The 72,089-nt window shown below is 35.8% G+C and overlaps 1 protein-coding gene across 1 annotated transcript; it reads right to left on the bottom strand.

Annotated features, from left to right (window-relative positions):
• Window positions 1–23,514: 23,514 nt before the first annotated feature.
• Window positions 23,515–37,693, bottom strand: LOC133326628 (mucin-4). The gene is made up of 2 exons (XM_061535258.1): window positions 36,662–37,693; window positions 23,515–30,678 (listed from the first exon to the last, which is right to left on the bottom strand). Exons 1-2 carry the CDS (start codon window positions 37,237–37,239, stop codon window positions 23,634–23,636), a joined length of 7,623 nt encoding a protein of 2,540 aa, XP_061391242.1. The 5' UTR covers window positions 37,240–37,693; the 3' UTR covers window positions 23,515–23,633.
• Between the last annotated feature and the right edge of the window lie 34,396 nt (window positions 37,694–72,089).

The raw sequence follows: 72,089 nt of genomic DNA, 5'->3' as shown, positions 1-72,089 counted from the left end.
AAAGACCACGTTCCAAGATGTTTTTTTCTACTTGGTCTTTCCATCTGATTCGTGGCCTTCCCCTTCTATGGGAACCATCAGTAGGCTGGCTTTTATATGCCTTTTGAGCTGGGTCATTCTCATTCATTCGCACAACATGGCCTAGCCTCGTAGTCGCTGTAGCTCAATACGACTGACTATGTCGATGTCCGCGTATAAATGGTAAAGCTCGTGGTTCATTGGACGCCGATACTCACCGTCGATGCAGATCGGCCCGTAGATCTTTCAGAGAATTTTTCTTTCAAACACCCCAAGAGCTACCTCATCTGCTTGCGCATGTATCCATGCTTCAGATCAGCGTCTTGTAAAGGGTGGGTTTGGTCTGGCGGGAGGTGACCTTGTTTCTAAACTGCTTACTTAGACCATGGTAGCATCTGTTGGCCATCAAAATCCTTCTCCGAATTTCTAAACTGATGTCATTCGTTTTATTTATGGCGCTACCAAGGTATATAAAATCTTTAACTACCTCGAAACTGTAGTTCTCAAGTTCCACAGTTAGTCCGAGTCTACTGGACGTCTTGAGCCTTGATACCATCAGCTTGGTATTCTCGCCGTTTACTGCCAGACCCATTTTGGCAGACTCCTTATCAATTTGTTCAATCTTCGACGCATTATATCGATGTCATCGGGATAGTCGAGTAACATGTGTTTTTTGGTGTACAGAGTGCCATTTCTGTAACCTGTCGTCTCCTGCTGCTTTATTGTTTTTAAGCCGTTCAATTGCTTTTATGACCTCACCTTGGCTCTCTTGGTTCTGGGGTTCTTCTTCACCGCCACTATTTGATACCAGAAGCTTTTCAAAATGCTCGCTGTCAGCACGCTGTCTGTATCTGCCACCAGGCTTCCTTCTTCATCTCTATAGAAGGATGTGCCAGCACCAAAGCCTTCGGTTTGGGTTTTACTCGTTGGTAAGATTACCTTAATCCTACACTCAAACAGTAAACTAAATTCAAAATTTCAGGATTCCAAACTCAATCCAACAACAATTTTAATTCCCAATCTCAAGACTCCAGCTTTATCTGTTCATCAAAATCCAACTTGTACCATAATTAGTACATTTCGTACACATAAGTACGATTTTTAAAGCTACCTCAATCCTGTACTCCAATAGTTCCTATTTTCAAGATTTCATCTCTATAAGCTCAACTAAATGCAAATAGTACCACTTAAGTACGAATTTACATACACATAAGTACGAATTTCTAAAACCATTTCCATACATCAACACCACTTCCCAATATGTATTCCATACAAAATTTCAAGATTCTAGCTATATACAATTAGAACTAAATTTATAGATCGATTTTCCAAAAATCCTTTTGTACAATTTTCTAACGTTGATCTCATGTCATTTTTAAACCGTCACCCGCAGTGACCCACTGGTGTAAAGCTCAAAGTCTCCATATTTGAAATATATAACGATTCTTCCTCTCTACCTGAAAAAGTCTTCCTGCAAAAATAAATTTTACCCTTACCCCTTATACATTTTATGAAATATTTTTTATTTATAGAATTTACATTTTTCTATAATATTTTCTATTGTTTGTTTGTTTATGTGTCACCAAATAATAAAATAAACTCAAATCAATATACATACTTGTTATATATAAACAAATCGGAACTTTACTTCACAGATTTATTTACACCACCAAAGTAGAGAGATATGCGAAATGTAGTGTCAATCAGACAGACACAGGGTATTATTTAAATAAAATCAGATCTACAAAACGCATGTCGCTGTAGTCATGGGCTTCCGACTACAAATTTCGAGTCAATTAAACATACGGTCGTCAGTGGGTCATTTGCATGAAAACGGGCGGAAATATAAATGGGAGCTATTTCCAGTTTAACAAAACTCTTCACTCTTTTAAATAAATACTTGATGGCATAAATCCTTATGATGCTTAAGAATAATTTAATGTGATATTATAGTTTTTATCATCGTTAGGAAAGTTACATTATTTTGTGCACATAAAATAGTTTTATTAGCAAAGAAAAATTTGGGGCCTAAAAGGGTTTAACAAGTTATTTTTGTGTGCAACGGAACTGTGTTGTGTGCAGTGTATCTATCCACCTGTGGTACGTCTCGAAAAGTGTGGTACCAAAATGTTAATTTTCGGACATTACACCGAACCAGTAAAATCACTTTGGTATTGGTCACACGGACACACACGCCTACGTACATCGATTGATATTGCTGTAATATTATCACATAGTTGTTTAGTATGCAAGGGAAAACCTATTTAAATGAATATACTTTCATTGAGACCCCATTCAATTTTCACATCTAAAACTAGTTCTCTGCAATTTTGGTAACTTCCACAAAAAATGTTTCCCCATTATTTCTATCCGTTTGTGGGGTGTCGAGTTCCACAGCGTATAACAAAAAAGGATGTCATAATGTTAATAACAGCTTGTCCGCTGCACGAAGAACTCAAACAGTTTGGAAAAATGCTGAGATTGTTTGACGTGTAAAAATTGCAAAACTTTTCCATTCATCATCGTTCCACGGCCACATGAGACCGAGCAAGCGGTTCACATGATGAGAAAAGTACATTCAAAGTCCCCTAGAACATGCACGCTAAATATCGTCCTAGCACTCATCGTATTTTGGCTTTGTTACGTCTTGTTAACTGCGGCTCTGGAATCATGAATGAAACGATTTCAGCGTATTAGTTTTGTCAGCTCTTGCGCGTGTGGATGATGTTGTGTTCTAGTTATCATGTTCAAAATTTTAGTTATTTCCAAAGTCCCTGAAAGTTTTTCTTGCACCCCCCAAAAAAATCTATAACAACCAAGAGGGGGTATTTTAAATTACATGTAAAAGTTTTGTTGTCGTTTCCATCACCACGGTTAGGAAACGGGGAATGGATATGTCGAAGAAATATATTCCACTTTTTGATTGAGGAAACAACAAATACTAGAGGCAAACGAGTTCTATAAATTGAAATGTAGTGCGTTGAATTAAAAAAATCAATAAGCGTATGGCGTATCATTTCTATTTCTAGTTGTAAAGCATTTATGAAATATCAACTTCCTTGGGTCAATAAAAAACTATACCACGATACATTCTACTGCCAGGGGTGTGGAGTTAGTACTCGAGTTGGGCCATTTTACTGGAGTTTGAGTTAAAAAGTTTTCCGATTTTTCTAATGCTTATTTAATCTTTAATTAAACAATGTTTGCAAGCAGGATTTCCTAGCATGTTCCAAAAATCTGCAGTAGGTTAGGTTGAAAAGAAGGGTGGTTTACAACACTACTTAAGTGACCAGTGGAGATTGAAGAAGACATCTTTGGATTTGATTGTCCCTATGTGACTCGGTACCCATATGATTCGTATGAGACCATGCCGCGAGAAATTATTTATGGTTTCTTTACATTCTAAATAAAGTTTTGGATTTAATTGCTTTAGAGGTTATTGTTTTTATGACGTGTTTACTGTCTTATATTAATTATATTCTGACCAGAGTTTGAACCAAACCAGTTCAGGCACTTCCGCATTTAAGATCGTGTAGTGATCTGATAGGCGAAGTAAAATTTCGGTTCTCAGATTTTCTTTGACAAATCCTGAGAAACAATAGTTATCAGTGGGTATGATTGCTAATGTTCCGCTATTCATGAGTCCCTGTTTGGTGTCATAGTTTCACATGTTGTAACTACTCTTATTTCAGGTATTCGGTCCGATTCAAAATTACTAATTGAAAATCCGATTGTGGTCCGTAATACATTTAGGTGCGGTCTTTTGTGTCCGGTGTTGGTTTACTCCTTCATAGCTGTATTTGGATGTACATACACTATAGTATCCAAAGCTTTTTTTGTGTTGTCCTCATTGTCCCACATGTACCTAGGCAGCATATTCTCTTGACTTTCTGTAACGATTTTACATTACATTTTTTGCCAATTGCTGTCCACCAGAATATCGACTTTAGACTTGTTCTAATGACGCTCTTAAAGATCAAGTGTATCATCTACAGCCTACAGCTCTTTTGCAGAAGGACCAGCATCTTTGGGCTTTATCTACCCGGTGCTGTAGGATGACCCCCACATTTAATATGGTTATCATATTGTTTTGAAAGATGGGATCTTCGTACTGTCGTATTTTTGTCTTCCGTTGTGGCCGGATTTACGTTAAGGCCTCTCGGCGTTGTTTAACACCGTTTATATATTATAACATCGTCTGACGGGTTCAAATCCATCCTCGCTTATGGCCCTTAAGATACTATTAATAGTGGTAACCCACAGCAGCGGTAATAAAAATACCTCCCTGCGGAGTCACTTGTCTTACTTTTTCCCTGATATTTATGTTAGCTACAGTTAATCCGTCTATTCCTTAGTATGTGGCTGGCCCAGTCTATAATTGTCTGGTCAACTCGAAAGGTCTCAAAGGATTAGATAACTGTTTCAGTGCCGACATTATGGAAAGCTCCCTCGATATCAATGCAGCTAAAGTAATCATTGCCTTAGCGATGGAGAATTCAATGTGGTGTACCACCTCATGCAGAGCGGTTTCCACTGATCTTCTCTTTACGTACGCGTGTTGTTAGTACTTCAGCGTATCGTTGGTTATGTTGCTCTTTATCGTGGTATCGACTATCAGTTCTATAGTTTTAAGTAAGAATGAAGTTAGACTCAACGACCGATAGGGTTTTGGTGTTGCGTAGCTTGCCTTGCCGAACTTAGTTCGTCTACTTTTGTAGTTCGTCTATTAAGGCGTTGTCTGGTCCAGCTGCTTTGAATGGTGCGAAGCTCTTCAATGCATCACGCACCATTTATCTATCAATCATATGTTCCTCGCATCTTTCCTCCTTTAGCATCGTTAGTTCATCAGATGTTGATGTGTTCGGTAGGAAGTGAGCTTTAATGCGGAGTGTTATTCATTCTTCTGTTGTCTCTATTCTGTTTCCCCCCTCATCTACCATCTTTAACCTTTAACTTTGCAGGAGGGTATAAATTTTACACTTTCGTTCATATTTTTCACCTTATTTCACAAAGTCTGTAAAATAAAGTTTCGTATTGTTTACATAAATAATTTTATTATTTGGTACATTAACAAACAAACAATGAAAAATATTATAGAAACAATTAAGTTCTAAAAAATATATATATTTCAGAAAATTTATAGGGGTAAAATTTAGCACCCGTACATTATTTAACGATATATTTTCCACCTTTCTCGTTTGGAAAAAACACAAATTGCTTGGACTACTATAAATAAATAAATATTTCCTAAAATTAATAAATATTTGAAATAAAAACTCAAAAGTTTGGAATTCGAATGCAAAATTCAAATTCTACAATATGTTTCCTTTTATTTCTAGATCTCCTTGTAGCTAATACATTTTATATCAAACCCAATAAATCTGTAGTATTAATGCTAATGTCGAGGAAACAAAAAGTTTAAACTTCCAATTAAATAAATTATGAATTTATTGTATTTATAGTGTAAAGTGTATATACATCGTTATATACGTCTATATATAATGCTTGTGTTTATTCAACATTAAAGAGTTGAACTGAATCTGCTAACCCTGATTTTTTATGTATGTATGTATGTATCATATTCAACAGTAGCGGATGTATATAAATATTAAATGCTTAAGGGGACCCCCCCATTCTCGGGGTCAAAATTTTTGTCGACTTAATTCCAATCTACACTAATTCAAGAATGTCCCTGCAAAATTTCAAGTGAAAATCTCAAGAACTCTTGAAGATATAGCCAATTTATTGCGTCAGCATCAAGTGACGGCTGAAGGGCTTCTCAAACTTTAAACACGTTTTTCTCTAAACATTTTCTTGCGAATGGCGGGCACGATAACTCAAAAACTAATAACCCAATCGATTTCAAATTTTTACACGTTTCTCTGTGAGTGTATAGCTATCGTATGAAGTAGGATAAAGCCAATCGGTGAAAATCTTCCTTATTTTTTACCTAGGTTTTTGGTAAAAAATGGGTGATTTTCCAAAAATATTTTTTCAAAGGTCTGCCATTTTGTTAATTTTAGAGCGAAGTCAATAATCCTAGTTCATACGAGAGCCAGACATGTACTCTTTCTAACACGGTTGGAATTTTCGGATTCCGATGTTCCAGTGAGGAGTTATCATGCCCGCCATCAAAAATAAGGACTTTTCTTTGATCACAAAAAACAACAACAAAACAACAACAAACATTTTTTGTAAATTATTTTTCTTTCTTTTTAAATCTTCAAATATATATGTGCAAAGTTACAAACCTTAACATGCATTGGTATTCATTTACCAGCCCATTTAAAATCTTAAAAATAAAAAATCGAGAATGGGGGGTTCCCTTAAGGAACTTCCGGCTAAACAACTCCCTCATTTTCTCTCATTCTTTCTGACGTCTTCGGATTTGGCCTCTGTCACACAGCCTCCGGTTTATTTTATTTTAAATACCTGCATGAGAAATAGAATGCATGGCATATTTGGAATTATAAAGCTCAGCAATGTGAATGTGTGTGCGTGCGTGTGAATGAGTACATATGTGTATGTGTGTGTTTGTCAAAGTCAAAGAAAATAATTTGAGTTTAAATCTGTTGAGATATATATGAACAGCGTCATATCGTGAACAAGGAGAGAGGGAGGGGTTAAATTGCTGCATTTACAAAAGAAAAAAAGACATCACGCAGATGTCGTTTATGCGGTACTCGTTTCACTTCCTTTCTTTTCTCCTTGGCTTTGTTTTGTTACTAACAACCGCATTTTGCTGCTTTTTGTTTTATGCACACTTAACAATGTTGAAGCCAAGGCATCAGACTGTAAATCGTTACCAGAAATGTAATAAAAAATTTGGTTCCTTCCATTCAGCCACACCAATGACAACTACAGATATTTACAGTAGAGTGGGTTGTAAGTAATCCAACGGAGAATCTTTAGTCTACAATAATTTCTGTCAATAATGCATTTTAATGATAAAAAGAAATTGTAAATTTATGTAATAATAATTTCGCGTCCTTGAATTCTATGGGCTTTTAAGGGATTTTGTATGTAACCCTTTTAATGTGTATATCTGCATAAGTGTTTATGTACATGTTCGCAAATTTCTTTACACGCACACAATTCAAATTTCTTGTATCCTCACAGTTATTTGTGTACGAACATTTATGTTAGCCGTGTTCAAACGAACAAGTAACCGGTAATTTGTAGTAATGCCATACGTTGATGTTGCGTAGCGGGGAAAGGCATGGAAATTTAACTATGAAATTTTATACAATTCAAATTGGATCGTAACTATGATATTAAGATATTATATTATGGAAATAATTGAGAACTGGCTCAGAGCGGATCTATACGCAGTGTTAGGACCAAGGACCAAACATGCAGTGCTGAAGGCAATTTACGTAATTCAAAACAATATTCTCCAAGTGGTATTTTCTTAATATTAATGAAGTCTTGTTAAAATAACATTTTAATTTTGGCATTTTAAAATGTTCGCTATGTCAAATAAGAAATAAATCGATATCAATTACAGTATCAAATTTGATCATAATTCCAATAATTGTTTTACACCTTAAATATTTTTGGTCCAATCTATTTGGACTCAATTTAGCCATATGCGTTTGTCTGTCCGCCTTATTCCAAGATTATTCAATATGTTAGTTCACTGCTTTGATTAAATAAAAAAACAATATCAAATCGTTGAAATAAATTAAAAATTTCGAAAGGATTTATGGTCAATTTAGCTAAACAAAAATCACTGAACCTTATAATAAAAAAAAATAAAAAGCTTCACTATCACCAAAAACTATAAGTTCGTCCTTGGTCAAAACCGGGACTTCATTTAATATTTTTGCCCATAATTTCGGCTATGGCTACTCAGATGATTAGAACGGGTTTGAGAAAATTATGTAGTTACTCGAATTTTCTATACGCACTACGTCTAAATCCAATAATTGTATAAAATTAAAAAAGATGTCAAAAAAATGTGCTAATTTCTATTGGAAAAACATCTGGTAGGATTGGTAAATATTGCAATTATTAGTATTGTACGTTATGAGTATTCAGTGTATTTCAAAATGAAACCATTTTGCACATACCCAAATTTGTGTGGGGCATATTTGAATTCTCTCTAAAACAAATTATATCAAAAGTTCAGTCTGTCTGGACATTTAATACTCATGTAATAATTTCATTTGGCGTAAAATACAAAAAAAAAAATAATATCCACGATTGAATCCCTATCTGCATACACTGAATACTCATAACGTACAATTTCAAAAGAAATCTGCATGGAATGCTGGGAGACTTCTCTATTTTGTAAACTAAGCAAAAACAAAACAATTAGATTGAACAGAAAAAAGAACAAAATCAAATCTTTTGTAATTGGATTTTTAATTTAGATCCCACAAGGAGCAGCTGTAAACATTTACCGCATCAGCATACGAAATTTTTATATTTCAGTACGTTTACAATATTATGGAACAATAAAGTTTCATGGGAGCATAAATACATCAAATACATTAGAAAATGTACTATATTTTATATCAAAATTCAACAACTGAAATAATAATAATTTATCACAATTGTGACAGTTTGTGGGGGAGGAACCAGAGATAACGGACCTATATAGCCGATAGTTGAAATCTATCATTATTATTTAGACCATGCAGGATTTACTATTACCTCTCCTCATGAATGTCCACTTCCAAAGCTACGAATGGAAAGTAGTGCCGGCCGACGTCTTGCCAGTTTTTTTTAATAGGCGGACAATATATGAATAAGGTGGTACATCACATTGAAAGCCACTTCGAGAAGAAATTGTGTACTTTAGCTGTATGCATAGAAATCGAGGGAGCTTTCAATAATGTAGGCACAGAAAAACTTATCCATTCCTTAGAGTCCTTTCGAGTTGGATAAACTGTAGTCTACAATACATTAATATCAGTAGGACAAGGGACATCGCAGAAAGGAATTCTATCACCACTCCTCAAAACTGAGGAGGGGTTTGAACCAGTCTGATATGCCGACGACTTTACAATACTTCTGAGGGAAATCATCCTAAGTTGTAATGCAGGAAGGCTAAAACGGTGTTAAATATCGCCTATAATTGAGCGAAGTCCCTCCTTGTTAACCACGAATTCAGGCACCAACGAACGAAACTAAGGGAACTTATGAGGATCAGTGTCGAGATCCGAAACTATAGTGTTCCCTGCCTTACCCCTCGGCGGACAATGCCATACATTCTCCACTAATAAATAGTTGTTTTTTTTTTTAATAAAAAAACAACAATCTGGGATTCAGCCTGTCTATTTTACAAAAACATAACACAAATGGTATCCCAAATAACCCGTCAACACTACCCAAGTTTTTAAACATTGATACTTTCTGGGAGAGGTACTATAAGGATTGGGCTGATAAGTTCCATCTTCCAAAATTATACAGGGTTGGTTAAAATATTAGGTTTTGGAAAGTTTGGTTTAAAGCGGATAGTCCGTTCGCATGATATTACAAAATTAATTTGTAGCAGCATTTTGTAAGGGAGGTACAAGAAAATACTACGATATACAATGTTTGAATGAAATCGGCTACTCCCTTCGAGAGTTATCATGCGTACCAGCCAGTCAGTCAGCCAGACACACACAAACGAATAGACATTTGTAAATCGACTCCAAATTGCCTGAAACGAATTTCTTCCAAAGAAACATAGGGTCTAAAACTAATATTTCGATGAGGCACATTTTTGCGTAGCATCGTGTATATACCCTCATGATCCAAAAAGCGAAACCTAAACTCTCTTATGAAAATGTTAACCAAATCTCCAACGAATATTTTTCATTGTAGTTCATTTTGAATTAATTAAATTAATTATTATAACTTGCCACGGTGCTTTGTGAAAAGGAAACGCAAATTTTTTTTGGAAAAAAAAAAAATTAAAAAAAATTGCTGCGAATGAAAAACGCCTTCGAAGCGTAAACATAAATCATTGGGTGGCAGAGAATTGTCTGTGCACTAGTAAGTAGGTCTTCATTGTTGAATGCAATAATTCACTCGCTTTCGCTAGCTCGCTGTTTTTCCAGCTCCAGTCACTGGCCCTCCATGATATGCATGCAATAAAAGCGTAATTTAGCAAATTAAATGCATAAAAAATAGAAGATGTCCACCTCTGTGTCACACTCTGGCGACCGAGGCAAGAAGCCAGCAGCCGCTGGAGCAGCAACAACAACAATGACAGCCATCCCAAAATGACAAAAGGAACAAAGGAGAAAAGTCTGCTGTTGCTTTGGCTAGCTAGCTGGCTGGATGGCGACCACTGACACTATCACCAGCAATCACCAGCGAAAACAAACTCACTAGCCAAGATGAAATGAAATGATGGCGAAGAACATTTTAGAAGGCCAGCAGCAATATTGTGGACAAAACATTGCCAGAAGTGACTTTGGTTGCGATGGTGTCATTACTTCTGCCACAAATATAAAAATAATCACAAATCTACGGTGGTCGTTGCGAAAGTAACATTTCTTTTAGTTTTTTGACAATCCACCGAGGAAAAATCTGAAATTGAAAAATTTTTAATTTCATGCTACACATAAATATGCTGATAAGTTGATTTTTAGCTCGCAATGAGTTTGACTTATATATTAATATTTGGAAACGAACAAAAGTTGTATTTCAGTATTCATATAAAATTATCAAATACATTATAAATTACAATTTAAACTTTATATACTGCACAACTCGTTCATAGGTGTTCGTAGGTGTGAACAACAAAATCAACTCTGTATGTAGGAGCTTTTTCCGTTAGATATAAATAAATACACTCAACAAGTTGTTTTGTTTATTAGATATGTTAACAGGTTATTAAAAAGCTAATTTTATAATATCATGCGAAACGCAAATTAGAGTTATAATTCTACAGGGATATCCATTTCGTGGGTTAAAAAGTAAACGCATATACAAAATATTTCAAATATTTTTTCTTGATATATATTTTTATAACCTCAGCCTTATGGATAATGAGATGATTATCGGCCCATTTCAACAAGGGTCAATATTCAATTTTTATCGAATGGGCTGACCGATTTGACCCAAACATTACACATCGTAATATTTTTAGCAATCCTAGATCAAGTCCGAAATTGGGACCCATCGGTCCACTCTTCGGGTACCTCTCCAACAATGTGTCAAAATTTTCAATTTTTATAAATACAATATTAAGGACATCGTCGTATTATTATCAATTCTAAATCAAGTTCGAAGTTGGGTCCCATTGGTTAATTTTACAAAGGGTCAACATTTTTAAAATTTGTTAATCCAATAATAATTGTGTGGAATATCCGATTTGATACACAATAGCAATATCGTAATATATTTCTGACATCGTAATAGCTTCAACCAATTTCAATGTTAACCTTACATATATCATGTAGGAAGGGTGGACCGGTCGGTCCTCTCCTTCTTGCACCTCCCCCACAAAGGGTCAGCATTGTAAAAACCTGTTAGTTTAATTTAAAGCGAATTGAGTCACCGTTTTAATTATTTGTTTGCACATCGTAATATTTTACCAAAAATATTTTAAATCTGATAATGTGGTACCTCTCCAAAGATCGTCAACTCTTTAATAAAAACATATACTTTTTATACAACGAATAATAAAACCTGTATATAATTCCGTAGACCTCCGCAAACCGTAGGCCGAGAGTATATATCCGTCGGCAACACCGATTGACATTTTTTTAATGGTTCATTATAAAGTTTGAACGTTGACACTATGTGTGAAACATTACATCATGTTGCAAGCATTGATTGTTGAGGTAATTTGACGCCATAACTTGACGAATGTTGATTTTTAAGTGCTCAAGAGTTGAAGATTCATTTTCATAAACACGATTCTTCGTGTAGCCCCATAAAAAGTACAGTATTTTTCGGTTAATTGCACATCAAAATTTGCACAAATTTTTGTTCAATTATCCGAGAAACCAATTATCCGAACCCGCTTACTTTGAAATGAAATATTTTTGACCCATCATGTGGTTCAATTAAGCGTGGAAACCAATTAACCGTAGGTTCAATTAACCGAAAAATACTGTATAATGTTTCTTAAAAAAAAAACAGTATTCGTTCGTGTTGTGTGGTGCCGCCACTGTAGATACCACATATTTTCCAAATTGTATTCTTTAAGAGTAGGCAATGACAGTCCCTTCAACGTCTTTTTCGAAGAAGTAGAGTCTAATCACATATTCGGACCAAAGAACGGATCAAATATTGGTTTTTTTGTGTGTAATTGCATCTCTTACTTGACGCTTCTCAGAATTTATTAACATGTTCCCACGAGTGGAAATGGGCTTCATCGCTGAAAAAATGTTGTTCGTGGCAAAATCACCATTTTTGTAGTCGGTTTCGTCCATTTTTGTGCATTGTGAGACAGTTATGCGATCAATTTTCGTCAATATCAACCTTGCAACTGAAAAGAAAAAAATGGTTAACAACGTATTTGGACGGATGTCGGATTTCAGTCCCAGGAATGCAATGATATGGGGTCATAGATGCGATCTATCGATGTCAACCAATTGTTTCATGTTCTTCATTATAATATATATCTCTATATATTTACTTTCCATTACTGCCATAGCAACCTTAGTATGAATTGCTAACAACAAATAAAATACTGGCAGTCAATTTACAATGCAAAAACTTTTTGCCAACTAGCCGGTAGGACGGTCACCAAGAGTCGGTAGATAGACAAAAAAAAAAAAACACTCAAAACAAAAAACCTAAAGCAGATGGGTAAAAATGGAATGAATAAAAATAAAATTAATTACCAAAACGAGAAATAATTGTTGTCGTCGTCTGCTTGCTTCCTTGTTCTAGTGACTTGCCAACAAACTGCAACCAAAATACAACGCCAGCAAATGACAATTAAATTTATGTTACCCATCCAGAGATGGGCCATTACCCACAACCAATGACGACAAACTAATTTTTTGAAATTGCCAGTCCCATATATACGTGTATGTGTATACATACGTGTGAATACATATGGATGTATATGTGTGTGTGTGTGCGAGAGTTTGTTTGTCGATCTCAATTCGGAAGGTGTAGCGAAAAAGAGATGTAACAGGGAACGGCATTGTTGTTGGACTACGATGATGTTGTCTTAACCATTGTATGTTTGTTTGGACTGCTTGCTCCCTTGTCCCAAATCCACTTACAAAGGACTAGCATGCTCAAGTAATGCAATCTTCATGGAAATTATAACGATAATTACCCAACTCTGCTACTACACTTGTGGAGTACACTATTTGCTTTAAAATACCCAGCGAAATGTATTATTCAAATGCAAAACCGTATGAATGCAAGAGTGCACGTGTATACGAACGTACGTACGTAAATAAAAAAAGACAAGCCACACACACACATCCACCTAAATATACACTCATGTATATATCTGGAACATGTTTTCCTCACTCAACAAAAGTAGGAACAATTCTGGAGATATGAAAAAAGTGGCTTACAAATTGCAAATAGCATAAGAATGCCGGTACTTGGAGGCGAACACGAACAAATAAACAACCCAAACGGTGTACCAGGACCAACGAGCTTTTCTCACAACCAAAATGTGTTACCCACAATTTTACGTGAATTGCAGTTATGTGTTACCCATACAATAACGTTTAATGGGGTACAACAATTACAGAGAAAATTCTTAAATTTAAAGTTCTTTTTTTCTTAAATTGTTTATCGTTGTTGTTGTTATTTTACAATGACAATAAAATAAGCATGCTTGTCCGTCTTTTTATGAATTTTTGTAAATGAAGGGAATTTGGTCCGGCTTCATGACCTATTGCTAAGAATCGGTTCAGATGTATACATAGTTTACATATACATTTTCATTTCATCTCAGCACTGCCGTCAGGCCTAGTTCGAATATGAGATATATTTTGTCTATGTTGTTGTATTTTGAGCAGGTTCTTAATTTTTTTATTTACTCATTTGATCTATAGCGAATATATTATTTTATTTGGCTTTGAAAGTATTTTCAATACATATTTGGTATAAGTATACACATGTTTACTTCACCATATACTCTAAACTAATTGAGAAAGATCGAGAACATTTTGGATATAGTTACCTTTTGTATGCAGTTAAGTCAAGATTTAGGATGGGATATATCGGTCCAAGTTAAGGCACTCTAAAAATTACATATTGGCTCAGTTTTTGTCTGATAGCCGCCATATAACAGCACCTCCGATATTTTGGGGATTTATAGTATATATATATATAAAAAATATTGATGAAGGATATTCATTTTAACATCACTTTCCAAAATCATTCGTTGTAGTATAGTTCCACATGGAGTTGGGAACTTCATTTATAGTTACTGTCAGTCTACCTAACGTGAAGAGTATAAGAGGTTCGACCTTAACGCCTTCGTTACTTGTATATTTTTGCACTCACATTTTATTGGAGAAACAGTTTTTTTCGGATTTATCTAAATTGAGAACAATTAGATTTTTTCGGAATGACGCTAATATGCCGAAATTTGTATACCCTCAGCCTGCGTTATAAGTGACGGACTGATGATCAACGCCTAGACGAAACGGCTAAAGCTAGAAACTTGAAATTTGACATGTAAGTCGGGTTCGGTGCGTAGGCATGTGATAAGGCGAGTTTTTGGAAATTCGTTCTAAAATGTACTAAACACTATTACGCTAGAAGTATTCGATGTAGAACTCTGAAATTTCGCTTGCAGCTTTGCCTTCGAGCTTTAGTACTAAGAGTTTCTAAATGGTACTAAACATTATATTTGGATGGATATTACAAATAGAATGAGATGCAAATTTTTCTTTTTTGGAAATTAGTTCTAGAAGGTACTGTTACGTTCTTGGGTTTTACTAAATCCCGTGTAGACGTTGTTTTATTTCCCGATACAATTCGTACCAAATAAAACGCGGGTTCTTTCTGATTACGATTATTACAATGATTTTATTCACACAACTTTACTTTGCACTTTACTTTACACGACGGTTTCAATTCGCGATCTGATTCACAACTGACTCACTGCCTTTCCATTCCCTCTATTTATATGAGCCCTGCCTGTCGCTACAGAAGTTTCTAGACGATCTGGTAACACCTAGATCACGAACAATCTACCAATGCAACAAACACATTGAGTAACAATAACAACAACAAACTTGAGTAAACAAACTTACAATAACAACAACACATATACAGGCGAGGGAATAACAAAGAAAGAGGAATAACAACAACACATATACAGGCGAGGGAATAACAAAGAAAGAGGAATAACAACAACACATATACAGGCGAGGGAATAACAAAGAAAGAGGAATGACGTTTAACAAGAGTTGTACGACAATAACAAAATAGAAAATGAAAGAGGAAATGGAAGGATGTAGAAAAATCTATACAGTGGTTGTTGTTGTGAAGTTATTCAAATAAACTGCGTAGTAGAAATTTACGTTACAATTCAAATTCTTAAATTAACGGAATTAATCTAAATTAACTTAAACCTAAAGTTATATTCGTAACATTGCCCCCCGCTTAAGCCTGTTCGTCCCGAATAGGCACAGTTCCCGTTCCGTAGGAGGTCAGCCGCTCCAAATGTACAACTTTCATCTTCGACCTGGGACTGTCGCTCCTCTGGATGCGATAAACGACGTCATTTATTTTCGTGACAATCTTGTAGGGTCCTTCCCAGTGCGTTTGCAATTTGGGGCATAGTCCTTTCTTTCGTTGTGGGTTGAACAATAGTACCAGTTGCCCTTCTTGAAACCCATCGGTATTTGCTGCTCGATCGTACCTTGCCTTCATGCGGTTGCTAACCATTTTTATTCGATGTCGGACTGCATCGTGGACTTTACTAAAAGAGTTTTGGCTGTCTTCATCTTGGTTCACATCGTCGTTTGGGGTAGCGCCGAATATCAAATCGCCAGGTAGCTTTAATTCATTTCCGAACAGAACTTTGGCTGGGGTCCGGGATGTGGAATCATGAATGGCCGATCTATAAGCCAATAAAAACTTTGGAATATGCTCATCCCAGTCTCGTTGGCCACTGTCCACCACTTTCCGTAGATGTTCTTCAAGGGTGCGATTGAATCTTTCCACCATGCCATCTGATTGTGGATGTAGGGGCGTCGTTCTGGTTTTCTTAATTCCGTAGGAGTCACACATTTCCTTGAAGATCGCTGATTCAAAATTCCTACCTTGATCGGAATGAACCTCAGATGGAACACCATAGCGACAAATCCAATTTTTGCTGAACACATCCACAATTGTCCTGGCTTCTTGATTTGGGATAGCATAAACCTCCGGCCATTTACTGAAGTAATCCATGACCACTAAGACATACCGGTTCCCAGAGTCGCTTGTGGGGAACGGTCCAGCTACATCCATTGCGATTCTTTCAAAAGGGGCTCCTGAATTATACTGCTGCATGTAGCCTCGACTCTTCCGTGTTGGACCTTTAGCTTTTATGCACCTTTCACAATTGGCGATCCAGTCGGCAATGGATTTTTGACAGCCGACCCAGTAGAATCTCTGCTTTACCTTTTCAGCGGTCTTTGCTATGCCAAGATGTCCTCCACTTGGCCCATCGTGAAACTCCGACAAGACATCTCTTATTTTGGAGTCTGGGACGACGATCAAGTTCCGGTGAGATTTACCGTCCTCACTTTCCCATTTGCGATATAGGCAGCCATCTTTTATAAGTAGACTGTCCCACTGGGCCCAATAGGATTTTAAAAGAGGGCTTTCGGAGGTAATTTCTTTGCGACTAGGTCGCTTGCCCGTTTCTATGGCCGAAATTATTTTGCCCAGAATGGGATCCCTTCGTTGTTCCGTCGACCAATCTTCTCCCGACTCAAACTGCAATCGTCGGACATCCACGATATTCTCTTTGCGCTCAGCCTTTGAGCATTGGCCGTATTCCACCTTGCATGGCCGACGAGACAGGGCATCAGCATTACCGTGTTTTCCGCCTTCTCTGTGCTCGATTCTGTTTAACGGTGACTCATTGGTGGACTGTTGAGACATTCTTCTACCATCTTTCGTTGGGGGTGGTGACGATGACCTGGATCGTTTGCGCTTAGCTCTGCATTCGCGCGCAATATGACCTGCTTTATCGCAGTTGTAGCATCTAACCCTGTGCTTAGTCATCCCTACAAACTTTGTTTCTTCTATTACCCGCCTCATGGCGTCCTTGATCAAGTTAACGAGAGATTTGTGTTCGCAACATTCGGTCTCCAGTTGGCTAATCTTGTGGGTCTGGGGCTTAACAATCATTCTTGCCGTCTCTTGGGCAAGGGCAAACGACACTGTTTCGGCAAAGGACGCTTTTGGTGACGCATATGTTGCACATTTAATCTCAGGGTCACGTATGCCATTCACAAATGTTTCGATTTTCATACGGTCCAGCAATGGGTGATTCTCTCCTGGATACGCCATTAGCACCAAACGTTCCACCTCAGCTGCAAAGTCTTGTAGCGTCTCGTTTGCCCTCTGTACTTTTCCCCTTAGTTCCATAAGGTAGATGTTTTGTTTATGTTCGCCACCGTACTTACGTTCCAGTGCAGCAATAACATCTTCATAGTTGTTTCTAGAAGCGACAGGAATACTCTGAATAACATCAGCAGCACTGCCCTTCAATGCCAGAAGTAGTGCAACCGCTTTGTCGCTGTCGTTCCACGAATTTCTAGAAGCCACTGTCTCGAACTGTAGCTTGAAAACATTGAATGACGTAGAGCCGTCGAATACAGGAGGTTTGATTTTTAGTGTGTTATCAGGAACTCGCACCGGACCACCTTTAATTTCCAGTTCCGACATTTTCTTCTCCAGATTCGTAAACCTGAGGTCGTGGGCCAGAAATTTCTCATCCACAGACAGAATCTTCTCGTCGACCGACTGCACTTTCTTATCCAACTCTTTAATTTGGACCTCCACGGTTTCCACTCTCCTTCCAATAATTTCTGTAATGTTCTCGAGTTTCTCGTTCATTACTCTCGAATTTTCGTCAAACATTCTACAATTCTCCGCCTTGAGTTCCTCTAATTTTCTGGAATTCTGTTCGAACATTCGTCTTGTGTTTTCTACTAACATTCTGGAATTTTCCTCAAACATTCTAGCCAGCATTTCTCTGAAATCGTCACCCCTGGCAGCTACTGACGAGACTTCTCCACCGTTGGATTCGCCCATTTGCGATAAATCCACTTCATCCTTACTGTCAAACTCATATGTATCGATGTTCATACCACGGCGCTCGAACTCATCCAACAGACGTTTTTGTAGTTCAGCCTTGTTGCCAGTAGACGACAATTCCAATTTATTGAGCTCCTTCTTCAAATCTTCCACTCGTAGATCCTTAAACTTCATCGTAGTATTATCGTAATCTCACTTCCGACACCAATTGTTACGTTCTTGGGTTTTACTAAATCCCGTGTAGACGTTGTTTTATTTCCCGATACAATTCGTACCAAATAAAACGCGGGTTCTTTCTGATTACGATTATTACAATGATTTTATTCACACAACTTTACTTTGCACTTTACTTTACACGACGGTTTCAATTCGCGATCTGATTCACAACTGACTCACTGCCTTTCCATTCCCTCTATTTATATGAGCCCTGCCTGTCGCTACAGAAGTTTCTAGACGATCTGGTAACACCTAGATCACGAACAATCTACCAATGCAACAAACACATTGAGTAACAATAACAACAACAAACTTGAGTAAACAAACTTACAATAACAACAACACATATACAGGCGAGGGAATAACAAAGAAAGAGGAATAACAACAACACATATACAGGCGAGGGAATAACAAAGAAAGAGGAATGACGTTTAACAAGAATTGTACGACAATAACAAAATAGAAAATGAAAGAGGAAATGGAAGGATGTAGAAAAATCTATACAGTGGTTGTTGTTGTGAAGTTATTCAAATAAACTGCGTAGTAGAAATTTACGTTACAATTCAAATTCTTAAATTAACGGAATTCATCTAAATTAACTTAAATCTAAAGTTATATTCGTAACAGTACTAAAACTGTATTACACCGGAACGGTTAGCTGTAGAACTCTGAAATTTGGTATGCAGCTTTGTCAATAATACAGGAAGGGGAAACATTTTTGGAATTTAGTACTAAAAGGTACAACAAATACTAAATAATATATTTAAATGGAACCTCTGAAAATTGGTATGAAAAAAGGTCCAAAAACGGTATTAGTCCGGAACTGTTGGAAGCAGAATTATGAAATTTGGTATGCAGCTTTTTCAATGATAAGCCAAGGGGAATGTGTGAACAAATTTTGGAAATAAGTACTAAAGGTACTAAAAAGTACTAAATATTATATTACAATGAAACATCTGAAACATCTGAAACTTGATATGTAACTTAAGCTGTTACAATATATATATATAACCGATAGATATAGGAATATGAAACATTTTATATAGCTCTAACTATTATTAATAGAATGTTATGCATAATTTGTTATACACAAATGAATGGTAAAAAATATACTAAATATTTGTACTAAGAATGGGGAACTTTCGTTTAAGTTTTATAAAATGGGGTTTAAAAAATATGGAAAGTACTAAATATTGTACATGGGTATTGAGCGATTAGAAGTAGTAGAATATGGAATTTATGTATGTAGCTTCTAAAATATAAGTATAAGTAGCTTCTAAAATATAAGTATAATTAAATTTGGAATTTATGTATGTAGCTTCTAAAATATAAGTATAATTACTCCCAATGTCATCAACAAGTTAATTGGAAGGAAATTGGCATTGCATAATCTATATTTAAAGAGTCTATATACATATAATTGCTTTAATTGCTTTATTGATTGAATGTTCATCAACGCTCATTATAAACAAAATGGAATACTCCACAAACGTTTTAAAATTGTACTAAAAGGTACGAAAAAGTACTAAATATTCTGTACGATAGAAGGGATAAGAATATAAACTGTTATTATATACATATCTGAAACTAAGACAGTAGACATTTCCACATAAATATTTTCAGAAATATGTTCTAAAAGGTACTAAAAAGTACAACACATTGTATACTGCGGCAAGAGTGCAGATAAAATTCAGGAAATTGTTATAAAGTTTTTTCTATGAAAAACAATGCTTTCCGCATTTTGTATGTATATTTAGTTATGAAAAATTAAATATAGTACGTAATTTCATTTTGGAAATTTGTTCTAAAAAGTACTAAATATAGTATAAAGCGGAAAGTGTAACATGTTTCATGCAAATATTTTTGAAAATTTACACTACATATTACTGACCGGTTTCCAACACCTCATTCGCATGGTATACTGCAGTAAATGATTTTTTGAATTGTGGTTTAAACTTTCATATACAAATAACTGAAACTATGCAAACAAGTACTAATTTATTTCTACTTTTAAATACAAATGTTTCTAAAACGTCTACCATAACAGTACTGATATTTATCTGCAATAATGTTTCCAACACCTCTGAAAATATATTATACTGCCTCGACTTTCGATATAATAAATAGTGGGTAGGATATCTATGAAGAGGATATACCGGCAATTCTTTCCAGTGAGGATTTTGAAACACCCAACGTACAAGAAATACTAAATTTCTGCAACTTTTAATGGAAATCTGCTCTGTAAAAGCAGAGCCTTATTAAAGTCATTATGTCGATGCAATTATAAAAAATTATGTACTATGCAAAAGATTATTTAACAAGTTAATACAGGGCACACAAGTACTAAAACGTAGTACGTATATTACCATTAGTTATAAGTTTATTTCGGAAAATATAAAAATTAGTAGGTTGTACCGAATTAAGTAGGATTCGAGTGTCATAGCTTCTTAACCATATGCTTGACCTGAATTTTCTTGGTTTGCTGAGGAGGAAGTTTTTTTATTCGTTTTATATAAGGTATATGTTTAATTAAAGATGTTTTGGATATTATGTTGATCAAATATATGATATTGACGCTTTTTGTAGGATGTACCAGAAGAGAAGGCAGACGGGTCCCACCTTCGGACTTGATTAGGCTTGGTAAAGATAATAGGTTGTGCAAAATTTGATTCAAATCCGGCATACCATTCGCTTAATATTAGATTTATTAATATTGACCATCCGTTTGAGACCAAATCCGGACCAAATCCGTTTGAGAAAATTTGGAGTCGATCTACACATGTCCGTTCGTCGGTCTGTCCGGCTGGTGCGCACGATAATTCTCGAAGGAAATAATCGATTCCAACCAAACTTTGCACATCTTAATATTTCTTCCAAACTTAGTTAAAGTTCCAAAATGAGGAATATCGGTTAACTCCTTCTGGTACCTCCCTTACAAAATGGTCACAACTTTTATAATTTTATCCGACATGAACCAAACTTTGTACAACCTATTATCTTTACCAAGCGTAGATGAAGTCCGAAGATCGGACCCATTCTGGTACCTCCCCCACAAACGGCCAACATTTTCAATATTAATAAATCTCATATTAGACCAAAGTAATGTCCGATTTGAACCCACCTTTACAAAATATATTATCTTTACAACGCCTAGACCAAGTTCTCCCACAGAAAGAGTCAGTATTTTATAAACTTGTAAATTTTATTAAATTTGATGAACATTAAATCTGAAACCTCTTTGATAAAGACATACTTCTTATGAACTGGTGCGTTGTCCTGCTAAAAAACGAGTCCTTGATTGTTGCTGCTTTCCCAAAATGGCAATAACTTGTCTTCCAAGACTTGAACGTACTCCATTGAATTCATGCGACAACATGGAAATGTCAAAAAAAAAAACAGTCCGTGGCTATAAAATGCTCCCAAGGCCATTAAGGAACCGCCACTGAAATGTCGTATTAAGAAATAACGATATTTAGGTAACCGTCACCTTGGGAGCATTTTATAGCCACGGAATGCTTTATTTCAATGGAGTACGTTCAAGTCTTGGAAGACAAATTATTGCCATTTTGGGAAAGCGGCAACAATCAAGGACTCGTTTTTTAGCAGGACAACGCACCAGTTCATAAAAATCGCCGTACTCAAGTATGGTTAAAATTAAAAAATATTAAAATTTCCGACCAGAATCCGATCGAGAACATGTGTGGAATCTTGACTCGTCGTGTCTATGCAGAAAACCTCCAATACCAAACATTATTTTATTTCCAAGAAGTGATTGTCGATTTTGATCAACAGTGTGATGGATAAAATTTTTGAACTTATTCAAAATAATGGGTAGGGCCATTATTTATAAAAGTTATTTTATTTTATTTAAGTTTTTAAAAAAAAAATTTTTCTAATTTTGTAAAAGTGCGTCTATAGTTATGCAACACCAGCAATTTTGAAAGTGCAGAATTTGGCGAAACCATAAAGAATAAATTAATTATTTTTGTTGAATAATATGTGTTTTTGATCGTTTTATTGTGAACAATAACTTAATGGGTCCATTTCATTTGCCAACTAACATACCAATTGAATTAAGGGTGCGTCTATAGTTATGATACGCAGTGTATTTTATATGCAAATTATATTCTCCTCTTTTTTTGCCATACGCAAATGAAAATATCATCGCCAAACATTATTTGTGTAAGAAATGTGTGTGCTTTAAAGATGAGATAATAAAAGAAAACAAAATTCGTTTATATGTGTGTTTTATTATTATTATTAATATGTATATCAATTTATTTAACAAATATATGTATAAATATCAATTTATTTATTTATATGTATAGATATGATTGTATGGACGTGTGTGAATGTGTGTTTATTTAATTGTATAAAAAAATATAATTAATTTGAAACAAAAATGCATCGAAAAGGTACACAATATCGACACACACACCCACGCACGTCACGTTTTTTATGCTAAATATTAATGAGGGGAGATACTAAAGGGTATGAAGGAGGGAAATCGATTTATAAATTAATGTGAAAATGTTACATATTTGAATGCCATATAATAAACATTTTCATTAATAATCACGCACTGACATACACGCACACACCAACAATAGTAGTCTGTTGTGTACGGAGTGCGCATAAGTATATATTTATGTGCGTATGTATGTTTATCAATATAAGTACATATAATCGTGCTTTCTGTATGCTGTATGTCAATCTTGAATCAGTACCGTGTTGAGCAATGCCATCAAATTTCATCCATTTATTCGCGAGCGTTTGAAAAGCCTGCATGCCGGCCAGACGATGTAGGGTATACAGCTAGTCACATGCACGGACTCAGATACCGCATCATTAATGGTCGTTAGCGAAGGTGATTCGTGATTAAGGTACAGCAATTTATATTAACAAAAAAAAAAAAAAAAAAAAAATGAAACAAAATAAAATAATATTGAATTTATAAATAATAGTTATTATGATATGTAAGTATGTATGTCGATATATAAAATAAATATGAATTGTTTTGTGCGGAGTTCGATGGCGACTTTAAGCGACGGCCTTATTCGTACTAATTGTCAGCATTCTGAACACCGGAGATTAACTAATATGCTATAAATCTGAAATAAAGAACCTGGTAAGGAAACGAGTTAGTTGAGCTTAAATGTACACGAATTAATCTATTTTGAGAATTAATAATCAGTTCGAGAGATTCACGCTCACGGCAAGAGTCGGGGATTGAAGCGACCCATGAAGAGAATCATGCCTGTGGGATTGTGGCGGACAAAGTACAGGAAAGGCTTGTCGAACCGAATCCTGGGGGCATCGGGTACTCGGGCTTGTCGCGGCCTCAGCGGCAAGGGCAATTCCAAATATTTAGGATCCAATAGGTCGTCGTAGAAGCCACGTCCCAAGGCAGAATCTTGTACGAGGGAACCGAAATCAATGACGGCTTCCGACGAGTCAAAGTCGTCATCGTCGTGGGCCTCGACGTCCTTATTGCGCTTGCGTAATGGTGGCGCTGGATACATTTCAACATGATGATGATCTGCGATTTTCTCTTCGCCGCATGTGCTGAACGTATTGATTTGAATCATGTCCGATAGGTATATGTCGCGATTGGGGGAACCAGTTAGGCCGCCGAGATCGGCGTAGTCCGACTTGAAGAGTCCTTTGAGACCCATCTTTTGCAAACCAAGTGTGGCATTAACAAAGGATCTGTGAGAAAATCGCGGCAGTTTGACTTCCATGCCAGGACGATCCATAAGTGATGTCAACAAATTGCTCCAGGCATTCTTGGAGATGGCTGTTTCCATCAGTTCTTTCTCGAGGCGGTCTAAATTATCCGATGGCGATATTGTGCTTTGTTGGCCAGGCATTACGTAAATCATACTCACAGTATCCTGTATACGACCAAAAGCAACAACGGTGGCATCCAAATTCGGTTCGAAACCGGCTGTAAAACCACTCTTGAACAGGACAGCGGGAATTGGCACAAGTCGTCGTTGTCGCACCGTTGGATGAACTTGGAAGAATATTTCACCATCCCGATCCTGTGTAGATCCCCGAGAACAGTCAGTTTGGAAGAGATTGGCTGATATGGTTGCCAAGGGGCCATTGACCCAAACACTATTTGTGCGCAGGTATTCTAAAACCTTGCCCATGGTGTGACGCTTCACAAGGAGATTGGTTCGCCGGCGGATAATGTCATTGACCACATGGAAATTTACTTCTTCGACGTGACCGGCGTACAGCTGTTGAGTTTTCTCCTTGAAGAACTGCAATATTTTGCCATTGGCGCGATCACTGAAGACTTCGCGGACAAAGGCCGTTGTGGCAATGTCACTATCCATGGCCCTCTCGACGGAGTCTGTAATATTTTTGAAGACTAAATGTGGATTAAATGTGACCATGTCATCCAACTTCAGTACGTCATTCATCTCGCCTGAAGTGCTACCTCGAGCGCCCAAGAACACCATTGACAGCATGGAGGTCAATGCAAATGGAGATATCACAAGACTTCTGGCCGAACTTATTTTTTCCGAAGTAATTGATTTCCAATAACTGAACGCCAACTCGTTGCAGAGTTTTGCAAATGCTTGAATATCCTCATCTAAGTTGGCCACAGAGGCTTCGAGGCCCTTGGAACCGCTAGGCGAGGGTTCCATTTTGACCGGTGGCCGTGTGGCTTGGGAAGATGCTATCATTAGATTGCTGAGCTGAGGCGGTCTTTGCATGGGACGTTGCTGCGGGGTAACAGCACTGTAGCTGATGACTTTGTTTGGAATATTTTCTTGTGTTTGAGGCTGCAGCTGTGCTTGTACCGGCATAGGTTGTTTGTTGTACAAAGGCTCGACAGAATCCTGATACAAGGCATAGGCGGGTTGCTTATTGAAATAGGAAACTGGTTTTAGGGTATTTAGACGTCGGGTGGTGGTCACAGTAGGTTTTGGTGTTGTAGTAGTACTGGTTGTGGTGGAAATTCTTGTTGTTATTGATGGCAACTTAGGTGGCTGGTATCCCGTTTGATCGTCCTCATCTTCTTCATCGGATCCTTCAAAGCTTTCTCCTTCGTTGTCATTTTGTGTCCCTGGATGCGAGCCGACAGTTGGAATATCATATGAGACGATGGTGTTGATGGGCTTGGGTGGCGCCAACATGGGAACATCTTCAGCACTTGGGTCGGGTTGTTTAACAACACCCTCCTCCACATTAGTTGCAGTGGCAGGTTTGGTTATTTCTTCAGGTGATAAATCGGCAGAAACGTTTGATTCGTCGTTGATCGTGATTTGCGATTCGTTTGAGGGCGATTCATCGTTCTTCACTTCCACATGATTATAGTCCTCGACCTTAAGAGTTGCCGATTCAATTGGTTTCGGTGTTGTTGTTTCTCCCAATTTAACATAGGGATCTCCGTCGATTAGTTCGCCGGTTTCATCCTCTTCGGAAATCATTGCATTTAGTTCTTCTGATGTTTCTTCGCTCATAGGGTAGTTGATAGTGGTGGTATCTTCGTCCTCCTCCTTCTGTCCAATTTTTGTTGTTGTAGGTTCATCCTGGATTTCAGTTGTTGTATCAACTGGAATATCGGTTGTGGTTGTGTCTTCATCCTTTTCCACAGTTGATGAATCCGTCGAGGCCTCTTCAGAGCGGAGGTCGTCCTGGACAGTAGCGTTATCTAAAGATATTTCAGCCATTTCCTTATTGGTATCCTGATTATCTTCCACGGTCGTTGAGGAATCTTGCTCAGACTCGGTAAACATTTCGGTGGCATCTGTAATACTTTCGGGAACTTTAGCTTCCTCTTGTCCTTCGGAGGACTCCACTTTAATAGTGGCCGATTCGGTTCCCACGATTTCTTCATCACTACTTTCTGTAACACTGGTTGTTTCTTCGAATTGGTCATTTGCGGAACTATCTGTGTCGCTTGGCGCAACTGTCACTGTTTCCGGGTCATTGCTCTCCTCTACGTTTCGTTCACTCATGTTTTCATCATTTTCGATGGCGTGCATAGATGACTCTTCAGCTTCGGTAGTTTTGTTTTCGTCGCCGCCCATTTCCCACGATGACTCGGTAGTTTCTTGAGATATGTTATTGACTTGTGTCGTTGTGTCAGTGGCGCTATCAGCTTCAAAGAGAGCCTCCCTATCATCAGAATCCTCCAGCTTTTGTTCTTCCCCATAAGTTGGAGAAAGGGCTGGCAATTGAACTTCTTCGGTGGATTCAGTTTCAGCCAGCGCTAAGGGGGTAGTTGTTGCTTCTTCTGCAGACGTCATGACTGATATGTTATCCTCAGTAGTATCAGCAACTGTTATGGTCTCGGAATTTAGCGGCATTTCTGTGGATTCATTTTTCATCTGATTTGTGGTACCTTCTTCGCTGTGAATTTCGTCTTGACTTGGTGTGATTGTGGTAGATTCTTCCTGGCTAGAAGAAGATTCTTCGTTTGATTCGGTCGTATCCGATATGGGGGTAGTATATTCGAATTGAGCCTCAGTTGTCTTCTCATTATCTCCCTCTACCGTTAACGGTGTTGATGTTTCTTCCTCTTTTTCTGTGATTTTGATTGTGGTGTAACTATTTTCTTCGTTCAAAGAGGAGTCGGTAACTAATGTTGTTGTAGCATAGGGGTTCTCCATTTTTTCGTAGCTGTCCTCATCCAAGTCATCTACACTGGCTTCGTTGTTGCCATATGTGTTCAACAAGCTGGGCAGTTCACCTTTGTCGGACAAGAGGAATGATGTGTTCAGTTTGGCAATATTTGTGTAGCGATCGACCTGATCGGGTATGGACAATCCATGGCCGCCGTTCGATTGGAAATTGTCATTTGCATAATTCTGCTCTATGGGCATGGGTACGCTCTGGTGAGTTGTTGTGGAATGGTGACCGTTGCTGCCCAAGGTGTAATCATCGCTGCTTGCAGCCCATCCATGACCACCATTGGATTCGAAATTATCGTTGTTATAATTCTGCTGAATGGGCATGGGTACACTCTGGTGAGTAGAGGAATAGTGATGGTCACCGGTATGGTAGACCGGTTTGACATCGTTGCTGGTCGCCATATTCGGATTATTTGCCATCTGTTTTATAACATCGGACATTAGGAAGGCGATCTCATCTTTGGTTTCATTCGAACTCATCATGTTGTAGTCCACGGCCATTGTATTAGTGCCGTCTACAAGGGTTGAAGCGACAGTAGCCGCTTGCGTTTGGAAATCTGACATACTGATTTGTGACGAGGGCTTGACAACCTCCAGGTTCAGGTGTGGCTTTAGATCTGCCACAAGAATTGGTTGATTTCCATCGGCTTTGTCGTCGTCCATCAAGTCATCGTTGTGCTTCGAAGGTTTGGCAACTGGAAGCCTGGTTTGTCCCATTGACGAAGATTCTTCCAAGGTTTCGTCCGAACTGGTCGTGGTCTCGCCATAGTTGAACTGCGGTTGCATTATGGCGATGTCTGTGGTAATTGTGTGGGCTTCCTGAATATCGACGCCATCATGTTGCGAATGAAGGAGAGTAGTCGTTTCCTCATCCATAGTGACTTCGGTAGTTTCAGTAGTTTCTTTTGTGTCATCATCGAAAAGCTTTTCAGAAATCTCTTGTGTCGTCACCTCAGTTGGAGCTTCAATATCTGTGCTAGTTTCCGTCATGCGTTGGTTGGATTCCGATTCAGTTGTATCCGAAATCACACCTGGATCCTCAGTCGGGTTTTTATTTTCAGCATTTGTCCGATCCTCTTCAGTGGTATAATGTATTGTGATGTCCTCATAACGGTTAGTCATTGTGACATCTGATTTATTGTCGGCTACATCCGCAATTGTAGTTTCCTCCGGCTCAATCATAGTTGATGCTGTCGATACATCAGTGTCCATTTCTTCTACCGATCCATCGGTTGCGGGTTCAGTGAATGTGTTGTCCAACTCTTCATTATTATTATTACTTCCATAATTGGATAGATTGGGTAGGCTGGCCATTGGTACCATATGTTTATTGGCCATTTCCTCTAATTGGTCCATATTTTCAGCACTGTCATACTTCACTGGTTTAATTGGGGCTTTTGTGGGTTCTGGTGTGGAATCTACCTTATGTGTCAATTGCGGCTGTTTGAGCGACTCTAGTATTTGATCGAATGACTGCATTGCGTGAATATCTTGGTCGTAAGGTTTCAATGTAACATGTTGCATTGTAGCCATGGATGGTTGAGGTTCCTTCTGTAACTGGTGATTGTTTGATTCCTCGACAGCATCGATGGTCAAAACATAAGATGGTATAGGATATCCCGATGTGCCGGAGCTTGTCGGTGTGGTGGGTGTTGTTGTGGACTGTTTAGTTACCTCGGCGAGCTTTGATGTAGATGTGACCATACCTGGTGGTTGATAGCCGGGGAATTCCTCAACAATCAGAGTTGGTTTTTGTGTCGTTGAAGTGGTTTCCTCGGGCACGGGTGCATATACGACTGTGGTGGTTGGAGGAAGCGTGGATGTGGAAGTGGTTGGTTTCGTCGTGGTAGTAGTTGTATGTTTTTGTGGCTTGGGTCGTGGCCTGTGATGAGACACTTGTTGGTATTTGTTGTGTGCGATCTCTTGGTGTGCGGTTCCTTCGGCGGCTAAGTCTCCTGTCGGGGGTGTACCATGTGGAGGCTTATGTCTGTGAGGATGAGGCTTGCGTAAATCATGCGATTCTGTGGATGCTGCTGTTGAAATAGGCTGACGAGTGGGCTTCTTCTTCTTCTTCTTCTTTGGAGCTGTAGTACTTGTCTGAGTAGGAGGTTCAACTTCAGGGACAGATGTTGTTGTAGTCGTGGGTTCCGCTTCGACAGGCGTTGTTGATGTCTCAGTTGTATATGGCAAGGGAGTTGTTGTTGTAGAAGTACTATCCGCGATGGTAGAATGGTGGATGGGTGTGTGAGTGGGTTTCTTTTTCTTCTTTTTAGGGACAACAGTAGTACTAGGCGAGGGAGCAGACGTTGTTGTTGATGTCGTTGTTATGGGCTCTTCTTCAACACCTGCTGTTGTTGTCTCCGTTGTAGATGGTAATTGTGCGGTGGTAGAAGTACCATCAGTACTGGTGGGGTGGGAATGGATGGGTTGGCGTGTGGGCTTGCGTTTCTTCTTTTTAGTAGCAGAAGTAGTACTGGGCGGAGAAGATGTAATGGGCACCGTTGTAGCTTGGACAGACTCAGTGGTAGTAGTTATGGTGGTGGTTGTTGTAGTTATAGGAGTTGGTTGTGTTGGAGACACTGTCTCAGCCATTGTTGTGGTTTCCGGAGAAATAGTTGTTGTTGTGGTAGGCTTCTTCTTAGTCTTTTGTTTAGTAGTCTGCGGACGTTTGGTTGTGGATTGACCGCCATTAGGCTTCTTAACCCTATGTGGTGGTGACGGTTTGCGTTGAATTTGTGGCGGTTTCTTGGCCAAATTTTCATCCAAAATCACCTCATCATCGGCTGGTCTCTGGACTACTTCCTGGTTGTTAATGAAAACACGCTTCGTTGTCGATTCAATCTGTAATTGTTCGGGCAATTTGTGATAAATGGGCTGCATGTGAATTTGTGAGAAATCTCCATAGTTTTGCATGGAAGCAGCCAAGTGTTGGTACTGCTGCATGCCTGTGTACACAGACTCGTGGGAATCCAGTTCCTCTTGGATGACCTGGGGAGTCATTTCCGTTGTCGTAGTTGTGCTTGTTTTACGTTTCTGACCCGGTCTACGTTTGCTGGGCTTAGGATGTGTAGTGGTTGTAGATACAGGCGCATCTGATGTAGTTTCCATAATTTCGCTATCTGGAGTCATAACTATTTGTTGAGGTTTTTGTTGTGGGAATATGTCTACACTGCCGGTATTGCCGAATATTGCCGGAAGAATCATGGACCATGAAGAGGAAACGTCTGGAGTATCCAAAGCTGGTAAAATATTGGAAGTGCTATTTTTGTTTGACTCCACTTCTTTGTTGAGGACATCTTGTACGCTGTTGACAATGTCTTGAACATTTTTCTCGGGATCTTTATCTTCTACCGGTCCGTGGTGGATAATAGCTGGCCCCTCACCGTCGCCATTTGCAACAATACTTTGAATTTCTTCCATAGTCATCAGACGTTTGACAAGTTCGCCGTTTTCATCGAACGTATAGAATTCATAGCGATCCGGGTTCAACAGATCAATTGGGCTGGCAACTTGCAGAGATGGTTGAGGCTTGGGTACCTTTTGGCCTAAGGCATCTGTGAATTCTGGTTGATCGCCGTTTAAAATAACCGCAACTGCTGCAGGACTACAAATGAAAAATGAGAAGTAAATAGGTGAAAATGTGACATAGAAAGGGTGATTTGTAACAACTTATAGGAAAATACGGGAAAGTAAATAAAAAGTACCTAGAAAATACTTCTAACGCATAATAAACTATATTTGGGTGCTGTTTATATGTATATGAGCAGCTATATTTCTATTGTATAGATATCGCGTCTTTCGTGCGCGATTAAAAAATTAACTAATTTAAAACATTTAAACAGAAATTTAAGAAATTAGCATCAATTTGTTAGTCAGTACCGTACATGGTTACCTAGTACTATTTAGTGTGATTGTTTTTGCCTGAACATAACTTGCAACTACTTCTTGTCAGGTCTTAGTACGTTGATTGATTTATGCTACATACGACATGAAAGCTACTCGCTTGAGCAGGATTGTATTTCAAATAATGAAGTGAAGCAATGCTGTGCTATCATATATGATGAACGCTTTAGATTTTTTTGCCGATTTTTTTTCATGAATTTCCATTTGAGATTTATAAAATGAAATGCAGGGAAAACAAAAATAAAAAAGCTCAAATGTCGTACAGGCTACAACGGCCGTGCACTTTCTCGACACCACAGTATGATGTGGTCTCGTCAAGTGGTCAGCGCGCAATGCAATTTTCCGTATATCTGCCATTGACATGACTTATGCCATTCCATCGGACTTCAAAAATGGAAATTTACATTTTAATGCTGACTCAATGCCGTGCACTTTTCTTTCTGTTCACATTTGCCGCTCTAAATATGTCAATGTATACATTCGCTATTTTTTGTTATGTAGGCCACGGATTGTCTTATTTCATACATATATGTATGTATATGGGAAATTACAAAAATCTTTTAAATTCCTTGAAGCTGAGGTTTGCAAGGTTATAACTCGCGAAATATGAACATATTGCATATAATTTAAATTCATTTCTATAAAATGAAGTGTTCTTGTCAAAATCTTAAAATATTGTTAATAAATAATAAGTTTGGTGGAAGCTGTGATGGTGGTAATGTAAAAAAATGGGTGAAAATGTGTTGAAGCCAACGAGTTTTTTGTGTTCGTTCCTGATTTGTGGCTAAACTACACAACGCAGGCACATGTGATCAGTGACTAAGTTGCAGAATACCCCATGGGCAATATGGTTCTAATATATGATTTTTCGATATAATCACTGCATACACCCAAAAAGGATGCTGACATTTTGAAGCCGGATTTTCGGTGATTTTTGAATTTTTCTTATAATTAGGATGCGCATCCAGATAATAGACTAAACTGTTTATAATATTGTAGAACTCGTGATTTTGCGTCGTTTGGTGTATATATCATTAATGTGCTCACCGTAGCTTCTTTGCAATTGGATTCCAAAGACGAAAATTTGGTGCGTAAATTTTTATAAAAAACCTATTTTTTGAGTCCTAATTTAAGATGGTCCATTCAAATTCCGTGGAACCCCGCGTGATTTTAGTTTTTTTACGTGCCGGATCTAATGATCGCGAATCTGTGTGAAAATAGGTAAAAAATATATCGATACGCGAATAATATGCATATTTTATCAAAACGATCCTTTTAAAATAGGTGTCCTTTTGTGTATTTTCATAGGAGATTACTGAAATCGGATGCGCATAAAAATCGTATGCACGTTTCGCCATTTTTAGTCATTATTAGGGTTTTTGCATAGTAAAGTGCATCGAGCGGCACACTTTGGCCGCTTAATGAAACCTCGAAAAATGCATAATTATTGGAAGAGATTGATTAGGTTTATAAGAAAACCGCATGCGCATCAACTGATTTCAACAAAAACGCGAATTGCATGCTTTTTTTATGAACTGTAAGTGCAATATATTTAGTCGCTTTTAACGACGAAACTCTTATTAGATGAATTTATCGATATTTAACAATCATCTAAAAGATTTTGCAGAAGAAAGCGTCGTATATTTTAGAAGATTAAGGCAAAACCGTATCCTCTTAACCATACTAAAAATCGAAAATTCAAAAAAAAAAAAAAAAAAATTGTTTTAATTCAAAAATTAATTTTTTTTATTTTCCGATATCTTCATGCTTCTATTTGTTTTTCGCGACTATTATTTGTGAAGAAATTCGCGAATTACAACGAATAGGAATTCATTTAATTTATATTTAAAATACCAGATTTAAAACCGCTATAACTTTTGTGCGCAGCATCCGAATTTGTGAACGCGAACAGATTTCGAATCAGCATATTTTTCTTAACCTATGTACCAAAAATCATAAATGTGCTCGCAAAAGAATTTTTCAATTTTTTTTTTAATGGAATTTTAAAAGAATTTTGTAATAGTGTTTTTGTTTTTTGTCATTTATGCAGCGTTTAACAATAGGGAAATAGGGGAATTTCCCTATTATTGAACTCACACTTTTAAATGACAAAAAATATCATTGTATTAAACTTGCCAAGGACATATAAAAGGAATATCATATAAATACTAAAATCATAAAATCACTTCAATTTCTCCATGCTCTACCAAAAAAGCTTCTATATTGAGAATATTTTTAATGGGTAATTACAGAAGGTAATTAAATCTGAGTCGATTGGTCAAATCGGACACACACACACACTAAATCATTTTAGTCTCGATGAGGTACGCTGTGAAATCGCACGATATTATATATGAATGCTATATCTAATATACACATTAATGCTATCTGCATTTGTTTAGAAAAGGACAGCGACTCAGAAAGTGATGCTATGCATATTCCCAGAAATATTTAGGGGTGTATCTTGTTTGCTTCGGCATGTTACAATGAATACATTACGTCGTCTAATAAAGAACGAACAACCTAACTCAACACTGCTGATAAAGACCAGTGTCGTATTTCAAGACCACAACACTCAATTAAAGGCCAAATTATCCCTTAATTAGGCAACCGAATTACTTACGTTCACTCATTCCGTAGTCAACGAATTAAGACATTTTGTAAATTTACATCACATCTATTGCAAATTAGCACTTTGCCCACAACATTCACCTGATACGACACAGAACGCTCGTGTCGTCACAGAAAACATTTAGTGGCTATTCTATTTCGACGGCATGCTAAACCACAAACATGGGTGCGGTGCAAGTGCACATCTGAACAGAACAGATTTGTGGCAGGGTGTTGTCGTGGATTTAGCTGTGTAGCCATGGCAATAATTGCAAGATAGCTATTTGCCATTGAATTGTTTGAATCCTCCATCGAAATATGCAACGGAATGTTTTAGTTTGGGGTGAGATGGTCACCTGTTTTTTCCTTTGTTTTCCATTAGACACTGAGTTCTTGGGTTTCTGGCAAAATCATTGATCTACAGTCGTGTAGAAAATAAATGACGGTAATTATTTTATCGGGAAAACGAGTGTGCAAAATACTTAGAACACATGCTCCAATTAAATCTTACTGAATGGGATTTTTTGTAAAATTGATTAGCAAAGCGTATGTTAGAATCCAGGTGCTACGATGATCTACTATTTTTGTTTGCAGCAAAAAGTATTGATAATTGTTTCCATAAATTTGAATGAAAAATATCCATAACAGTATAGCTGTACAAATGAATTAATAAATGTAAATAAGTAATATTTTGTTTGGACTTCAAAAGATTTTCATGAAGAAAAAAGTGTGATTGGGGGTCACACACGAATTTTAGGCAATGAGAAAGCCAATCTACTCGCCAAAAGTGCAACTGACCTAAACACTGTAGATGTGAACAACGCCAAACATTTTAGCGGAACACGTCTAGAGTGAGGTCATTTGGAACAGGGAAAAGACTTAAAAGGGCACAAACATATTAGAATATCTAAATCCATACTTTATAGGGTATAAACTGACAACTTCGGTTACAGAATATCCCCCATGTTATGGTGGAATGCGGCTATGCGGAGACAACCCCAAAACGCGGACTATATAAGGACTACACCCATAAGGGGGCGAATATAAATAATTTTTGGAAGGGAGATTTGTTACCAAATACGACTACAAAACACCAAATTATAGCGAATTTGTTTGAAAAACACACTCAAAAACCTCAAAATTGAGCTACTGGAAAAAATTGACCTATATTTATAATATTTATTAGAGAGATTTGGTACCCAATAAGAACCCAATTTCATTTAAATTTCAACGAATTCGGCTGAAAAACGCCCTTAAGAAACCCAATATACCGAAAATTGGGGGTACCCTTATATGGCAAAACGTGGCATATGCCTGCCTGCAGACAAAAGACAACCCTATGCTAAATTTCAGCACCCCATCTCTAATCCTATTCGACCTATGAGTGTACGAAAAATACTAAATGTAGTTCTAATTGTATATATATATATATATATTGAGCTAGAATCTTGAAATTTATTTGGAATACAGGTTGGGAAGTGGTGTTGATGTATGGAAATGATTTTAGAAGTTCGTACTTATGTGTATGAAAAGTACTAAATTTAGTACTATTAGCATTTGGTTAGGCGTATAGAGATGGAATCCTGAAAATAGGAATTATGATTACTACTGGAGTACAGGATTGAGGTAGTTTTAAAAAATCGTACTTATGTGTACGAAAAGACCTAATTGGTACAAGTTGGATTTAGGTGAACAGCTGGAGTGTTGAAATTGGGAATTAAAATGATTGTTGGAGTGTAGGATTGAGGTAGTTTTGTAAATTCATAGTTATGGGTACGAAAAGTACTAAATGGTACTACATTTTGTACAATTTGAATTTTGGACGAACGGAGAGAGTTGGAAACCTAAAATATGGAATAATGATTGCTGTTGGAGTGTGCTGTTAATATATTAATTATTAAAGTATAGTACTTATGTGTACTAAATGGCACTATATTTGGTACAACTTGATTATGTGTGAACGAATAGAGCTGGGCTCCAGAATTTTGGAATTAAAATTACTGTTGGGTACGAAAAGTACAAAATTTGGACTTTGGTGAACGGATAGAACTACAATTCTGAAAGTTGCAACTAAGATTTGTGTCGGAGATTACATACGGTGTAACGGGCAATTCGCTACTGCTCTAATATAAAGGCATGTCACAGACATGATCGAAATTCCGTCTTTAGCTTCTTCAGAAAACGAAAACGAAAAAAATTGATTTTGAGGTACTTATGTCTTTTTTGCAACAGTCCAGTCCAACGTGGGTTCAGTGACTGATATTGACCGTGCCATGTAATATCATTTTATCTTCACATTGTTGAATAGGCCCAATTGCAAATAGTTTGAAGACTTTTGTCACATTTCTTTCATTTCGGGTTCTTAGTAGATAGAAAATGTTTTTTTTAACATGTTCTTCCTAAATCTTAATCGTAAGCGTAGGTGTTGATTTATTTTAATGGAATTTTAAATTTATATAAACACAAAATAAAAAGTCATTTTCTCATTGATTGCCAACTTTGTTAATTCACCTTCTGTTGTGAATTTGGACTTCATTTCAATAATATTAACTTGGTTTATAGCTATTACTTGTGGCAGTGATTATTTTGTACCTTCCCTATTGTATGCATACAGAATAAGCGAATATCTGAGTTCATCAATCTGATGAATGTTAGCGACATTAGTCAAAATCCAAAGGTGAACAGACCGTTAAAAGAGGACATAAATGCAGGGAGTAACGACTTCTGAAACATAAAATCCAACAATAAATGAATGTTAATTGCTCCAATGTTAAATCTTACGCTTCTAAACAGAGACAGAGAAATGATGAGCTGGCCTTTGTTTCAAAATCAATTTAATTAAAAGGTTTGACTATGGTAGACATACGGCATAAAGGAAAAGGATCGTGTTTTTCGTCGATGGGAGGGGCAGGTGATTACAATTTAATGTTAATTATTCAAGGCGAAAAAGTGCCATCGGTGTGGAAAGCAGAGTAAGGGGTGGGGGAGGAAAACACTTTCCCAAATTATATTTTGGTACAAGTATCTGTACTCGTTGTCGCTGCAGTAACACATCGGAAGTGGCCTGTACTCACCTGGAACCGACATTGTGTTTCTTTGACAAGTCGCCATACTGCTCGACATTGTCATTAGGATTCATATCTTGGTATGAGCTCGTGCCATAGCTGCCATAGCCGCTTGTTTGATATGATGACGTTGATGGTGGATGGTGAACCGATGATGCTGCCACCGTGGAGCTGGCGAGCTTAACGGCATTGACCACCTTGTTGGCTTCCGGTTCAATGTGGGCCGGCACTTGGGCGCTGTAAACGAAGGCAGGTTGAAGAGAAGGTGGTTTGTTTGCTGTCGTTGTTGCGGATATTGCAGCTGGTCTTGTCGCGCCTGTTGTTGAGGTTGTTGTTTTCTTCGAAACAGCGGTGAGTGCGGCAGAGGCCTTGTTGTGTTCTTGATAATGTTGTTGCATCAGTTGAGCGTAACCGTGATGGAACTGTGGCATCATATAACCACCGCCACCACCGCCTCCGTCATAGTCGCCATCCCCATTGGCATTGATCACAGGTGGTTCATCCGAGTAATTGGGAGGGTAGGCATAGACACTGGCACACACCACCCCGCTTGCTAGCACAAGGACAGCAAGAGCGCAAAAACCCATTGCTGCTCCTGTGGACGTCAATGTTGTCAGCAGCTAACTTATAACCCTTTTCGCTGGCTTACGAATTCTCTTCTCGGCTAACCTTTTCTTTCTCGCTGCGAACTTTTGCACCGAAAGTAATTTCCTATTGTCTTGTATTTGCTTTCCAACTCGTTGGGAAAATTCGACAAGAAAAAAACAATTTCAGCAATTGTTGCCTCAAGACGAGCTTTAGTTTCTTCGAAATTGTTATTTGCTTTGTTCCGTCTTTATGTTACGTTTCGTTTTTTTGTTTGGTTGTTTTGAGTTTTGTTCTTTCCCCTTTGTGGTGGGCTCTTATCGGGTTTTGTCTGAAGCGTTTGTTGTATTCTTTTGTTGGCTTTTATTTTACAGGCGTAGTGGGGTCGAGTATCCTTTTTGTCTTATAGCTGCTTATAAAGGTCTCGTCTGCAATCTGGAAAAAAAGAAAAAGAAGCGAGCACTTCTATAATTAATGCGTTCGTTTGCCCATTTAATATTAAAAATCATGAAAAAAACAACAACAATGAAAAACAATGCGCGAATCACCTCAAAAGAATTGCTTCCCGATCCTGTTAGGGAAAGGTCACAATATCTCAGCATATTTAATGCTGTCTTTTGTTATTGAAAATACAGCTGTCCTATTTTTTAGTTCCCAAATGGCCCGGTGATTGACGTCTGGCGACTCCTTACGCCATGAAGCATGAATACAAAAGCACAACTTTTTTGTTAATGTATAGGTATGTATTTTGTATTTGTATTGTTGTCGCAGGACTGAGTGGTGGAGTACTTTAATGAAATATTGTTTACCTACAAATCGGCCACAAAGAAGCTTACATTAAAATTAAATAGATTTTTTTTTAATTTGATAATTTTTTTTGTATTTGCCCTGCGTCAGAAAACTAAGCAATGTCGTTCAAAAGTAATTGAAATATATTGACAGACTAACGAAAAAATACTTCTCTGGATTAAGGGATTAAGATGATTTGAACTGAGTTATTTGGAATTTTGGTGGGAAATATGAAAAATAATAAATACAACATTTAGCTAAGTTTGGCCGAACCGAACAGTTTCAATCCTCCGAATTGTAATCAATAATATGACAACAATTGAAAACAAGTCGTTTAGTTCGGCCCGGCCGAACTTTTTATACCCTCCATCAGGAGGTGTACCATAAAATACCTGTAATCGTTCAGAGCTTTAAGGATGTGGCGGGTTATACCATGAAAGACATTTGGTAGATTGAACATCCAATGAGAACCAAATATTCGTTAAAAACGGTCCAAAATACGGAATAGTGGGCAGAAATACTTTATGTGGCAATATTAATAATATTTGGTACGATGTTCGTTTTAGAAACGAGCCCGAATTTCCCATAAAAAATAGAGACTATCTTAAAAAATGGACCAGTGTAAATAATATTTTGTGGGAAATTACAGCCAATTCGGTTTATTAACTTGGAAAAACACCGAATAATTTATGGTAATGTAAACTGTTGACCAATATAGATAAGTTTTATTAAAAAGGTGTGTCACCCAATGAAAGCTCAACATAGCAAATTATAGCCAATTTTATTGAAAAAACGTGACCAAAGTCGCCAAAGTACGGAATAATGCCGAGTACGTTATATGGGGGCTATCCTAGATAGTGGACCCATATCGATCACTTTTGGTAGGGAGATTAACTACCCAATGGGAGCTCAATGTACCAAAATACATGGAGGCTATTCCAAAACCTTGACCGATATGTTCCATTTTCAATACCAAACATCCTAGGAATAATAGTAATGTATGTGCAAAATTTTAAAGCTCTATCTTAAATATTGTTATAGATATTTCAATAGATGGACATGCATAAATCGACATAGCATTCTATTTTGAATATTTCGGAATGACAAATTTAATATACTCCCCACCGTATGATGCAGGTTATAAAAATGTTGAGGGTATAAATAGGTTGAGTTCATCTATTTAATTGATAGATCAAAGTGCCTGGATCCAGTGATTGTGATATTCAACATGGTGCATCGGGACTGAATTTTACGTAAATTTGAATTTCATATGTGTATTCATGTATCGCTTGGTGTTTCAAACATAACGATGAAACGAATATGCTGTCCATTATATTGGTAGGGGGTATAAAAAGAATTACTTTTTATGTTGTTTGTTCTCCTTATGAAATATTTGTCTGTAATTGATAAGACAAAGTTGTTATTATTAAATTATGTTATTATATCTTATATGTATCTATGGATGTGCTATTTAGACGTTTATTTTAAAATTGCGTACACACCGATGCCTATATTACGGTTTTGAAATTGTGATTGTCGTAAGCTGACTGGAAAAAGGGAATGGTAACTCCATTCTTGTTAGGCAACCTCTTGAAATAAACGATACAATGTCTATAAAATTCACGAGTCAAAAATCGTCAAAAAGGGAAGACATTTATTAAGTGATGTTTTTGACGACGTTTCCAACTCACTAACACTAACAGCAAAATATCAAATAATCGGTGTGTACAGACAACTGTATGAATCGTTTTGATTACAAGGAACAGACATACGCGTCTTTATATACTTTACATAGTCGGAAATAGCTATGCGATGAGATACAAATGGAAAAGCCAACTCAATACACCCTCCATACTATGGCGGAGGACATACAAAAATGCCGACTAATAAATACCTGATTGTTGAACTTGAACTATTTCATATTGCATCATTTTATGATGAAGTCAATGGTTATATTACATACCTTTCCTTAAACCATGCCAAGAATATATCCTAATATGATTTGCATGATATTGCCACTGGAACAATATCTCTCTCTCTCTCTCTAAATTGTGTCTTACCGAGTAGCTGTCGATTAAATGAATCAATGAATAGTAAATGTATATTTTATCCTTTTAACAGTTCATTGCTTACTTTATAATGAGACATTTGCTGGTTGGGGGGGTTTTATGAAAGGAAACTCAATTTACTATATATGTATGTATGTATGTATGTTATAAGCGCATCCCGCACAAGATGTGGCATTTGACTACATCAGACAATTTCGAGAATGGTGCATCCGCTCTATCTTGTTTATTCATCTACTTGACGGTCGAATGCTGCGCACCTTAATGCGCTAGTAATTATGCTAATAGGCTATAACACACACACATACGTACACACATTTTCACCCGACACAAATGCATATTGAGGTAGGTGGATACTTCTAAGTATGTGTTGTGGTCCATAAGACGTGAATAACATACTTTGCCGGTTGTCACACATTACCACTACAAAATGTTAAGATCACTTTCATAAATGCATTGTGTGTTCTCGGCTGGCAAGGAATTTTACTAAATGTAGTAAGTCGTCTTCTATTCATAGCTACATGTAGACGATGCATGTTCCATACGGCATTTGAACAAATGTGTATTCAACGGGGTTCTAATAAGAATATGACAAACTTTTTTTGCACAAATTCAGGCCAAAAATAACTTGACGATTGGCATCTTCGACGAAGATGTATGGTCTAATGATCCTGCCGGAATAAAATCTAGATTCATAAAGCTCATGTGGATGTTCACCTGCCTTATTGACGAAGTCAAGATGATGATGATTTTACGACGAAGTCATCATCTTGGCCTGGGCTCGGTTTCAAAAAATTGAATTTTGGATTTCTATTTAATTCGAACCTACGAACTTATTAAGAATCTACCTTTAAAATTTCAAGTGAAAATCTCAACAACTCTTGAAGATATATGCGATTTGTTGTGTCAGCATCAAGCCATGGCAGAAGTGATTCTCAAACGCTTCGTACACGCATTTTTCTCGAAACAGTGTTATTACAAATGGTGGACACGAACTCAAAAGCTAATTATCCAATCGGCCAAGATTTCCTTATATTCTAACTAGATTTGTGGTTGAAAATATGGAATTTTTCAAAAATTAAATTTTATATTTCCGGCATTTTGTTAACCGGACATGTGCTCTTGGAATGCCGTTGAGTTTTAATTTTTTTAATAAATGGAATAGGAATTCAGATTCATTTAAATTCATAGTTTAGCCTAAGCAATTAAAAAATAAATAATATACACAAGCATAACCTTTGGAGTTCTATACCTGTAGATAACTGGTCTGTTCCCGTACTGCAAGAATCTACTAGTTTTTACTATTTTGTTCGATATCATAAAGGGAAAAGTGTTATCGTAGTAAAAAGTAGTAGATTCTTGCAGTACGGGAACAGACCAAACATAAAATTAAAGCAACCAAAATTTAAAATATAATAAAAGACCTGTACATTTTTTTAAAAATAAACTCATAGTAAAAGTTTTGCAGAAATGAATGAGAAATTTATTCACTTTTATGAAAACAAAAAATATAAACACAAACACTTTTGGAAAATTAAAAAATATTCAATAGAAATCCAAATTGATCCAATTTTTGATTGGTAAATTTTAAAACAACGTTTTGATCCTGAACCTTTGTAAGTTTCTGAATCTCTTTTGATTTTTCTAAAGGCTAAAGATCTTATGATTGTGCTGTATATTATAAAATCCTGATTTCTGACTCCCGCAACCAACCTTTGACATGTTTCGATGTAAGTTTGAGTTTATTGTTATGCTGAAACACCCAAACAAACGGTATATTTTCTTCAGTGAAGGGAAACAGCGTTTTCCATCACATACAAATGTCCCATTACATCCTAAAGCTCGTAAATAGATCAAACCACATAAAAAGAAAAAAGGTCCAATGACATTATTGATCCTAATTTTGACTTTCCGACTTTTTCAGAAATAAAAGGGCTTTCTTGATGGTTTCTGGACATGTCGACCTGCTACCATTGCTCATCCACGCTCTGTTCTTGAGGATGTATCCAACGATAATCCTCTCACCAATTTCGTTAACTCTAAAATGGGTATTTTGTTTACTGCTGTGACAATTTATTGATCAGCACAAACCGGTGTTTTGTTTATAATTACATAAAGCCAATTTATAAATCGGCAAATCACGGACTTATTTATGGTATATTTCTCAGAAATAATATTCTATCAAAATTTGTTTTCACAATCACTGGTAATTAGTTGTTTTATCGGAGTACTGAATTTGTTTCTAGCCATTTATATATTTTTATACCCTACACAACTATGTTGTCAGGGTATTATAGCTTTGTGCTGCCCAAAGAGTTTGTAACGCCGCGAAATATTGGTCCTAGACCCACCTTTAAGTATACCGATCTTCATATCTCGACTAGCTTAGTCGATCTAGACATGTGTGTCCGCCCGTCTGTTCACTATAATTTGTAAACACGATACAGGCCACAGTTATGGACCAATCTTCACGAAGTTTTTCATGTAGTATGGGTTCTGGCTAATGAAGACCCCTATTGTTTTTGGTAAAGATCGGTTAATATCGGTTAGAGGATGAAATGGACCAAATACTAAAATTTTCTCGGTTTTTCTGGTCGTTCCAGAGGCCGAAATTATTGCCCGAACATCATGAAATTTTACATGGAGAAGGGGATCGGGCCAAAGATCGGGTCGTATTCATATATTATTCATATCGATCTATAGGCCCAATTGAAAGGTGTCTGGACAAGTAATTAGAAGGGCTGTACTGAATATTACTAATATTTGTTGACCTCTAGTCGATCAAGAGGGTGCAAATATCACGAAATGTTGCCAAAGCTCAGAATATAGAACCACAGAAAGTTGTATTTTTGTGGAAGTTGTGTAGGGTATCATATGGTCGGCCCCGTCCAACTATACTGCTCCGCTCACTGGTTATTATATTTTTTTATTCACAGTAAGTCAAAATCAAAATCAGGTACATCTTATTGTAATAAAATCCTTTTAAAAATGAACTATAACAATCGAATGTGGTGTAGAAACCAAAACATAGTAATTATAGCGCTAAAAATAACAAGAATTTCAGAGCTCATCTGTTTCTACAGTAGAGTTGCATTAGTTTTGTCTAAGCAAAAATTAAGTAAATTTCGTTTGCCATACATACTTCTAAATGAATTTTGCATTTATGTCCCTTTTTCTTGAGTGAATGTAGTACCGATTTAAAACTAAAAAAAAACCAACACAATATGTTTATTTTTGAAATAGTTATACGGTATTTATTATCTTTGCAATTCCAGTTGCTTTAGTTTTGGCCACCAGTGTACATATTTACTTAACATAAAATAAATTGAGATGATCAGATATTGAAACATAAACTTGAACCCATAATAAGCCCTGCAAGTTCTCAAAAAAAAAAAAAACGTATATGTTTGGACCATTTCTGACGCCATTTGTGTAGTCACTTAAAACGAGGATTGCATTGGACTTGGAACCCCTATTGTAAATTATATTGCAATTCCGTGTTAATAAATCACTCACATATTCTGTGTAGTCGTAAAAATTTTAGAAATTTTATTTATATGGACGAAATATAGTATGAGAAAAGTGAGAGAGTACGAGAGTTTACATTGTTTGTTTATATAAATCATGTAGTATACGGTATTGATGATAACCTGAATATGGTTACACGGTTATCTAAACATCCCGAAGAACAGGTGAAATAGTGTTATTCGAAAAAGTATATACCTACATGCTATACGCAGATATTTCTTAGTATCTCAAATGTTTCCAAAGTGCTAATTATAGCACCTACTACATATATAGATTACTATGCAAAGAAATATAATTTTGCTAAACATTTTATGGTAGCTATTAGAAAAAAGGGTGTTACGAGAACCATTTTTTCTTGTTGATGAATTTAAATTAGGTAATATGTCATAAAAGTGTCTCCCGGTTGTTATTTGACTATAAAAGGACCACCACGCAGATATAGTTTTTTTTTTTATGAATTTGTATATTATAAAGTATTAAATTACACATTTAGGGAGTTCTATAATAAATGAGTCACTGGCAACAGCAGAACTTGGGCATGAAAATGTACACAGTTGATGTACGAGTACATCCACTTCTACGTATATAATATGTGCTAAACGAATGAGTGGTGAACAAAACATATGATTTGCGAATGTGGATGGTTGGATTTAGTTTTTAGTAGGGTCATTCCATTGACATATGAAAGGTGACATATGCATTTGATATTGCATGAACACATAGCCTTAAAAAGGTTTGTTCTTAAGCACAATTTGGCAATCGCTCATAAAACCATAGTGTCGACTGGAGAAAATAAAATTTGAAACAGCAATTGATGAACCAAACCCAAAGAAAGTTTTTCGTGGAACAATCACTCCAAATCAGATGGTAGTCAGTTTTTAGGAAAAACAGATCATGTGGCGATTATTTCACTTGAGCGACATTTGGGGGTTTTTATTCTGAGAGGTTCATCACACTGACTGGAAGTTTTTAGAAAAATTCGGAAAATGAATGGGAGAACACAATACAATGTGCACCGTGAAAATGCGAGCTCTCAGACGATGTTCGTCTCCAGAAGGTGTTGTTGTTCTACAGGTGGTTTGAGTACATACAAATGTGTTTAAATCGTGTTAAGACCATTTCTGAAGATAAATATTCCTGTTTTCATTATTATATGTTGTAATTCATTATGAATGAATTCAATGTGAAATTATTGTTGTTTTACAAAATTCCTTGTAAAACATTTCTTCTCTTTCCGATTTTCAAAACCAAACGGACCTAATAATAAAGGATTTGTCTTTACATTTTCCCTTGTTGAAGTGATGCGAAGGCCAGTATTTAATATCGGTTCAATTAAAGAAAATACAATTTATCATCATACATCAAAGACTTCCAACAATATATTAGTTATACATTTGCAGTAATACACACACACACACAAACAGAGAAATATACACACAAAAATATGTGTGTATCACACATATGCTTGTATATTTCTCTGACCAGATCTGTCATCTGCTCTGAAATGCTTGCAGTTTCAGCATTGTTATAGCACACATAAAGGAAACAAAGTGTCATCACCAAACATGGATCTATAAATAAATGATTAAATTAAAACACAATAGAAATGAAAGACAACCTTTCAGGGATTTTTTGAAAAAAAAAAAACACAAATAAAACATTTCTTGAAAAAGGGGTTTCAAAGCCTTAATTCGTTCACTGACAATGAAATCGTACGGAAAAGAACACAAGCCATACAAAGGGTATCTGTCAGGCACATGCGAACCCAAAGTTTTATTTTTGTTATTTGCACAAACGGTAATTTCTTTGTTAAAAATCTGGTAAATTTAATAGAGGCGTTGCTAAATCAAACCGAACAGTGTTACACAGGCAGATTCTTCCTTGTCAGGCAAGCGAATAACAAAAAGCGGCAATAAAGCCACCATAGTTTGTATGTACATATGTATGTATTTAACCGAGAATCTGTGTGTTGCCATAAAATCTATTAAATCCCAGCAAATTGTTTCAGTTTCAATTGTGAAAATAGATTGAGTTGTAAAAAAAGTTTTGTTTCTTTAACCAACTCTTTGCCAAGTTTCCACGCACATTCAATAAATAATGAAACTCTGACTAACATAAAAAACACACATGCACCACAATTTTATTTTTTTACAATAAGGAACCAATGAAAAAATAAAAAAATCTACCACATAAACATACATTCACAAAAAAATAAAAAAACAGTGTTACAAGATACAGAAATAATTAACAATTAAATGAAAATAAGAATTATTTATACGAGATGAGGATTTTCTACTAATTGAAAGCCTTTGTAAAATGTGGGCGATATTTTTGAACATATCGACTATTCATTAATAAAAATATGGACGTTGTTTTAATTATATATTTGTGGCGAGTAATGTGCGATCACCAGCTAATGTTACGGTTCTATTTTGCAGTGAAATAATTCAGTGACAATTGCAATTATGATCGAATATAAAGGTGTTGCTAATAGTTTCGTCCGATGAACGGATGGTTTGCATCATTGGTTATTGGAAAAGCCCAATAAAGCTAACTTGTTGCAATTTGAGCCAATATTAAAGCTCTGATCACGCATATTTGTATTGCGAGCTACTTTAAGGAATTTAAATCTGCTTCGAAGGAGGAGCTTATTATTATCGCCAATAATCAGTTTTAAATCATATTTCGAATATGAAACCAAATTTAGATGCGTAGATAAGTCAACACTATCTTAACACTAAAAAGACCGCTTTCGGCAATCTAGTGTTAATAAATACAAAGGCTGAAAAAAATTGAAACAAACCTCATTTTTAAAATTTCCATACTTTACAAAAATATTTGATATGTAAATTGAAGGTAAACCAAAGTCAAAGAATTTGCTTGTTTAAGAGAACCCCACCCATTCTCGATTTTAATTTTTCAAGATTTTCAATGGGCTGGTAAATCAATACCAATGCTTGTTAAGGTTTGTAACTTTACACATATATAATTGAAGATTTAAAATAGAAGAAAAACAATTTACAAAAAAATTTTGTTGTTGTTTTTTGTAATTAAAGAAAATCCCTTATTTTTGATGCCGGGCATGATAACTCCTCACTGGAACATCGGAATCCGAAAATTCCAACGGTGTTAGAAAGAGTACATGACTGACTCTCGTATGAACTAGGATTATTGACTTCCCTCTAAAATTAACAAAATTGTGAACCTTTGAAAAAATATTTTTGGAAAATTGCCGATTTTTTACCAAAACCCAAGTTAAACCAGTGAGCGGAGCAGTATAGTCGGACGGGGCCGACCATATAATACCCTACACAACTTCCACGAAAATCTAACTTTGAGTTATTTGCACCCTCTTGATACCTGACTAAAGGTCAACAAATGTTACTAATATTCAGTAGACGAGGGCTGTACTTGTCCAGATTTTCTTTATGTTGTGATCCTGGGCTTTCAATTGTGGCCTATAGATCGACTCAAAAAAAAAAAAAAAAAAAAAAAACAGAAAATGTTAAATTTTCGGTCCAATTCATCCCAAAATTGTTATCTGATCATAACCGAAAGTTATAGGCGTTGTCCTTGATCATAACTGGAATCTCATGGAAATTTTCAAAGCGATCAGCGCTATATTTCCGCCCTCTAGTGTGGTTTTGGGTCACTAAATAATGTCTGAATATGTAAGCACCTGTAAATATTTAAGTGTAGCTCCCACATCTGAGTACATACGACCATATAATTGGTATCAATTTAAAGGTCAACCACTCCTCTTGAACATACTATCACCTTTTTGGGTCGAGGTCCTTCAGGGGCAAATTTATACGCCATTGAATACAAATTTTGTAATTTTTCACACAAAAGTCAGGGTCCATTTGAAGATTGTGAAGATTGGTCCATAACTGTGGCCTGTATCGTGGTTACAAATTATAATGGACAGACGGACGGACACACATGTCTAGATCGACTCAGCTAGTCGAGATATGACGATCGGTATACTTAAAGGTGGGTCTAGGACCAATATTTCGCGGCGTTACAAACTTTTGGGGCTGCACAAAGCTATAATACCCTGACAACATTGTTGTGTAGGGTATACAAATGAGGAAGATCTTCACCGATTGGCTTTATCCTAGTTCATACGATAGCTATACACTCACAGAGAAACGTGTAAAAATTTGAAATCGATTGGGTTATTAGTTTTTGAGTTATCGTGCCCGCCATTCGCAAAAAAATGTTTAGAGAAAAACGCGTTTAAAGTTTGAGAAGCCCTTCAGCCGTCACTTGATGCTGACATAATAAATCGGCTATATCTTCAAGAGTTATTGAGATTTTCATTTGAAATTTTGTAGGCACATTCTATAATTAGTGTAGATTCGAATTATATCCACAAAATTTTTGACCCCGAGAATGGGGGGGGGGGGAGGGGGTGGTCCCCTTAATTGTGCTTAAATACGTGAAGTAACTGCAAAAATACAAAGAAAGAGCACATTTGTCATTTTTTCTTCCTGTTCTTAGCATAAATGTTAATTTAAAGACTATAAATGCAGACAGTGCAGAAATAAAAATTGCAAAATCAAAAATGTCGCTTGAGTGATCCTTCGCAAATAAAGGATATGCAAAATTTTTAAAGTGCAAAAATAATGCTTGATATCTCTTATTCATGTAACGAATATAAAAAGTTCAAAATATTCATACAAGTCGCAGAGTTTTGCCTTTATTAGCAATGTTGTCTAAAGTCATGTATATTTGAAGTCGCGTGAGGGACCGCTCTTTTTTGGCTTTTATCTCGAAAGATTAAAATCGGAGGCCTTAATTATTTTACCACTGATAGTACTCCTAGATTTCTACAAAAAAAGTATTAAGGGAGAATTGAAAAAAAATATTGTTTTTGATTTAATTAACATTTTCGTGTAAGTGACTGCGGAAGTGCTCATATTTTATCCTCAATAGCTATGGAAGTTTTTTGTCGCACAAAAAAAATCGATTATTAAGTTCAACTTGAAACAGGAAAACAAATCAAAATCGTTGTCATTGGGTATTAAAGCTTTGTGCAGCCCCAAGAATTGTAACGGCGAGAAATATAGTAAATAAGTATACCGATCGTCATATCTCGATTAGCTAAGTCGATCTAGAGAAGTGTGTCCGTTCGTCTGTCCATTATAATTGTAAACACGATACAGGCCACACTTATGAACCAATCTTCGCGAAATTTTGTATGTAGGTGGCCAAAGAGGACCCATATCTTTTTTGGTAATGATCGGTTTATGTTTATTTTTGTCTGTTTTTCTGGTCGCTCTAGAGACCAAGGAATTCCCAAGAAGGGCATCTGGCCAAAGAATAAGCATAAGAGGCCTACCAATTCTAACTAAAATAAGCACACCAGAGGGAATATATTTCGCGCTGATCGATTTGAAATTTTGCAGAAAGTTAGGGTTTGAAATGTACCGAAAACTTAAAATTGTTGTGTTTATACCCTTCACTACACTGTGGTACAGGGTATTATGTCTTTGTGCATATGTTTGTAACAGGCAAAAATAATCGAGATAGACCCATGGTTCCTTTTGAGAACATGCCTAGAATCACTTTCTGAGTCGATTTATGCATGTCCGTCTGTCCGTCCATGTATTTTTGTGAACAAAGCACAGGTCGCATTTATGATCCGATTTGGATGAAATTTGGCACATGTCACTTATTTGGCCCAAGGACGAACCCTATTGAAATTGGAGAAAATCAGTTCAGATTTAAATATAGCTCCCATATATAGTTTCGTCCGATTTAATGTAAATGGGGTACCAAAGTCCTTATATATCTTTCGATATGCACAAAATTTGGTATAGCCTACTGAATGAGGTCTAGAATGATGTGTGCTAAGTTTCGTGAAAATCGTTTCAGATTTAGATATAGCTCCCATATATAGTTTCGCCCGATTTTAAGTAAATGATGCACCAAAGTCCCTGAAAAGCATTTAATTTGCACGAATTTTGGCATAGCGTAAGGAATTAAGTCTAGAATGACGTGTGCTAAGTTTCGTGAAAATCGGTTCAGATTTAGATATAGCTTCCACATATTGTTTCGCCCGATTTTAGGTAATTGGTGCACCAACCAAAGTCCCTGCTAATCTTTTGATTGGCATGAATTTTTGTAAAGCGTACTAAATAAAGTCTAAAATGATTCGTGAAAATAGGTTCAGATTTAGGTATGGCTTCCATACATAGTTTCGTACGATTTTAGGTAAATGGTGCACCTCTGAAAATCATTCGATTTGCACGAATTTGGCATAACGTATTGAATTAATACCATAGACAGACGACAGCCTTAATTTAGCGTTACATCTTTTTGAAATTGATACATGGCCGGAAGGAAAACTAACAGCTATAATGAAGATAAAACAGCTCAAAATTTGAAGAAATGTTGAATTTTGCCTTTATTTTTAATTTTTATTTTCGTAAACGTAAACAAATTTGACAACAATCAATTTATTTTCTACAGCATTGCCATATTGGAATTGCTTAATTCAGTATAAATTCAGTTTGATTTTGTGCATTAACAACACATAAAAATGAGGATAATCTACAAGTTAATTTGAATTAAGGCTGTTAATGCAAATTAAGGCTGTCGTCTGTCTAGGCTATAAGTCTAGAATGATGTGTACACCTCCTATATATATATTCGTCAGATTTTAAGTAAATTGTGCACTAAAGATCCTCAGCTAGTCCGATTGACACAACGTACTGAAATTAATGTAAATTAATCTCTGGCAAATTTGCTTCAAATCGGTTCAGATATAGATATATCGTAGCATCCACATATAATTTCGACTTATTTATGTTAATTGTACACCAAATCAAATCAATAGGTGTCTGATTGAGATTAAATTTTAAACAGTGCAGCATACCGAATAGCGTGTGTCAATTTTGCTTTAAATCGATTTACACAAATCTGTCCCACTGTGCGCAATCGACTCTAAACTTGCCCAAATGAAATGAAATTTAGCATAGGTTCCAGAAAGACATAAAAATCACATTTTAAGTTCCTCCAATTTCATGTAAAAATTCCTTCAAAAAGGCGACGTATTTTCGGATACATATGTAGAATATACCCAAAGTGGTGAACGGTATCATATAGTCGACCCAGTCCGACTTTACTAATTTGCTTACAGGTTTTTTTTTTCAATAATTAACCAAAAATCACAACACATCACTTGGGGAAGGGAATCTGGCCAACTAATGGATGTTCTGATGGGTCAATATTCAGCGGGTCAAATCAACCAAGACCTTTCTGTATAAAAATAACAAATTGTAGTTTATGGCGTAAAGGTCCACCCCGGGAGAAAAAAGTATCCCGAAAATATGCCACGGTTAGGAAGAATAGCTGTTGAGAGAGGGTGCCAATATTGCGAAATATTGCCCAAGCACGGAATATAGATCCTCTGAATCTTAGTGTTCCGTGGTAGTTGTGTAGGCTATCATATCGAGCCATATACGCCAAAAAAACGTAACCTTCAAATTTGAAATTGTACAGGAGGAGGATTTTATTTTTTCAAGATTTTCAATGGGCTGGTAAATCAATACCAATGCTTGTTAAGGTTTGTAACTTTGCACATATATATTTGAAGATTTAAATGATTTAAATGTAATTGTTTTGTTGTCGTTTTTTGTGATTAAAAAGAAGTCCTTATTTTTGATGGCGGGCATGATAACTCCTCACTGGAACATCGGAATCCGAAAATTCCAACGGTGTTAGAAAGAGTACATGTCTGGCTCTCGTATGAACTAGGATTATTGACTTCGCTCTAAAATTAACAAAATGGCGGAGAAAATATTTTTGGAAAATCACCGATTTTTGACCAAAAACCAAGTTAAAAAATAAGGAAGATCTTCACCGATTGGCTTTATCCTAGTTTATACGATAGCCCAAAGAGAAACGTGTAAAATTTTGGAATCGATTGGGTTATTAGTTTTTGAGTTATCGTGCCCGCCATTCGCAGAAGAGAAAAACGCGTTTAAAGTTTGAGAAGTCCTTTAGCCGTCATTTGATGCTGACACAATAAATCGGCTATATCTTCAAGAGTTTTTGAGATTTCCGCATGAAATTTTGTAGGGACATTCTTGAATTAGAGTAGATTGGAATTAAATAAAAAAAAATATTGACCCCGAGAATGGGGGGGGGGTCCCCTTAATAAAGCTATTATTTTGAAATTTAGAACTATAGTTTTGTTATAAAATAGTTTTGTTTTAATCTATAGTTCTAAATAGCAAACTAGTAGCATTATTAAATCTGAATTTATTAAAACAAACCTTCTCCAGTAAAATTTTTAATTTGAGGGTTACGTTTTTTTTTTTGGCGAATATGGCTCAATATGGCCCCGTTGACTATACTGCTCCGCTCACTGGTTTTCAAGTTGGCAATATTTTATATTTGTAATTTTTCATGCCTCATAATGGTTCCAAATTATCATACTATGTCTTTTTATGCTACAAATATTTTTTTTATTTCACACACACAGAGAATCACAGACATCACGTATAAGGAGGTTACTATTCATTACCAGAATTCTCATTATAGGCCAAACAATCGCATTCGCACATCTATATGGAAATATTAACACCCATGTGAGTGCGTATGTGCATATTTTGTATTTACTTATATGTTTGTGTTGGTTCGTACAGATATCGACAGCCAGTCATCGATAAAATACGCTTAAGTACTTTCTTGTAAAGCGATTTTCGCCTTTTATGTTTCCCATTCCGTACAAATAAATGTTTATAAATAGTCGAAAGTGTACGTACAAATAGGGAAGTGGGCGACAATATTACCAAATTGATTTACTTCTTACAGAAATATTGGGGCACAGCAACAAAATAATTTTAAAATAAAGATTAAGAATGCCATGGTGTTGGCAATGTTTTAATTTTTATAATACCAGGGAGTTAGTAGGAATATTTTATAAATGGAATTTCAGTTACATCGAAGGGCGTATACGTATTTTATAAAATAAGTCGATTAACCATTCGTTCCATAGGCTGTGCGATATTGGTTGTCTGAATTATTAATTGGAGGGAAGGGATAATAGGGCAAATATGTGGTATACATTTGATGGATGACAAAACATTACACTTGTCTAACCAATGGGAAGAAGAAGGGTTTATTAACGTTTTATTATTATATATAACGACGTTCATTAAATGCCTTCAATAAATATGACCAACAACTTTTTTCTGCCACTTTATTTTAGACGATTATTCCCAAAAACTTAGAAATCGTCCCTGACCGAACGAATGGACACATATAACTAGACATAGTTATACCATTGATGTATGATAATCGGTACTAAATGCTAAATGGATCCCCCGAATCGAGGCTTTGTTCAAAAAGGATTTTATTTTTTGTTTTTGCAAAATAGTCAGGCTGAATCCCAGTTTGTTGTTTTTATAAAAAACAAATATTTATTAGTAACATAAATCTGGCTATTGTCATATAACCTCCATATAAGTTCCACTTTACAATTTACTTAAAAGGACAATTGTGTCATATTGTCCCTCTTTCCTTGCAGTTTTTATATTCTCGATCGAAACTTTGTTGACCCCTGTCACAATACATTAAATTTGGTAGACCTCTTTTTTGAACACAACGAGAGTCGAAAACATATAGACATCGAATATTCACAATTCTCGATAATTCTAAAGAATTACGCGTTGTGATATCTCTATATACATAAAAATTACATGTATGTTCGTGATCGCTAAACTCAAAAGCTACTGCACCAATTTGGACCAAATTGTATGTACATGTTCTATGGGGCGTGAGGAGTGTTTCTGTGTAGTTCGAAGTTCATGCGACAGATGGCGCAATATTTAGTTTTTTTGTGGTTTCTCAACATAATTCAAGAACTACTGCACCGATTTTGACCAAACTTTACGTATATGCTCTATGGGGCGTGAGTAGTGTTTTTGTGTTTAATTTTAAGTTCGTCCGACAAATGGCGCGATATATAGCATCATTGTGTTTCGGCGGATTTGAGAAAAATCCGTGAAAATCTTACAAAACATATTTTGAAGGAACGGCTGGGCCGATTTGTCTACCATTATGTGGGACATATACCATAAAGTGATACTATACCGACAGTTTACAGAGAAGTTCTTTATCCTACTTGAAATACCTAATTAAAGGCAATGTATATGGTATGTTTTACTACTTTCAAAGTACATAAAATCGTACTATGCCAAAATATGGACAAATATAAGGAGGCTTAAAAACGCACAACAATGGTGAGAGAATTTTTTACACTATAAAACCAACACATGATATATATCCCACACACTATCTGAATCATTGGCTGAAACTTGAACGTATTCTAATAGGCCAGCTTTATTTGTGAAAAATGTCAATACATATACATAAGATATACCAAAATGTCCATTACAAATACCTCAACAATTTAGCTAGCTATGGAAGGTATTATTGAAAATTTTATTATATTCGAGAAGTATGTATATAAATTTGAATCCCACATGGAGACAATTGCGCATTTGATGCTCTAGGTGTCTAACTTATATGTACCTTTATGGTTCCTCAAATATATTTTTCATGCTGTGAAAAATGTTTCCATTGAGAACGACTGAACAAATTTGACTCACATTTTCCTTCGATCGTTTTTAATGGCAGTGGGAAGAGTTTTAACATAGAAAAAATTGAGAAAAACATAAAAAATTGGAGAACTTATGAATCGTATGTGATCAAAACAGGAATAGTAATTATCTATTGAGATAAGAGTAGTTAGATCAAAACTTGACTTTCTCCTGAAAAATGTTTGGTGGAATAAGTTCGATCAATTGATAAACTGAAATACCACACATACTGACATAATTTAATATCATCAGTAAATGAAAGTCATGAGGAAAATATTGTGCATATTTTTTTTAGTGTGAAAATTTGACGTACATTTTTGGTAAATAGTTTCTGCAATATATTTTCGATGAATTCGTTAATTTTTACCAAACATATATATATGCAATTCTGATAAGGCAAAACAACGTTTGCCGGGTCTGCTAGTAGTATATAAAAATACAAGTCAGCACTGAAGAAGAACTGAGGAGCACCTTGAATGAAAATCTTGAAATTGTATGATATTTAAAAAAATCTTTAACATGTTTACTTCCTGTAACGCTAGTCATGCCGCTGAATTTATTTGTGAAATCACAATGACACAAACTAATTTCAGAGCTGCAAAATGTTTTTCTTTGTTGCTTTGGTGGGTTTGGGTAATTAGAATAAACACTTAGTTTAATTGAAAGCAACAACGAAAACAAATGATTAAATTGTATCAATACGCTCTTATCGATTTTCTCAACTTTGTAAATAACGAAGATAACATGATATTGTCTAATGTATTTACCTTTGGATTACCTACGTATGGTCCATCTACTCTATACATTCGAGTTCTGGATAACCTGCCATAGAAAGATTAAAAGTCAATTTGCGAGGATTGTTCTAAAGATTTTTCACATAAAGTTCTTGTTGTTGTTTTCTTTTGTGAAGCATGTTTTTTGAACTTATAGTTGCAGTTGCCAAGCCGAGAGGTCAAATTCCTGGTAGTGTATGGCAGGCAGTTATTCTTATTGTTGTGATTTCAAATTGTGATTACAGTATTTCTGTTCATTTATCCTGTTGTGAATGTGATTTTTGCAAAGGCTTAGCTGTGATACACACACTCTCGCTCTCTCTCTCTCTTTCTCTGTTGTATTCTCGGATTCCCTGTCTTGATTTGTCCGAGATGATGTTAAAACTTTTCTTTTCAATTTCACTTATTTGCCCCTGCCCCTTCGCTTGTCCATTGCATGCACATCACGTAGTATTTTTTTAGTTGTAGCCGTTGTCGTAACGGATTAGGTTTTAGTTTCATGTTGTGCTCCGGTGTCCTTGTCACCTTTCCTCAGTTCAATGTTTTTGTGTCTTGAAGCTAGGAATTGTCTGTTACAAATATTGAATGAAAAAACACAGTGCTATCTACCTAGGGTGTTCCGAATTATATATTTGTTTTATGCATGTGTGTGTATAATCCCATTATTAATCTGATAATTTTTGTTAAAGTGTGCTATTGTGTGATGGCATCGTCTTATCTATGCTCCTCCAATGATTCCATGATTAAAGAAATATAATTATTTCTAATACCTGACGAGGTCTAATGCTTCAGCAAGCAATTCACTTTCAGGAGACACTATTCTGCTCTGGCATTGACGTTCCTCTTTGTTTTGTCTCACATATTCGCTTGGCATTGTTTGTTTTGTTTTATGTATTTTCGATGATGATTTCTTTTTGAATTCCCTTGTTGCTCATCCCTAGAATGTAGCAAACCTATATGGATATATACATATCTACATGTGTATGTATGTTGTACTTGCCAGAAGACATGTGTACATATGTGTGCACGCCTATTCCAGTGTCTATTTATTGCCACTGCCATTTCATCGTAGTTTTCTATTTTCATTGTTATCTTTGTTTGATGCTGTTTTTGTCGTTTCTTATGAGTTGCCAAAGTTCATACGTTCTAACCATTTATTTTCATATTATATTGAAAATCCAACACTTTTTCTTTTTCGTTAAGTTTTTATAGGCTCTTCGTGAGAAATCATGTCAAGAAGTGTCTGTGTGTGTGTGTGTGTGTTTGAGATAGAGGGAGAGAGAGCGTTTTGTGAAAGAATAACTAACAGTGGGATGAATAGTCAATCTTGAGGCAATGGACGGCAGAATTTCTCGTAATAAATGTTAAGGGAAAAAAGACAGAGGACTCCCTTATAACTAACTATTCTTTTCTAGTTAACCATTTTCAAAACATAAATAATATCCAAAGATGCGTAAAAAAATTCAGTATAAAGCCTAAAGAAGTGTAAAACATCGGAGTCCTAAATTACAATGTAGACATGTATATGCTCCTTAAGCCAAATTCCGACACTCATAGCCTTGGGTAATACCTTTATATGAGTTATATGGCAATATATTAAAATAAGTAAAAATACCAAATTTTCTTATCATATATATATATAGATATATATGACATTTTCCACCTAAATTAGGATATCATGTTCCTTCATTTATATAATTTCTATACTTCACTGTTTTGTGCCACTGTAACAGCTTAAGGTCATATATATATATATATATATTTATACTAAACAATATTTTTGCGGAGGCTTAGACAATGCCATTGCCAACATAAGAAAAGGGATGAGTGACACTTTCACCTCACCTTCCTATGAGGGTAACATAAAGATTTTCGGTCATAATGGCATCGAAAGGTTGTGTTTTCCCACTTGTTTTTGTTGTTATTGTGAATTTATTTCACGTGTATGTGTCACTCTAAACCTCATCGCGTCCGTTCTGTCATATCCATTATGAGAAATTCGAATTTAACCATATGGGTCGACGGTGTAAAGTTCCTTTTGCATTTAGCACGGCCATCCATGAAATTGAAACTCTACACACGGCAAATATAATTCACTTTTGACATCGAACAGAGTAGAATACGAGCAACTAAATCATGACGGTATTAATTTGGGATTCCTTGCATGTCTGAACACTAAACCACCACTCTGGTGTAGGAATCGGAGTAGCTTCGTACCGTTTGTTGTTCCTTATCGTGGCTAAACAGATACATTCGTAGGTAGGCGTTAAATTGAAATGGGCTTTAACTTGAAAACGGAAATTGAAATGGAAAAAGGCTTGAATATTTGGAGTTTGGCAATCTGAACTTTTTGTGAATAAAAGAAGCCGTTCTCTTTCAGTTGTAATTTGAAATATTTAATTTCATATTCAAGGATTTCATATGTAATTCGGATTTTAATTCGAATTAATAGTATTTAACATTTTACCAATTATAGAGGATTTCGATAACTGGAATTCAATGATTGAACTACATATGATTTATTAAACTATTCACATTTTATTAATTCATTTTATATTCAGATAAATATAAATCAAAGTTCCATTAGTTTTTATTCTGCATTGAAAAAGTTTTGATGTTTTTTATTTCGCCAACAGTTCATTTTTTTATTTCAAAATTCTTTTACATTCAAACATAATTATAATTGTAAGTGTAGTGAGTTTATTATGAATGGCAATTAAAGGAAAATTTCTGAGTTGTACTTTGTGTGAAATATATCATACTCACACACATACATACGAACATTTATTTAATGTTAATTATTTATAGGAAATCATAAGGTAATTGATTGGGAAACTCAAATATTAGTATCTTCCTCGTAGTTTTTTAATTCGACATATACAAATTTTAGCATTTTTTTTGTTTTTATACAACATTTGTAAATTGTTGTACAATAAAATTGCAGTGTACAGTATCAAATTACACACACACACACACAGCCACACAAATAAAAACATTGGTTTCAAAAATAAAATAGTTTTTGTTATGTACCTAAAATTTCGAAGAAAAAATAAAAAATATTTTTTTCGTGTATTTTCCATGTTCAGTTATGTTTCGTGTACCATGTGTCACATTTAATTAACAAAAATTAAAAAACTTTTCGCCATCCAACAAAAAAGCACATTCAAATTGTAATTTAAACTTTGGCAATTTCTGTCATCGTAGGTGCGGACCTGCTAGCGTGTATGTAAGTAGTTGAACAGGCCGCTCTATTCGTACGGGTACCCGTTTTCAATACTATTTCACCTGTGAATATTGCTGTGCAAATGTGTTTGCTGAAATTTTATAATTTATTGTCAGGTGCACATATATGTATGTATATGGCGCTTCCCCCACTATGAAGGCAAAATGCAAACATTCTTTTTTTCCTTTTTTTACTTATGATTACATATTAAATACAGTACAGAGTAAGTTCATATAAAAGGGTGTATGAAATATCATCGAAGATGGTATAGACCCATATACAAATTTTAATATATCTCCCATAATAATGAAAAGCGTATTGCTTCACCCTAATGTCGGCGCCCACATACGATTCGAATGGTGCTTAAAATTGCATGTGTTGCAATTCGTAAAAGGAAATTCCGGAAGAGGACGATGATTGTGGAAACCGTTGCAATCTTTAAACAAAAGAACTTATTTCGCAGATTCTCTATTTGGAAGTCACATCAAAAAAAAAAAAAAAAAAAAAAGCGACACACATTAGTGATGTGTGCATTGTAAAATCCTCTAAAATTGCCAACGAAATCAAGCTCAAGTAAGCTTTATGTATCAAAATGCAAAGGGTGTCATACTTGCAGCCTGTCACGTGTTGCACCTAATGTTTGAACTCTTTCGCCGATTGTCGTCAATTAAACGCATCAAATTAAAATTATTCAACGTTGTGCGCGTTGTGCGTTGAACACAGCACCGGTGTGCGTTTCACTTTGTTACAAATCACATTCAAAACGCTACCGTTGAGAGATGGCTGACTGTTTTGGCAGAGTGAATAGAGACGAAAGTGAATTCGCATATGCGAGCTGTGAGCTGTCACGTACAAAATGTTGGTGAAAATATTTCGCATCTAACATCGGTAATTACGATGAAGAATGTCATACTAATGGAATGAAATGTAAAATGTTGTATGCAAACACATACATAAACAATAAATGCAAACACATGCACAACATGTGTTTAAGTTTAATGAAAATTCCCTGCAAGCACTTTCTATCCAAAAAGTTACTACCAGGCGATGAAAACACTCGTACTCGTTACCTTTAAAAAGTATCTTCTTCGTCAAAATTTGAAGTTAATAAAGCGACACTCCAAAATGACACTGTTTTGTTACCTTAAATATTATCGCCTTAGTTACTTTCAACTTTCACTAAGAAGATACATTTAAGATGTGACGAATGCGTGTTTCATTTCTTCAATAACCGTATTTGTTAAAATACGATATCGCCTGGTAGTGAGTTTTTGATACCCAAAGTAAAATACTTGTATGAATAATAATAATAATGAGTAATTGAAAGAATATTAAAAATTTTTGGTATTTGAGAAAAGTAGAGTATGTGTGTTATACATTTTGTTTGATTGTCTCCTTGAAAACATGTCCAAAACTTCACTATATATTTAATTGGTTTATGAGTACTATAAGCCCCTATAGCACGATCATATTTTATTCGCATTGAGAATGTTATAATATTTATACTCTCAGCCTGAAGGCTCAATACATTTTGATATGACAAAAATATTGGTTGATACTCTATGTGTCTATTTGTTCATTTGAGTTCTTCTGTATGGTGGGCACTATAACTTTCTAAAAATTAACTGTATTAGTTCGAATTCTGCATATTTATATTTATTTCATCAAATGACAATTTTAACAAGTCATTTTATCCAAACTTTGCAAATATTTTGACAATTTTTAAATCAGAGATGAAGCTAATTGAGAATCAAGTTTACACATCATATTTCTTAACAAAACATAGATCAAGCGTAATCAAGTCAGAAGGAGAAACCTGATAATATTTCCCTTCTACAATGCATCAACAAATGTAAACATATGATCACTTTATGAATTCTTTTGGCACACATCCTCCCTATATGAACCATTATCTCTGTTTTCCTCCACACATGGTCACAATTTTGGAAAATCATAAACTCATAAAATGTGAAATGCACATCATTGGTACTACAGTAAACGTATTCTCCACACCTGACCCTTGTAGCTATGCAGAGAAGCAGGACACGGACAAGATACAAAGTAACTTGAGTACATGCTTTAAGAATTCAACAAATTTGTCCTAATTCTAAATGTGATACAATTTCTCAACAAACACTTTTTGAAAAGATCTGACATCTTTTCAAAAATGTAACGTAATATATTTTTCAAGCAAAACAAGAATTCTCTACCTCCATGTTAAAGAATTTCTATTTGTTATATTACAGTTGAAGTTTTGCAAAATAATATAATATTCTCCACTAAAAAATTATCCATTTTTTGTTTTAGAATAATACGATACCCAATTATTATACATTTGAATGCAGTAAACACGTGGCTTTGTCAGATTCTAAGAACATTACCCTAAACATTATGGGGATAAACGAAATCCTTGTACATATGTATTTTGAAATATTCCCATGGCAAGGATAACAAATCCTTATTTAAATAAGACACTGTGTGTTCCAGTTTAAAAATAGATTTGTATTTGCATGTGGTGGCGGAATCTGTACCGAATTTAAGATATTTAAGTTGTTGTATAATATATTGTTTTTGAAACTCAGCTCCACAGAAATTCAGAGTCGATAGTGCACAATATACGCACATATGTATGCATAAATGTATGTGCCAAAATAAATAAATCCTGAGCTGAAAAATGTTCCAAACGAATATCCTGTTTTAATACCTCATACATACGCATGCACAAACACACTTACATACATACTAATAGCCCGACTTATGCAACATAAAGATGTATATAGATGTGTGTGTGTGTTTTAAACAATATGTATGCATGTATGTAGTGTCATATTCTGATACGTGTATCTGATAGCAGAAAATCAACGACAGGCAACAATTTTTTCAGAGTTAATGTGACGATACAATCAGGGGTATGTAAATCGAACCTTTTTTTATTTGCAGCTTGATACGAGTATTGATTGTTCGCCACAATAATCGAACTATGCAAAGTGTGTAAATTTTACACTTTTCAAAATAACTCTATGCTCGTTTTTCAAAACGCCAGAATGTGCAAAACGCCTATTTGGTACAAAATCTGCCTTCATATAACTGTACCCCCAAAATATCTGATCGAAATGTCTTGTTCTAAATGTGTTATATCTGTTCACATTTAGGCATAGCCCCATTACAATGATGCTTCCAGATTTCGGCATTTCCTACAGGAGGTAATTAATACTGAAGTATTTTGAAGATTTTAGACACATCTTCTACCCTAATGGGGTGAGAAACTTCATTAGTAACTCTGGTGGACAGTGATTTCCAAGATATCGTTGAACAACATTGTTTGAATATGTTCACTTAGTTGTAATATCTTCTATATAAAGATTCCGCCCGTTTTTTGCTTACATCGGAGGTTTTAGGGACACTTATCTACCTTATATGCTGTAGTGTACTACATGTGGTGTTGGCATTTTCTCTCGGTGTGCACTGTTTGTGTTGCAATGGAAAAACAGTCCATTGTGTTCACAAAATCCATTTACAATATGCTCGTCAGATAAAGGTTTGTTGGCGAAGTGCAAACAGGATTTCCCCAATACATAAATTTAAGCATTCGGATTTTAAATATGGATCCAATACTTTTGCTCTACAATTTATGACGGAATTTGTTTTACATTTTAATGTTTAATGTTCGTTCGTTCGTTCGCTTGTTGTTGTTGGTTTGAGTTGCAGTGGCAGGAGTCAAGCCGCAGTATGGCTAGTGAATAGGACTTCATTCGATCAGATCAGTTTAAAATGCCATCCCATACCGAGTGTTGATTAATTTTAATGTGATTATTTTCGTCAACAATACACTAAAGCTGTGGTTCGGGTCCTGATAACATTTGATAAATGCAGCTTTTGCTATCATTGAGGTTAATTTGTTAAGTTTTCGTAGTGGAAGCTTTATTGTTTATGTGGGGTGATGAATTGTTGGAGTTTACATAAGAAGGGTTAAATAAAAATAAAAAGATTTCGGGTTGTAGTGTAGGACTCCATTTCTTTGTATGTAGAGTTCATGCATGTGTTGTTCCCCTAAGATATCTGCCACTATACCATTCACACACGCACACACATTTTTATTCGCACAAGTATTTAGTCCCTGTTTGCAAAAGGATGAAGTCAATGCTGCACAAGAAAAAAAAAAATGATGGACTCAGTATTCTATTGCTGGGAAAAATGTGGGTTCGGGAAGTATGTTGTCTTTGACAAAATGTGTTAGCTTAAGATTGCTGTTTTTCGAACTAGGTTGATCCACCCTCATGTGCTTTTCTGTTCGTATATACAATGGACAGTGTATGATCTGGGCCAACATTGATGTTCTTATATGTTTGAATAACGAGTGTATGTTGATTTGTGTGTACGAATGAATGCTTGAATGCGTTTTTCTCCTTGACCGATTCCCAAATCCTTTATTTTGTTGTTTTTTTCTCTTGTTGTCGGTTCATCCTAAATTTATTATCCTTTATATTCCATGTGTTTGCCTTTCCTTTTAAGCTAGAGCTTTTTTATATCGCACACACTCACGAGCATATACATCTCGTTGCCGCCTTTGAAAAGATTTTTTTATCGTTTGTTTTCTACTTGTTGTTGGCCAAAAACTCCAAAGACGTTAGTTCGGGGTTTATTCAATTCCCATTTTTTCGGTGGCTGCGTTTCCTGCGATGTAAAGTTTAGCCATTTGTTGTTGTTGTTGAATTTTCTAGTGTTCAACTCGTTGCTAACGAGTGTGAAATGTTTGTAAAAACACCGATACTTTCTGGGGGTTTGGTAAATGCTTCACTACACACAATATAACATGGTGTTTCTGCATAGTGCCTCCGACTTCACAAATTGGAAAAAAATAATTTTAAATTTGTTGTGACAGTGGTAATGAATGTGCTGATGGGTTTTGTTTTCTAATAATACACAAATTAATAATTGAGTTCGTGTCCATTAATGGGAAAATGCATATAGGTAATTATATTGATCGCATTTGAATATTTGTTGTAAATATGTCTAGCATTTTGATGATTTTAAATGAGGCGCGAGTTGAGTGGTTTTCCCACTAAAACCTCAATTTATATACCGAATCTATGGATTGAAGGGATATTCAGTAGATTCAATTTACGAACCTAAAATTGGGAAACCAAATAGTGTGGTCATCAGGTTCCCTTTCCAATGTATGTGTGGCTTTATGGTTCCTGAAATGTATTTACCACGAGTTTCTTTAGTGTTATCTATGCTAATAAAACAGTAAAGTGATTCACTGACTTAACGATTCATCAACGTCCAGAGCTGAAGCAAAAATCTTGAAATTTTGGCTGAGGTTCACTCTAAGTTCGAAGGTGTCAGGTTTTTGAAAAGTCGTACTAGAACGGCACGAAAAGTACTAAATATGATACCATTTTTATTTGGCGAACCGGTGGAGCTAGAATTCTGAAATTTGGATTGAGAGTCATTGATGGAGTGTAGGATAGATTTACCAAAGTGTTTTTGGAAATTCGAACTATAAGTATCGGAAATGTATTAAATTTGTTACAATTTCGAATCATCTAAACGGAAAGAGCTAAACACTTGAAATTTGGAATGCGGATCAAGGTTGAGAAGTAGGGTCGATTTTTTAGAAGTGTTTAGTCAGGTATACGAAAAATACTAAACGGTACTAAATTTGGTACAATTTGAATTTGGAGGAACGGATAGAGCCGGAACCCTGAAATTTTAAATTAATATTATTATTAGGTTTGGGATATCTACGTAGTTTTGGAAATATTTTGCTCATGTATACGAAAAGTTCTAAATCGTATAATTGGTACAATTTGGATTTAGGTGAACCAATAGAACTGTGCACTAAATTTGGTACAACTTTGATTTGGGCGAACCGATCGGGCTGGAACACTTAACTAAAATGATATAGGTAATTTTGAAAATTCGTACTTCGAAATAATTTGGGAAAAAAGTACTACAAGAATTTGTATAGAGCTACATTTCTGTTGCGGTCAGAATTGGTGTAGAGTGATGAGATATGAAGGTAGTTTTATAAATACGTACTATAAGAGAACAAAATATAGTGGGCCGATACTCCCTATCCTCGAACTTAAACTACGTTTGGAAAAAATATTAAGATGTGCATAGTTTGGATGAAATCGATTATTCCCTTCGAGTGTTATCGCGCGCACATGCCAACCAGACAGACTGACAACGGACGGACGGCGGACATGTCTAAATCGACTCCAAATTTTCTGAAACGGATTTGGTCCAAAGAAACATGGAGTCTAAAACCAATATTTCGGTGAGGCACATATTCACCGTATCAAAGTGTATATACCCTCATTAGCCATAAGGCTGAGGGTATAAATATTTAGACATGACTTGGTCAAGTGTGCTTTGAATATATCTTCGACATATCATATCGTTCGATTCCATATAACTGATGTTCCAAATACCCAACTGTTACAAAATTTTGCAAGTATTACCGAATTGAAACTAGAACGACGTGTGCCAAATTCTATTTAGGACTAAATATATAGCACCCATTGGGTATCATACAGTCTGCATCGGCCGACTTTTCCCTGTCCTTTACTATTTTAATCTAAAGAAAGTGTAGACTGGCTAGTATAGATTCTAAACAGTATAGTCTTTATGTTCACTCCTATGTAGACCCCTGTGTTGCTACTGCATTGTTCTATGCACACTTACAGACATATGTACATATATGAACAAAAAGTGCATATGTGTAGAAATGATGCTACACACGAAACTTCATAAAAGGACTTTGACATGTGAACATGAGTATATGGGGTTTGCCGCCCCATTCTCTAAGACAAAAACGGTATGCAAACAATCCCGTTCCGTGTACGGAAGCGTAAACGAAAATGATACGTATAGCAAATTTCACAGCTTGTTTCATTCTTATTCCTCATTTGTACTGACTTGGCAGTGGCGAAAAATATTTTTTCAAGAATATCTGTTTCTTCAATATTTGAACTTATGTGTGTGTGCGAAAGAGTGTTTGTAAATGTATTTATGTTGATGGTGTTGTGTGGAAAATGTTGAGATTTTGTGTTTATGTTAACAATTTTGGCCCATCATCCTTATGAATGTTTGAATGAGTGATCCATTACAAGGTAAATGTCTTGGAAATTGCTAAATGCTAGATTTTGCGAATAGTCTGCAACGTCAGGCAAATAAAAATAATTGTGTCAATATATATAAACCTCTGTTTAAGCAAACGATTATTTGAATAGCGATTAAGTTTAAAGTATAGCTTCATGATGGTGCTACCAATGAATGTTGTGGCTTTTTATTCCTACAAATCTAATGAATAAAATATCTACTTAAACAAAACAAAAACTGTTGAAATGGATTGTGTGCATAAATTTACATGCATTGACAAGGATTTTATATATTCGGACAGGAGCTTTCAATTAAGCAATAACAAGTTTTCCGTTTTTTGGTTTGGGAAGAAATGAAATAATGGGGAACACAAACCAAATGTCTTGTTTTCAATAACCTACACCACTCTGTATAACAGGGTATTTTTATACCCTACACAACTATGTTGTCAGGGTATTATAGCTTTGTGCAGCCCTAAAAGTTTGGTCCTAGACCCACCTTTAAGTATACCGATCTAGCTGAGTCGATCTAGACATGTGTGTCCGTCCGTCCGTCTGTCCATTATAATTTGTAAACACGATACAGGCCACAGTTATGGGCCAATCTTCACGAACTTTTGCATGTAGGATGGGTTCTGGCCAATAAAGAGCCCTATCGTGAAATTTTGCATGGAGAAGGGGATCTGACCAAAGAATAAGCATGCCTGTTTTGATAAAGATTGGTCAATATTTAGTGGGTCAAATGGACCCTGACTTTTGTGTGAAAATTGACAAAATTTGTATTCTATAGCGTATATATTTACCCCTGAGTGACATAGACCCGAGAAGTTGATATTATATCCAAGAGGAGTGGTTGACCTTTAAATTAATACCAATTATATTGTTGTATGTGCTCGGATGTGGGAGTTACACCTAAATATTTACAGGTATCTCCGTATTCGTATATTATTTAGTAACCCAATATCACTATAGAGAGTGTAACTTATAGGGCTGATCGCTTTGAAATGTTCCATATGGTCAAGGACAACGCCTACAATTTTCGGTGATGATCAGATAATAATTTTGGAATGAAGTGGACCCAAAACTTAATTTTTTGTGTTGTTTTCGAGTCAATATATAGACCACAAATGAAAGCCGAACATCGCAACACAACCCACGGTGAAGGGAATCTGGACAATAGCTGTACTGAATACTCGTAATATTCGGAAAATATGTCAGTGTGAGGAAGAGGTGCTGTTTACCTCTAATCGGGCAAGAGGATGCAAATATCACGAAATATTGCCCAGGCTCGGAATAAACATCCGCAGAAAATTTGAGGTCCGTGGTAGTTGTGTAAGGTATCGTATGTTACAGGTAGTCGTTGACTGTACTTATAAACAAAACTTGTAATTTAAATTTTATTTCTTGTATAAAATATAATTTTTTAAAATTCGTATTTTATACTCTTGAGTTTATCCGGATTGGTAGGACATACAACCCAAGTAAGCGGACATGTCTGGTTAGTTTTAAATATTTTGAAAAATTTCGTGATTTATGGGACATACAGCAGTTGCAGGAAAATAACATTTATCAATTGCTTTTTGAGTGCATCTTCTTGGAATAGCTTATTAAATTGCCACAAAACATAAAGGAGCAACAACTGTCCTAAAAAAGTGGAAATAAAAGTCTAACGTCTGTCAGTTATAAACGGGTGACATTGGGTAGTAGCAGTTGGCCAAATGTCGCGAAAACTTTGCGGGCATCAAGGCAATTGTAAAGACTCAACCGGATACTAGTACCCAGATAAAGCAGAAGAACTACAAAGAAACATCTATGCTAAAACACTTAAGCGGATTTGTCATACTTGGAAATAACAAGTTGTAGGAAAACAAACAAAACGTAGCAGAACAAAAATCTTAGGAGAAGTAAACCAGCTTTTCCTTGAGCAGCACAACGAATAATACACACACACCACTGAACATAGAACTATTAAGTTTTCAGCGAATTTTGGATAAACCTCAGAAATAAACTGTAGGTAGATTTTGTGACAGCTTGGTTTAGTTAACTTAGCGATTATTAAGGGACTCTACGAACTTTTATTCAAAGAGACAGACTATTTGCCTAAGCCGAATTTTATATGCTAATTGTAAGTTGAGTTGAAAAATTCTGCAAATGTATTAATGATGGCAAAAGGATCTTCACATAATAATATCGAAGATTTAAACATTTATAAGTATGTATGGGAATATAGATTAAAGAAGGAATAGATCTATAGGCTCTATTTTTAAGTTTGTCTGAGTTTTGTAAACTATTACTTACGATGGTAATTTTTTGGATAAATTTGGAATCTTTGTTAGAATCATGTCAAATTTACAGGATTACAACTTTGTTAACCTTTGTACGGGAGTTATCACAAGGGTCGGGTCGAGAGACAACATATAGATAATGTATCTCATCGAGTTTCTCAGAAAATGACATCACATTCCTTCAATAGTTGTGTCCAGTCAGACATGGGTGAATATGACTTAATCGTCCACAAATTGTCTTGCACAGACTTGGCCCAATGAAACTTGAGGGATACATCCGTTGTTTCTGTATATAATCATAGTATCAACTACAGTGTGATGTTTGGTATAAAAAGAAGACCAAAATAAATACCTCACACATAATCAACTCATAAACTGGAATTAGTGCAGAACTGCAATGAGGCATATTGGGTACAGTAAACAAGTGATGATATGCTATTGCAGTTTTAGACGTGAATTGATACTTCTTACTGAATGGAATCGACATCAAACTTATTGCAATGCACTCCCCTACCGCTCCTCTATTACTTTCTGTAGGATTTGAACTTTTGTAGATTTTCTTATTGTAGGTCGCACAAATCTTCATGACTGTCCACATCCTGTTGGCTGTGCTACCTGATTCTATTTATGTTGCACATGTTTCCCAAAAGGTATTTGTCAACGACCAAAGTGGTCCCATATCTTATCTAAGCAAACACACACACACACATACTTACATAACACTGCATATCAGCCGAAGAACTTGCATAACGTACGAAGTCGAATATGTAAGCACACATACACCGAGTTACAAAGTGCTGCATTAAGGTATGGTGGAGGTAAAGCTCTGTGAAGCAGGAGCATCTTTAGGAGGTGCTGACATAAAACTATGTGCAGCATAGTCAACTCTAATATTACATGGACATAAGAAAAATGTGCACAGGTGAACAGAAGAATTGGTGAGATAGCTAGTTAATGAAAGGCCCATTGACACATAGGCCTCAAATGCTCAGTTAGACATAAGATGTAAATTTTTAATAAAAACTATGGTCGCTCTAGAGGTCTCAAATAAGGTCGGACATTATTAAGTCATTACAATGTAATTTTTGATATTTGGCTTTACATAAACTGTCGTGGTCAAAAATTATATGAAAATAATAAATGCTTAGAACAGTTGGCGTGGAGGTCATTTTAATAATGACATTCACGTCATCAACGTTTAAACTTTTTAATAAAAAAGATATACCCGAAAAAATATTCTATATGTGTTTTATTTAGGTTTGCTTTTGGAACTACAAATTTGATAATCATGTACCAAAAAATCATCACCACTAAATGTTGACCAATGGATCGAGGAGATTTGAACAAGGATTTAAGAACATGATTGGTTAGAAGTTAAGAAGGAACCGAACATTCGCATGAAATTAGTTCCAATTCCAAGATTTATTGGAACTAATAACAGCGATACCTTGTATTTGGTGCCCCTTGATAACCTATTGTCTCAACACTTAGTCCGGCCATATTTTAATAGTAAGAAAATTTGAAAGGAGTAAATTTATTCAATGGTGTCTGGAGAGTTTATAGAAAACCTAAGTAATATTTGTGTGGTGGCCAATGTCTTCACTATTATTTTTCTTTTCTACATTTTCAGTTATTCTTTCTCTTTTTGTTAGTTTCATGTTCTCAGGGATGCATTTGAACGAAAAAGGATTCAGAGAATGTTTACTTCCTGCTAGATGTAGTTACACATTCATGGAAGATGAAATACCCAGAAGGCCATATTTTTCAACACACTTCGTAAATAGAATTTTGTTTATGGACGATATCATTGCTGTCAAAGAATTTGGCATAAATTTGCTGATACTGTAAAATTGTAGGTGGTTACCCTGATCAGCAAGTGATTTGGTTTTAATGTTTGCTAATACTCAATATTATTTTCATGAATGCATATTTAATTTCAAACACAATTTAATGTTTAATTAATAATATTAATAACACTGTCACATAAAATAGAGATCATGGATCTGTTTTTGAGAGTTTTGAAAAATGGGGTTGGAAAACCTTGGCAAGTGTAGTAAGAAAACCCAGAAACAAATTTGCCATAAAATCAACTCAAGGGTTTTCTTACACCACGCAATTGTGCTCCAAGAATTCATATTATATCCCCTATTTAAATGCAAATAAATATTAGAAATATATGTATTAGAGATATCTATTTATTTTTAAAACTGTTTTTATGAAATGTATAGGATTTAGAATATGTGAAAAAAATATATGTCGACCACATTGCCAATTTTTATACCCTACACAACTATGTTGATCCACAACTATGTTGATATTGATCCCAGAAATTTTACATAGCCAAGGATGACGCCTATCATTTTCGGTGGGGTTATGGTGATATTAAGGGGGAGCAATGACCGAAAACTTTATTTTTGTCAGGGTTTCTTGTCGCTGTAAAGGTCATTATTACATGCAGAACTCGGTGAAGGGGATCTGACCAAATACTTACAACGGTTTGGTCAATATTTTGAGGGTAAATTTATTTTATGGCTGTGCCTACTTTAATGTAAAAATATGGGTAAAAACAGGGTGATGCAACCCAGTTTTTTATGTTTTTTTTTCTCGATTTGTGACTAAGCCAATCATTTTGAATCTGGAGTGTTCTATGAATTCCTGTACTATATATATATATATATATATATATACTACATCTGGACACTATATCGCCCATATTCGTACACCATTTAAAAAGTTCAATACATATCATTTTAGGAATAAACCTAAATACTCTTACCATTTAGAAATAATAAAGTTTCTCTTTCAGAAATCAAGCAGCTTCATATACGATCTGGAATAGAAAGAAACGCATTCAATTATAATAATTTAAAATTGTGGCCTCTCAATGATGCTGTCAAATAATTAATTTTAATTATTAATATTGTATATTACAAATATACTATTATGGAAATATTTTGTTAGTTCTCACAATGTGTATACATCAAGGTAAAACAGGTAACACTAACTACTCTGAAATGAACTTACGTTCCATTGCCAAGACAAAGTAGAAGATTACATTTCAAAGCATTTGACTTCCATATCGATTGCCAAGTGTCAGATATTTATAACAATAAGCAAACAGAATCGCACATCACCACAATACACAACACAAAACATCCCCACAAATACCGACAGGCCAAACAGCCAGGACAGTTGGAATTATACACTTTTGTCTTGGCCTTATGGTTGGTACTCCAAAACATGGAAAGTTCGAAATGAATGCCAACAAATGAAGCAACTCTTAATAAAAGGAAGTCCGAAAAACATCGAAGGAAATATGTTAAGCTTCTTATAAATTGTCCGGCAAATACAAATGGACATTATCGTTCTACGGCCATTGAGGCTGGTTGTTGAATGACAACGATGGGTCCAATGATGATGTCAATGTCTGTCAGAAATGATGTGTTAGTGTGTCGCTTCTTTGATTCCTGTTATAAAAGGGCAAAACTGATTATGACTTGGGGTTCTTTAATAATTTTGAGTTTTTCTTTGTGGATCCCAAAGACAATACGAATGAAGTATGAATTTTATTAGAAGGAAAAAGTTTTCAATTTTTGCCAAACACTTGTGAGAATTGTCTGTCTGTCTGTCTGTTTGTTTATTTTAATTTTATTATGGTGTTCCATCCGACATGGCATTTTCACTCGTCGTCGTCTTTCTGTGCCGTTCCAAAGTGCTGTTAAGGCAAATCGAAAAACACATCTTTTATTTACATTTACTGAAGCGTAAACTTTTCGATTCGGATTTGTTTATTTCTTTCTTTTTTCGGAATTATCCCCTGACGGCCCACACTCTCGACTATTGTTGTTTGAAATTGTCAAATATCACTGAAGTCGGTGTATTTGTATAAGAATAAGACAAATCCTTGAACATGAACACTCACAGTCAAACATGCCCACACACATGTTATATCTAGGTTCGTATCAAATATTTCTGTATAAGCATACAGAGTATATGGAGCACGTGCGTCTGAGGGGGAAGGGGAAAATGTTATGAATAGCGGATGAGTTGATAGAAAAACAGACAACACACAAACAGTCGTAACACCAATTCACAAATCAACAACATTTCGATGACAACAACAACATTGAGTACGCAAACCAACAGCAGATACCACTTTGTGGAAAATACGTTGACAATAAACGTATACGGGTATGTATGTGTAATTATGTTTATGTAAATGTAAAACTAAATAAAATTCGATTGAACATCGATTCACCTTTTCAGTCGCCCACCCATCCATATGTTTACACTTTTAAATGTGGAGACAATTTATCCTTTTTAAGTACTCCCACGAGAAATTAAAGAAACACAAAGCTTCAGTACTCCAACTACGACGACAATAGAATATTCATGTCGTTCTAAGTTGATGGGCATTTGAGCGATCTATACCGAAACAAAAAAGACAATTGATTTTGTCTAAA

This window comes from Musca vetustissima, unplaced genomic scaffold (assembly GCF_032173495.1).
Source record: "Musca vetustissima isolate MV318-11 ecotype Yass unplaced genomic scaffold, APGP_CSIRO_Mvet_v1 utg9679, whole genome shotgun sequence".
Classification (NCBI taxonomy): Eukaryota; Metazoa; Arthropoda; class Insecta; order Diptera; family Muscidae; genus Musca; species Musca vetustissima.
This window is presented reverse-complemented; position numbering and strand designations above follow the sequence as displayed.

Excerpts from the sequence above, each read along its gene's own strand:
- LOC133326628 (XM_061535258.1), bottom strand. The coding sequence starts at position 37,239 with ATGGGTTTTTGCGCTCTTGCTGTCCTTGTGCTAGCAAGCGGGGTGGTG. Across the intron at positions 30,679-36,661 it reads AAACACAATGTCGGTTCCAG|TCCTGCAGCAGTTGCGGTTA; the intron begins GTGAGTACAGGC and ends TTTCATTTGTAG.